The sequence below is a fragment of the Castanea sativa genome, chromosome 9 (assembly GCF_040712315.1).
Source record: "Castanea sativa cultivar Marrone di Chiusa Pesio chromosome 9, ASM4071231v1".
In the NCBI taxonomy this organism is placed as follows: domain Eukaryota; kingdom Viridiplantae; phylum Streptophyta; class Magnoliopsida; order Fagales; family Fagaceae; genus Castanea; species Castanea sativa.
The window spans coordinates 22,757,020-22,817,967 of record NC_134021.1 but is presented as its reverse complement, the minus strand read 5'-3'; the positions used below and the strand labels follow the sequence as shown (position 1 = coordinate 22,817,967).

At 37.6% G+C, this 60,948-nt stretch overlaps 3 protein-coding genes and 1 long non-coding RNA gene across 4 annotated transcripts; all 4 read left to right on the top strand.

Moving 5' to 3' along the window:
• Positions 1-795: 795 nt before the first annotated feature.
• Positions 796-1,629, top strand: LOC142611119 (uncharacterized). Its single transcript, XR_012839952.1, has 2 exons — positions 796-1,096; positions 1,265-1,629. It is a non-coding gene; the product is annotated as an uncharacterized LOC142611119 (long non-coding RNA).
• Positions 1,630-18,484: 16,855 nt separating this feature from the next.
• On the top strand, positions 18,485-20,716 carry LOC142608925 (uncharacterized). Its single transcript, XM_075780580.1, has 2 exons — positions 18,485-19,777; positions 20,225-20,716. Exons 1-2 carry the CDS (start codon positions 18,485-18,487, stop codon positions 20,714-20,716), a joined length of 1,785 nt encoding a protein of 594 aa, XP_075636695.1.
• A 27,560-nt stretch (positions 20,717-48,276) lies between these two features.
• Positions 48,277-49,877, top strand: LOC142609727 (uncharacterized). Its single transcript, XM_075781433.1, has one exon. The coding sequence runs from the start codon at positions 48,998-49,000 to the stop codon at positions 49,541-49,543; it is 546 nt and encodes a 181-aa protein (XP_075637548.1). The 5' UTR covers positions 48,277-48,997; the 3' UTR covers positions 49,544-49,877.
• Positions 49,878-52,112: 2,235 nt separating this feature from the next.
• On the top strand, positions 52,113-52,694 carry LOC142608923 (uncharacterized). Its single transcript, XM_075780579.1, has one exon. The coding sequence runs from the start codon at positions 52,113-52,115 to the stop codon at positions 52,692-52,694; it is 582 nt and encodes a 193-aa protein (XP_075636694.1).
• Positions 52,695-60,948: the final 8,254 nt, after the last annotated feature.

The window sequence follows — 60,948 nt, the reverse complement described above, 5'->3', positions numbered from 1 at the left end:
TGAGTATTTGTTATGACAACTCTTTAGCATTGCTAAAAAAGGGGGGGAAAAAAAAACAAACAAACTCACTTCACCCACAAAAGGGCTACAATATAAAAGAAAGGAAACCTCCCTTTGCCCACAGATTTACCACCTCGAATTTTTATGGGTAAATTACTTAGAAAAATAAAAAAGAGAAAAAAGAAAAACTGAATTCCTTGTAGGGTGGGTATTTGACGTAGAGTAGAGGTTGTGAGAGATAAGACTTAATAAGATATTATGGATAAAAATTGTACAATAAAAGTTGGGAAATCTCTATCTATCACTTATTAATCTGATAAATGTCATACATCAAACTGACCAAAAATTGAGCGAAGTCACAGAGTTTAAACCCACGCAGTCATGCCATTTGCCAAATATCAACAGCGGGGTAGTTACTGGTTTCCCTGAATTTCAAAGGCAGTGGATAAGACCTTATTTAAAAATATCAAAGAGTTTGGGTCGTCTTCTCTCTATTATTGTTATTTTTCTTCTTCTTTCCTTTAATAGTTTTATTATTTTCAACTTTTAAGTCCAAAAATAACCAATAAGGAACTAATTTTCTTTTTTCATCTAGAAGATGTTATCATAGCTTTCATCTCAATATATTCAATGATTAAATGCCATGTGTGCCAATGAATATTGATGTTTACAATGGTCCTATTTAAGAGAAACGGTCATGGTTTTCTTGTACAGCCCTTCTTTCCTCGTTTTTGATTTTTTTAACATTACATTGCACCAACCGCTAACAACAACTTCTTTCTTCATCTTGGCCTAGAATGTTTTCTTTAGACCCTTTATTTCTTTTGTCTACTTCTGTGTTCTTGTCCATGGATGTTCCAAATGGTCATCATATTTGATCCAAAATAAAGTCTGATATTTTGAGAGACAAACACAGAGAAGGAGAGAGAAATGTCGAATTCTATGGGAGTTGGATTCATGGCAGTCTTTGCGGTCTCAGGAAGTGTAGTTCTTCTTGTTCATCAACTCCATAAGCGCCTCCTTTCGGATTTCATGAAAAAGGTTGAATCTGAATATGGTACCATCCTGTACTCCCATGGTAAAAACAAGATAAAGGGTATGTTTTTCTTTCACTTTTACCACTTTTTTTTATGCTAATTGTGTACTTCAATTTCTAGTTTTTTTTAATCCAAAAAATAAAATTTTCCTTTCTGTAAAATAAATTTTTTTTATAGAATTTGATTTACTTATAAGTTTTGATTTTGATTTTTTTGGGGGAGGGTAGGATCTGAGAAATGTCAATCAAAGAAGAAGGTCCGATTTGCAGATGATGTTGAAGAACCATCATCGAATAATGAGGAATATCGCAAAAGGAAGTTGCTAAAGTATAAACAGGTTTTGGCAATGAAGTATGTACAAGGCTCTAGTTAGAGCACACCATTCCAGCCAACAGGAGAGCTCTATGAATAGGGATAGTTGAAAATAAGACCCCCTAAGTGTAGTTTTTTTGTTTATTGTAGGGGGTAGTGTTTAATATTTTATTTTTATCTAGTGGTTTTTAATCTTCTGTATATGATAGATAGGTGTGCAGAGGTGTTGTAAGTTTCAGAAATTCCAATAAAGGGCTCTTTTATTATTTGCGGCAATGTAAACATGGGGGTGACTGTAGGCGATTGAAAATTGATAGGATTTTTTTTTTTTTGAGAGTCGAAAATTGATAGGAATTGGAAGATCAGTTGACCAAACTTTGAGAATGATATATGATCCCAGAAAAATGAATTGGCATAATGCGGAATTACTTGTTCTCCAAGTGATAATCCTCCGTTTTTGGAGAACAAGTACCAAAAGGTTTTTTGTTTTTGGAGAACAAGTGCCAAAAGGGTTTTTTTTTTTTTTTTTAATGAACGTTTGTATGTAACATATGGTTCATTCAATAAAGCTTCTCAATATATATATATATATATATATATATATATATATATATATATATATGTGTGTGTGTGTGTGTGTGTGTATATAAAGAGGATTTAGAAAGTTAGTTATTGTTTTTTTTTCCTGTCAAAAATACCCCTAAATTAACTAATCAACAATTTAAAAATGGAGTTAAAATAGTAAATAGGCAAAAGAAAGTTAGTTATTATTATTTTTATGTAAAAAACACCCCTACCTAAAACTTAAAAATGGGGTTAAAATAGTAAATTGACAAAAATAATAAATTCCTATTTCTACTCAATAGCTTAAAAAACTCCCCACGTATTTATCTTCTCCACATTTTCTGAATAGAATTTCTCATAAAAAAGAAACGTGTAGAATAAAAGAAAATAACTTCCCACTACTCACATTCAAAAGAAAATAACTACCCCTCCAATACAATAAGGAAAAACTATCCCACATTAAAAAAAAAAAAAAAAAAAAGTGTCAGACTAAACTATCCCATGTTTCTTTTTTAAACTATTATATTATCATTTTTTTTTTGGATTTATTACATTATCAATTTCTTTTTATAATTATTACATCATCAATTGGATTTAGATAAATACGCAAAAGCTTCTAATTGAAAAATGAATCTTATTCTCTTTGAAAAAAAAATCCAATCTATTTTTTCAAATTGTGATGAAAAAAAATTATAATACTAAATCAAAAAAAAAAACCTCATTGCACGCGTTTCGCGCGTGTGATGAGGCTAGTATATATATATATTCACTTGTCTTGAAAAATGTCTTCATTTTCAGACCTTAGTTATATGAAAAAAATTTAGCTCAAACATGTTTGGAGCTTAGGCTCCAACCACCAATTAGAAGATGATATGTGTCTCTTCATATGTAATACACATAACTCATTGGGTTGGTTGAATTAAATGAGTCATGTGCATTACATATAACAACCATTAATGTTATCTTTCTATTGGTGGTTGGAGCTAAATTTTGTTTTTTTATATTTCTATTTCTTATTTCCACCCAAAAATTCTTCAAAATTTACATTCAAGTAAATTGGAGCCTTTGTTTTGCAGTGATTTAATCATTTTAAATTTGGTAAGTCATGGATATGAATTGAGATTGTTGGAAGCAGAACCACTAACCAAGTATAGTAGATAACTACAACGGCCTATTGCATGCTAATCCCCAACTTCAAAGGAAATCCATAAGCATTGTTTTCTGGCTAAAGTTTGTGACCTGGATTGTAGTTGTCATTGCCACATTTTTTGCAAATCATGTGAACTTGGCATTGTACTTGGACAGGAGTAATATGCTAAATGCCATTCAAGTTTCATCAGTATTGTAAAACTGATATTCAGCAAAAAAAAAAAAAAAAAAAGTATTGTAAAACTGATGACCCCTTTATAGTGTTTCGGATGGATAATATATATTTTATTTTATTTTTTAAATCTCATTTTTTGCAATTGGTTATATTGTTGGTGTTTATTAAGATTTATTTGTAAAAGCATAATGAAAAGGACAAAGTTTAGTTACAAAATTGGTGGTAGCTTTAGGGTACAAACTCACTCAATAAAATAAATATTATTATATATTTTGAAAATCTAACCGTTGAATTGTATGTTTTTTACGCTTTTAATACATATGTCAAATTTTATATCAATCGGATATTATTTACTACATAATCTATAAACTTATATTTTATGCATAATTTTAAATTATAAAAACTTGCAATTTAAAAATTTATTGATGACATAGCTATTGATCTTTAATTGTCTTGATCTTTAATTTTCTTGAAATTTTGCAAACTTGGAGGATATAAGAAGAAGATGTAATCCAATGGTGGATTTGTTAAAATTCAACTCCAATAAAAAAATATTGAGTGAGTTTGTAGACTAAGACTACAACCGATTTTGTAGCTAAACTTTATCATAATGAAAATTATGTGTACATAGCATTTCTCTTATTAAAAATAGAAGGGATACTAGGAATACTAAAATTTTACTTTAATATAAGCCTTACAAATTGATTTCCCCCAATCATAAAAAAGAAATTAAAATATTTATTTATTATTTTGTTTTAAGTGGCATCAATTATATTCTTACCATATTAGTTTTTATGCTCTATTAAAATTTGTAATAATTTTAGCATTTCTCAAGAAAAAAAAAAGGTCACCACGAGTAAATCTGACATGATTTTATGATATAGGTGTTTTACCATTTAAGAAAAAAAAAAAAGAAAAAAGAAAAAGAAGAAGATAGCAATTACTAAATTCTAAAAAAAAATTTCTCTCATCTAGGGCGAGCCTTTTCTCTCATTCTTGTATGAGTTTTGTCTCTGCCGTCTCCCTTGGGTGCTGGTGTTTTTCTTATGTCTCTACCATCTCCACTCCTTACCCATCTACTCTTCATCATCATGGATACATACTTCAATGAAAGACTTCAAAAAATAAAGTTGATAGAAAGCAATGGTCGGGATATCACAGTAAACCCCACCCTTCGACCCAAACCCTTAGGAGTGTGGATTACTCACTCACCCTCGTTGGTCGATTCCTTACAGCGAAACTGATAAACCATCGCACCGTTAAAAATCTTATGTGAATTGTTTGGAAGTTGAGCAATGACCTTAGGATTGTCGACGGTGAAGAGGGGTTGTACTTATTCAAATTTAAGTTTGAAAGCCAACTCCGCTGGGTGCAAGATAGTGGCTTGTGGAGTTTCGACGACCAACATCTTGTGTTGTAATGATGGGAGAAGGGTATGGCAAGTCATTCCATCATGTTCACTCACGCACCTTTCTGGATCCAAATATGGGGCCTATCGTTTGATCTCATGACTGAAGATGCTACTAGAGATATCGGGGGTAAGCTTGGGATAGTGATCGATGCTACCAAAGCTTTGGAGTCGGACCAAGTTCGCTTCTTATGGGTTCATGTTGAACTTCCTCTGGACAAACCTCTCTATCGTGGTGGACTAGTGGTGGTGACCCTAAAGGGAAAACGGTTGATGGTGGCCTTCAAATATGAACGCTTAGTGGGAGCTAGTATGTCCTAACCTAGGGCACCATTATGGGACCCCCAGTTGACGTTGGCACTAACAACCACACAACAACCACACATGGAAAGAATCTAGGTAGTAATCCTAAGGCCCCACATGGATAGTTTGTCCCCCCTGTATAGAAAAATTTCCCCCCAATTAACGATTCATTCCTCAAACACCAAAGCAACTGACATAACAAAGGCCAATATGGATTGTCTCCATGGAATGGACACCTCAGAAGTTCTGGTAAACATGCAGAATAATGAGACGACTAGTGGAATGGGATGCCCATGTGACTCCCAACTCATGAAAAACGTGGGTGGGACCACCCAAACCAAACGAAAGAAAAAAGATAGAACTTAGGGTATTAAGAATAATGAAGCACTACCTAAGACTGCTTTGGGGCAAAAATGAGACTACCATTCCACTGTTGAAGTTGGCCATTTTTCGAACGATGAAAATTCAAAATGACACAAACCTATGGAAGTGTTGGGCTTCAATCATGCATAAACGGCGGAGACTACTATTCAGCCCTGCCGAGCACAATGATCATCTTAAGCTGGAGCTACCGAGGGCTTAGGAATCGTCGTGTAGTTCAAGTACTCACTAACCTAGTAAGACAAAAAGGACTCACTATTTTGTTTCTTATGGATACAAAATTAAGTTTACAAGAAATGCAAACTATATGTACTGAGTTGAACTTTTATGGGATGGAGGCAGTCCCTATTATGGGACGGAGTGGAGGATTGGCTCTTTGGTGGATGAATGATATTGTGGTGCACACTCAAACCGTTTCTCCTAACCATATTGATACATTTGTGACTGATGCTTTGCAGGGTACATAGAGATTCACTGATGAGTATGGACTTTTGGAGGATCAATGGAAAGCTAAGACTTGGACATTATTGAGACACTTACAGTGCCGAGCAACCCTACTGTGGATTTGCATTGGCATTTTCAACGATATCCTGTCCTCTGATGAAAAGAATGGACACCTTCCTAAACCGCTTATGCTAATGCAAAACTTTTGAAGTGCCCTTCTCCACTACAACCTTGTGGATATGGGCAATAGTGGTAAAAGTTTTACATGGCGAAATGGAAGATGGGGGGATGAGTTTGTAAAGGAGAGACTAGACAACACTTGTGCTATAGTTGAATGGAGAGAGATGTTTCTAGCGACAAAGATCACCCATTTATGTGTATCCTATTCTGACCATGACCTTATTATGCTAGAAACTCAACCCACAGAAACATGGCGAACTCAGAAAAAGAAGATACAGCGCTTTGAAGGGAAACGAGTTTCTCATGCAGAGTGTGAAAATCAAATTAGGCAATCATGGAATCACGACCAGCCATATGGGAGCCTTATGTATTAATTATTAGAGAAAATTAGATGTTGCCGTCTGAATCTTTTTTATGGAGCCGAAGCACTTTTAGAAACACAAATATCCGCTTGAAAGCTAAGCAACAAGAATTAATGGAGCTTACTAATGGAGATTATGGGGAAAACTTGGAAAGGATTTATGAAACCATGAGGAATTTTTTTTGGAGACAAAGATCATGGTCTATATGGCTCCTGATAGGTGATAAAAATACTAAATTCTTTCACCAAAGGGCAAGCCAACGGAGAAGAAAAAATAACATAGAATGGATTCATGATGATCATGGAGTGTGGCAAACTGATGAGAGAAGGATTGTAACGGTTGTAGAAAATTATTACAAGAATTTGTTCACCACCTCAAACCAGACATGCATGGACGAGGTTTTGAGTTCGGTTGATTATGTGGTAACTGATAGTATTAATCAAAAGCTGACCCACCCTTATACTCCAGAAGAAGTTAGGGTGGCCTTATTTTAGATGCACTCTCTAAAGCTCTAGGATCGGATGACATGTCCCCTTTCTTCTTCTAGAAGTACTGGCATATTGTTGGATCTGATGTTATAGCTGTTGTAATTTTAGTTCTACACTTGGGTAAGTGTCTCCCAAAGATGAATTTTACACAAATCGTATTAATCCCAAAGAAGAATAAACCCTAGTATAAAACTGAGTAATGTCTAATAAGCTCGAGCAATGTTGTCTCATGGATTGTATCTAAGGTCTTAGCAAATTGCTTGAAATTTGTTCTCTCCAATACTATTTCAAATTCCCAGAGTGCTTTTGTGCCGGAAAGACTCATTATAGATAACACTACTGTCGCATACAAGATGCTCCATAAAATGAGAAACAAAAGAAGAGGGAGGATTGTTCATATGGAGGTGAAATTGGATATTAGTAAAGCATATGACAAAGTGGAATGAGCCTTCCTTAGGAGAATAATGCTCAAGATAAATCTATCTAAGCAGTGGGTTGACTTAGCTATGAAAACTGTCCAAACAACTTCTTACTCGGTGCTTATTAATGGTGAACCAAAGGGTTTCATTAAGCCGTCACATAGAATTAGACAAGGTGACATTTTTCCCCCTTACCTTTCTCTCTTATGTGTTGAAGGTTTATCCAAATTATTGAAACAGTCAACAAAGGCAAGTAAAACACAAGGAATCCTATTTTGTAGAGGGGGAATCTGTATTTCACAATTGCTTTTTGCTAATGATAGACTTTTCTTCTACGAGGCAACCCACACTAAATGCCAAAATCTCCTCCACCTCCTTTCACAATATGAAGAAGCTTCAGGCCAAGCCATCAATTGACAAGAAACGACCTTGTTCTTTAGGCGAAACACCAGCCATGACATTAAGGAGGGGATTCGGTCCTTGTTGGGGGCACAAATAATGATGGATTATAGGCGATATTAGGGCTTCCTATGGTTGGTGGAAAGTCTAAGGTGGGTACTTTTAAAAAATTACAAGAGTGGATTCCTAAGTAGGTGATGGGATGGAAAGAAAAACAAATTTCCAAGGCTGGAAGAGAAATCTTGATTAAAAAATTGTAGCCCAAGCAATATCGACCTACTCTATGACTATTTTTAAGATTTTAAAGGCAATATGTGATGGGATTAACTTGGTTTTAGCTAAATACCGGTGGGGTAGACATGTAACGAGAGACAAATTCATTGGATAAACTGGGGAAAACTATGCTCTCTCAAAAATAAAGGTGGCATGGGCTTTGGAAACCTTAATACTTTTAACTTGGCCATGTTGGCTAAGCAGGCTTGGCAACTTATCCAGGGTACCCAATCATTGTTCTACCATATCTATAAAGCAAAATATTTTCCGAGGTGCTCTTTTATGGACACTGAATTAGGATCCAACCCGCCCTTTGTTCGGCGGAATTTTGTTCAAGCTAGGGAGCTCATCATGGAAGGCTCGACATGGTAGATAGGTGATGGAGAGACTGTGAGTGTAGCCAGCCATAAATGGCTCCCCTCCCCCTATTTTCAAACCTAGAGCTGATTAATCCTTAAAAGTACGAAGGCTTTTTGATCCAGGTACACGGCAATGGGTTAGAAATGCCATCTAGTCCATGTTCTCGGCCTCTATAAGGGATGATATTTTAGGCATCAAGTTAGGAGGAATTCGGAGTAGGGATAAGTTATGCTGGGTTGAGACTAAGAGCAAAACCTTCTTAGTCAAGTCCGCCTACTAGGTTGTGTTACGTCTTAATAGATCCCCAGGGGGCGAACACTCAATCGCCAGCCAAGATCGGAAACTATGGAAAATGCTTTGGATGTTGTGTACTCCCCTAAAGGTCTGAACCTTCATTTGGAGAGCCTGCTCCAACATCCTCCTTACCCGGGTCAACCTCCTTAACCAGAAAGTTCAAATTGATCCCCGCTACACCATTTGTGACTTGCATGATATAACAATATCCCATATACTATGGGAATGCCCATTTGTGAGGAACGTTTGGGCCCTAGTTAGAGGTAAGCTTCAAAAGAGTAATGCTCTTCAAACTTCTACATTCTAGCTCGTCACATGGTTGATCGGCTGAACTAAAAAGAGTTGGAAATATGGGCAATGACATCTTGGTCACTATGGAATGCTAGAAACACTTTTCACTTCGAAAAGTAATATACCCACCCTAAGGCAATTCTTTGAGGAGCCACATCTTTACTAGATGAATACTAGCGGCTCTCTCTAAGCCTCTCCCACTGATGAACACTTTTATGTGTTTATTCCCATTTGTTTGCTTTTGTATTTTTATACTTTCTGTTATTTTTTTCTTTTTATGTCCCCCTGGGATTTTGCTAGTCATTGTGTTTGGCTGCTTTTCTTCAGCATATCCTTTGGGTTCTGTCATGTACTTTGTACGTGCAAGTTAGATTATCAAAACTATGTAAGAGAATAGGTGATGTGTCTAATAGTACATTTAAGTAAAAAAGCTTAAGAACAATGAAAATAAGAACTTTAACACTTTAATATTGAGAGAAATGGAAAGCATAACATGGAAAGTAAATAAGATATGAGAAAATACGTGGAAAATCCTTTAGAAGGGATGAAAAACCATGTATGAGCAAGGTAAGAATGTCCCTCACTCTTTAGAACTCTCTATTATGTGAAAATCAAAAGTCTTTGTACAGTGGTGATGTTCTCCTTAAAGAAAGCCTTTTTTTTTTTTTTCTCTACTTCACTTTCCTACCCAAACTTTCTGCTCTTTCTCTTGTTTTCTCTAGGTCCTTGTCTTAATTGCTCAACAACATGTTCCTCTTATAGTATGAGGAATGTTGTGAGGTACATTAAGACAGCTATCAAACCTTATTCGCCCATTTCAAGCCCTATTATAGCTATTGTACTATATTATGGTTGGAGGAGAGAGAAAACACGCAAATGTCAAGGTAGTGGAATGAAGGGTGGCTCTACTACTATGTGGGAAGAAAGCCATAAGTAAGGAAAAGGACATCAGGGAAGCTAGGAGTGATGCACGTGTCCTCAACAATGATCCAGCACAAAATCAGCCAATAAGGGGATTCTATAACATCTAACCATATGAGGTCACTATCTCCCTTTTGTGTAAGTGTTGGGTGTCTATGTCAGGTGCAAATCTCACTCTTCCCCAAGGGGGTCACGCTGTTGGCACGAACCAAAGATCCTTTTCTTCAGCCAACGTTTCCCTTCCTTCCGTCACAGCTAGCCCATATGTAGGGTCTGGATCTAGCCACGTCAGCACTCTCACATGTCTTGGCTGGTGTAATGTACATGCTTCGTTTCCTCTATTAATATACTTCTATCACATTTTAGTAAAAAAAAAAAAAATCAATTACTAAATTCTCTCTTTAATATCTAGCAACTATAGCAACACAAGAATCAAACTTGCATCATAGTTTAGCTTCAGTTGCTATTTGCATAGGCTTCTTCCGTTGTTCCCATCTTCTAGAGTGAGTGCTGGCTAGAGTTGATCTCTTTGACTTTTTGTGCTCTAGAAAGATCTTGTTTAAACTCTTAGCCACCTCTTCATAGAAAAGTAGTTGACTCTCATGGAGGGCTAAGTTTATGGCCTTTAATACAATATCTAATAGACTAATACCATAGCTCCTAACAACAAGAATTTAGCCTTTTGGTCTTCTTCCAGCAGCGCAAAATTGGGAGGGTATGAAATAATTTTAACATTTTTTCTTCTAAAATTAATTTACATCCCATCTAATTGAATGTTCATTAAGTTCCAACTTATAGAGCTAAGTCATAATGTAGTAGCATGTAGAGAGTTGATTCTTCATTCTTGAGTACCATTGCAGAATCTAGGTGCCTTTTTTGTGTTGTCTGTGGACTTGGGCTGAGATTGATTAGATCTGAGGGAGTTGGGCCTAGTTCTCTCCACAGAATGGGCTTTGTGAACTAGTTTGTGCATAAAACAACATACTCCAAAACACTAAAGAACAATATATAAATAGCCCAATGATTTTTAGCTCAAATACTGTTAGCCCACATATTCAGAACAAACAAAATACTTGTAGGTATATGGATACATATAATATACGCATAAGTACTTATGATATGCACTTTGCAGAAAATGGGCTAAGAAGATCTCAACCCTAACCCACATAGTCTTACTATATATGGTGGGCACAAAACAATGAGCTTTGAGATTGAATCTAAATAGCTATTTTAAGAAGTTTATAAAAGGTATGGCTCTTTGGGGAAAGGGAAAGATACCATAGTAGTGCATACTAATTACATACTATTTTCTACTCTAGATATTGTTTGTTTTCTTAGATGCCACTCTCTACTTTCTTCTCTTTCTCCTTTCTTTCCTAAAAGGGTTGCCTCAATTTTTGTGCTACATATTCATGGGTGTTGTTTGTCTCTTTATACCCAAACTTAGGTGAGTGTTTTCCCATATTTACCCTTCTTCTCACCAAGCCTCTAATCTACTATGGACAATCAACTCCTCAACTTGTTCTCTCTCTATTGTCTACTGCCCTCTTTGGGTCACCCAACTAAGGGAGTCTTAGTTTTTTCATCACAATATAAAATTCCCTTATTTTTGGCAATACTCTTAAGCATGCACCACTTGATTTCCACCAGCTACTCCCATTTATGGAATAGATATTTTCCTAGTAAAGAATCTCCAAAAAAGGGTCTTGAAAAATAACAAATTGAGGCATTTTCCCCCCTCCACCAAACTACAACTCTTGAGCTTCAACATCGCGTGGGTCCTATTCCTTTGCATGGTTGAGATGTAGAAGGGTAGGGCCTAGGCCTTACCTTGCATTCCTTGGATTTTTGGTCCTATTTTGCTTCATGCGTTTTTTTTTTGTTCTTCATATTCTCCTTTCTTTCTCTTTCTTCATCCTTTTCGTTTAATTTGTTGTGTCTCTCTAAAGGTAAGAGGTTGCACATATCCTTTTATACGAAATGATTTGGGCCTTTATGGGCCAAATATTCATAACTTGATCAATAGGGTCTTGAGCCTAATTTATTTCATCTTGCCGAGGTCATTCTATAGCAGACTTGTTTTGACTTTTGAGCTTTTTTTATTTTTTATTTTTTTTTCATTTCTCATGGTATTTGGGCTATGCTAGGCCCAGATTTACTATTCTTGAAAGATGCCTCTCATAGAGGTCATCTCTTGACTTCATTCCCCATTTAAGGGATGGTGGACCATCCTTGAGTTACACTTATTATCCTGTTTTATTCTGTCGTAGATGGTTTTCTCTTATATTTCTCTTTTAGCCTAAGTGTAAGTTTAGGCTTTTATTTCCTCTTGTTTTGGGCTCTTGGGCTTGGCCCATTAATCTTTTATACTTCTAGCTCTCTTGTTTGGCCTTTGGGACTTGTTTTGCTTGGCTTTTGGTAGGGCTAATTACTTTTGTTAGGGCTAATTACTCTTTCAAGTCAAGGTGATCACAAGACTAACCTAACTTACCAAAAAAAAAAATTATACTTGCAAAAAAAATTATAACATAATTATATTTAAATTAGCGTGTTTTGTCTACACTAAAATGAATGTTGACCACCATAAGTTGATAATCTCAAGAATTTGGATTCAATAAAAATAAAAATAATGATAGGGACATAATAAAATTTTTGTATGCTAATGTAGGAATTGTTGTGAAATTTTTTTGTGTCTCTAGCATTGCTCACCCCCCCCCCCCCCCACAAACATAATCCTTCACTCCTCAAACAAAAACATAAATACAAGTTCAAATAACAATAAAAATGAGTTCAAATAACATTAAAAAATAGCCAAAAACAACAAGATTGGACCAAACAACAACAAATTAAAAAATATTCAACAAAAGCTCATTAAAAAAAAACTCTAATCATTCAGATTTGTATCTTGTTCAACATTCCATAAAAATAAATAAATAAATTCTAATATCATGTTACTAAAAAAATCTATCAAGAGAGAGATTGTGAGAGATTGTGGCCGTGAGTTCTCTTCAGTGATAGCAGGAGCTCTACTCCTCAATGGCTTGGCTAGCAATCACTACACCATGTATTATTTATTGCTCTCTCTCTCTCTCTCTCTCTCTCTCTCTCTCTCTCTCTCTCTCTCTCTCTCTCTCTCTCTCTCTCTCTCTCCATTTTTGCCTTTTAATTTTGTTTGTAAAAGGAAACTATAAAGCTTTATGTTTTTGCATTTTTTTGTGATGTTTTTTTTTTTTTTATACAAAATAAAATTTTTACTCTAGTCTAATCTAAGTATATATGTGTGTGAAGCTCATTCTTGGAGACTTGAACCCTGACTCTTGCCCCCTACATCCCACAAACACTTATACTTGTGGAGTGACTATCGCAGCAAGGGTGTGCGGTGATTATGATGATAAAATATTCAAAATTTTGTATAATTTAAGTTTCTTAATTACGGCCTTAGAAAAAATTTCTAAAACTGCCAGTGCTTTTGGGCTTTCTTGTCAGGTCATAAATATGTGAAAAAATGGGTATCAACACGGTGAACACCCTGCATTCTTAGTATCCAAAAACCTGATCAAGTTATCCTTTGTTGGGAGGATATTTGCTATAGTTCACCAAAGAAGCATCTTGAGTCTTTCGAGTAACTGTCTTCTATATATTGCCTCCTTAAATCACAATTTGTGTTCTTAGACTCAGCATCTGCTGCCACCATATACTCTCTAAAATATCTTTTTAAAAGTTGTTTTCCAAAAGATTTTTCCAAATTGTTTCCAAACAGTATTTTTTAAAAATGTTTTCAATGATGGGTTTCAAAATTTGTTTTAAAGATGAATTTTCCAAGTTGTTCAAAAAATACTCTCTCAGTTGTTTTCAAATAATTCATGTGTTTTCTAAAATTACTTTCCTAGAATAGTTTCCAAGAATCATAACATTTACCTATGGATTTTTTCTTTTGAAAAAATGTTTTCTTAAAAACAAAAACCATGACATTTCCCTCACCCAACCAAGATATTGGAAATGGGGCAAGCTTTCTTAGGAGATTTATACAGAGAAATCCAACCATATTAAGATCAGACAGACTTACCGTTAATACTAATGGACCATTGCAGCACTATGGAGTTGAACAGTCAATCCTTAGTATTATTGAGCACCAACCCATTTCGTTGTCGTGGGGGAGACCGCAATGTTATATTTGTTGTGGCGAGAAGCATGAAAGTTACGGAGAGCCACACAAAGGAGGAGGCTCAAGTTGTTGCGTTATTTCTTGGCTTAAAATGGGGTGACAGGTTTCAATGTCTACTAGCTGGTAATTGAGTGCCAAAACCCAATACAGGTTCGAGATGTTACGAGTTCAGTTTCATGCCTAATGCCAACGGGACACATCCTTGAAGACGCATGAAGTTTTGCAACGCAACTGAGCTCAGTAGGAGAACTTATTTACTCATTTGGGAGGAGTCCTTTCTCTCAAAACAAATGTAGGCCTTCTTAGTGACACTATGGCCAAAAAAAAAAAAAATGTAGGCCTTAGTGACACTTGTTGTGAGAGGAGGGACAAGAACATGATACATACCCTTGAAGATGCACAACACTTCGCAATGCAATAGAGCTCCATATATAAGAGAAATTATTCACTCATTTCGGAAGAGTTTTCTCTTCTCACAACAAGATTAGACTCATACTTATTGTGAGAGGAGGAACAAAGGAGGATTCCTCTCGAATTAGTGAATAATTTCAGGCTCAAATAGAAGGCAGGACAACTAATGGTGAGATGAAAGAGACTTTTGGTAAATTTGCAAGGTTAGTGTGTATTTGAGTGGCTATTATTGTATTTGGTCCACATTAGTGATGTACAATTTTATATAAATTTGTATAATATATACTAATAAAAGTTCTATAATTTATTTTATTTCTAAAAAAATTAAGTAACTGTTTACAATCACAATATTAATAGATTGGATCTTTGTGTTATTAATAAATAAATTAAATATAAATATATAATAATTAATTTTTAATATAAGCTTAATAAGAAATATTAGATCTCCTAACGTAAATATACGTTACATAGCTTGCATAAATCAAATAATACACTATAATATATCTATTGCAATCAATATGATGACTAAAAAATCTCATCAAAAAAAAAAAATGATGTTAATTTGTTTCTACATATGTGTGTGATGACTAATGTAACTAGTTTGGACTTTGGAGGGCAGCCAAAAAAGGATTAAACTAGTTGGAGGAGTGCCCGTCATAGTCATTGATGTTGAGGTGACGATTCATCACGGGTCATTCCAATAATATCACAATTTGAAAAGTATTAGTATTATGAGTCACTACTCGCTAGTTTTATTCATATTTCTTTTGTTACGTTAGATATTTCTCGAACTGTCTTCAAAGCTTTTACTAAATTCAGTGGATAAGCTCCACATTATGAGAGTACTAGTCAGCACTGGCAGGGACGGAGTTAGAAAATCTTTTTTGGGGTGACTTCTAATACTAAAATGAAATTGTATGGAAATCAAATTATATTTTGTGAAAGATTACCAAACTAAAATTTTTGGAAATTTTTTAATTCAATTTCTTTTTAAGATCTTTTAATATAATGAGTTTTTTTTGTACAGGTAATATCTTTCGTATAAAATTGAATAAATTATAATATTGAGTAACACCCCCCTTAATGCGATGTATGTGATACTTCATAGCATTTAAAATTAGAGTTACTAATCACAAAAAAACAAAGTGAAAAAATTAATTTATTAGATTATTAAATTTTATCAATCACACATCCATTTTTACATCAATTTGTTAATAACTTTTTGATAAATTTTTTAATAAGTTTATCATTTTTCTAAAAACATAAGGCAATATAAACAACACTATTATTATGTATTATACTGCATTCCCAAGAAATTTTGACCATGATGAGAATTGAGAAGTTTTAAACTTTGAAATTAAAAGGGCCCCTCAAAAAAAATAAATAAATAAAAGGGGATTAAAAAAATAAGAAAAGAGAAATTTCTAGAACATTCTCTTCCTTCTCCCTTCTCTGATGAAGCCCGCAAATCAGACCTCAGAATCATCTTAAGTCTCAACAATTGTAAACCACATCATGTCCTCATCCAAGAAGGTTCTAGGCTTTAAGTTTTGCTTCTTTTTTTTTTTTTTTTGGGTTAAGAAATAATATGTTCATAACATTTTTACAACAAATCTTAAGTGGTTGGTTGATATTGTTGAGGCAAAAAAGTAATCTTAGTGTTAAGTTCAAATTTGAATCAATAACAATTAACCATCTATGATTTGTTGTGAAAATATTATAAAAATATTGTGAATGTAGCACCTCTTTTTTTATTTAGTTTTTCCTATACTTGCGGAAAAGCCAAAGCCTTCTTTTGTAAGTAACTCTTATTGCAAAAAAGCCTTGGAAATATTTTCTAATGGAGATGCTACGTCCACAACAATAACAAGCAGTAACAATCTGCTATTTAAGATTTATTGTAAAAATGTTGTGAAAATATTGTAAACATATCATTTCTCATTTTCTAATCTTTTGAGAGAGTTTCAACTTATGGCGTCCGCTCTTGATGATAGCTTTTTGTCATCAGACCTAAACACCAATCAGTTTTTAGTGTAGGTGGAAATTGAACCACAAATCTATTATTCCATAAGAGATCTTACCAGTTGAGTTAACTGGAACCCACAAAAATATTTTCTAATCTAAGTTCTCAAATCCTAATCAAAATTGAATCCTCAAAAAAAAAAAAAAAAATCCTAAAATTGAGGGGCCAGTGAGTAATATTTTGATTTAATTCTAACTGAAAAATTCAAAAGAGGGACCATGCCACCATGGCCATCACGGACCCTTCCATAACTCCGTCCCTAAGTACTTATTATAATACATGAAAAAGTTTTTAATATTATTATTTTCTTATATTTTCTTTTTAACGAAATATGAAAATTAATAACAATAATAATTATTAATAAACATTTATTTTGGATTATAATCAACTGACACCACCTGCTATTCAGTGTTCAATATTCCATTTTTATTGTTGCAATTATCTAATTAGTCTCTCTCATTATCGGTGGCGGCACCACGTTAAGGCAGGGTGTTTCCAAGAACACCTTTACCTGAAAAAAAAATTATATATAATAATTAAAAAAAAATTATTTGTTTACCCTTAAAAAAAATTGGGAACACCCTTAACCAAAATTAGGACCACACTCAACCAAAAATGGATTTTGGGTCCAAACAAAAACTCTTGATTTCCCTTACAAAATAATGAAAATATAAACCTATAATCCAAACAAAGCAGATATAGATCAGTAATGGAGGTAAGGAGACGTTGTGCTGGCTAGAGGCAGCTTGAGAAAAGAGCATGGAGGTGCTATTAGGGATGAACGATGCTTGTTGAAAGAAGCATGGTGGCGGCGTAATATGATGCTTGAGGAGAACATTGAGAGAGAAGAAAAGCTGTGACTACGAAATATGGAAGAAGAAAGAAAAGAGGAAAGTATTTCTGAAGAAAAATCTAGAAGAGATAGGATAGAGATAAGATGCACGTGTGAAGGAGAAAAAAAAGGGACTGACGGAGAAAACAAAGGAAAAGGGAGAAAAATCTAGAAGAGATAGGATAGAGATAAGATGCACGTGTGAAGGAGAGAAAAAAGGCACTGACAGAGAAAACAAAGGAAATGAGAAAAAAAATAAAAAAATGATATGTTCACAATATTTTTACAACAAATTTTAAGTGACAGGTTATTATTGGTGTTATTGTTGGGGAAAAAAAGTAATTTTTGTGTTAGGTTCAAATTTGAACCAATAACAACTAACTACCTGTGATTTGTTGTGATAATATTGTGGACGTAGCATTTTTCAAGAAGTTATTAAAAATAAAATAAAATTAAAGGGTGGGCGTTGGTTTATGGTTTGGGTTATCACATGGGTATAGTTTAGAGCTTGGGTTTATTACTTGATTGGCCCACTCAACTTTTAATTACATTATACATATTAATTATACACATAACAAATTATAGAAGACAATTAATAAACAAATTAAACAACTAAATTATGTTAGGCTAAATAATAATGAAATAATACATTATAAAAGACAAACAAATTAAATTATGTTAGGCTAAAAAATAATTAATAATTTTTTAATTAAATGAAACAACGATATAACAAATTATAGTTTATAAAAGACAAACAAATTAATGAAACTAAATAACAATAATTAATAATTTTATTAATATTTCAAATAAACTTATAGTTTATTTTTTATTCTTTTGCTAAAATTATGGATAAATATTTGATAAGAAAACCATGTGAAGGCAATTGTAAACTTTATGTATTTGCGTGTTTTTTTTATTGTTGTTGTTATCAATATACAAATTTTTCTTTTTATTAGATTGTGTAATTTATGCTTATTGAGGAACATGCTGAAAAAAATTTCTGGAGCCGCCATTGCTCATTATTATTATGGAATATAGAAATAGATATAGAGATGTCATCTATAATTTAGGGCATTCACATTGGGTGATTGCGTGCAAAAACCTTGAGTATGGAATATGCATGACATTATTGACACAAATGCACAAAAAGCCAGATCCATTGGATGATAAATTTTATATTTGAATATCCCATCTTTATTGTTCAATATTGAGTTAGTCTCTCGCATTATTATTATGAAATATAGATATAGATATAAAGATGTCATCTGTAATTTAAAGCATTCAAATTGGGTGATGGCATATGGAAATATTATTCCATCAAGAGGGCTCCGTCAAGGGGACCCTCTATCACTTTACTTGTTTCTTTTATGTGCAGAAGGGTTTACTTCTTTGCTGTTCAAAGCTGAATATGAGGGGAAGCTTCATGGTGTTCAGATTTGCAGAAGGGTACCTAGTATTTCTAACTTGCTGTTTGCAGATGATTCTTTGATTTTCTGCCAGGCAAATCAGGAAGAAGTGAAGGTGATTTCTGATACGTTGCAATTGCATGCTGAAGCTTCTGGCCAATGCATTAATTTTGAGAAGTCGTCAGTATATTTTAGTGGTAATACATTTGAGAGACAGAAGCAATGGATTAAAAAATCCTTGGGTGTTAAGGAAGTGGATAGGTTTTATTCTTATTTGGGTTTACCGACTTTGGTTGGTAGGGCCAAGTACCAAACATTTGCATATATTAAGGAGCGAGTTTGGAAAGAACTTCAGGGATGGAAGGGTAGAATGCTTTCCCGAGTAGGAAAAGAAGTTCTGATCAAAGCAGTGTCCCAAACAATTCCAACGTATACTATGGGAGTGTTCTTGTTGCCAGCAAAACTTTGCAATGAATTAGATGCTCTCTGTGCAAGATTTTGGTGGGGGCAGACTGGTGATGAACGGAAAATTCATTGGAAGAGTTGGAGTTTTCTGACGAAACCTAAGAAGGTGGGTGGTATGGGATTCCAAGATCTTAGAAGCTTTAATTTAGCTATGTTGGCCAAGCAAGGTTGGCAGATGTTACAAGACCAAAATTCACTCTTATCCAAGTGTTTCAAGGCCAAGTACTTTCCGATATGTAGCTTTATGGAGGTGGTAGATTATCCTAATAGCTCCTATATTTGGAAGAGTGTGCTGGCTGCTCAACAAGTATTGAAAAAGTGGTGCTACTGGAGGGCGGGAACGGGTTCTAAAATCCGAGTGATGGAAGATAAGTGGATACCGAATCGTCCCACCAATAAAATTATATTTCCTACTGAATATAAGGAATGGGAATGGAGAGTCTCGGATTTAATTGATTGGAGAGTGCATCAATGGGATCGGGAGAGAATTTATATGATATTCGATCAGTTTGATGCGGAGGCAATCCTTAGAATTCCTTTAAGCAGAAGGCAGGTGCAAGATAAGATGGTGTGGATGTATTGTCGCAATGGAATATATACAGTTAAATCAGGGTACCATGTTGCTCGCATGCTAGATGAAGATGCTAATGGAAGAGAAGAGAGCTTGGAACAACGGGTAGATCACCGGGTCTGGACTCAGATTTGGAAGCTACAGGTGCCTAGCAAAATTAAAATTTTCAGATGGCGGGCTTGCCTTAATATTCTGCCATCAAAGGTGAACTTGGTCTGAAGAAAAATTCTGACAGAGGATAGGTGTGAATTGTGTCAATGATTTCCAGAATTTGTGCTCCATGCAATATGGGAATGTAGCATTGCTCAAGATGTGTAGGCTGGGTCTACTACTCGAATACAGAAGTGTGACGAAGAGAGGGACGATTTTTTGCATCTGTTTCAATTCATGATGACCAAATTGCTGGTGGAGGAGCTTGAGGCCTTCCTAGTCCAATGCTGGCTTATTTGGCACTGTAGGAATTCTTTGGTAAATACAGGAACAATGCAACATCCAGGGCAACTAAATCAGAAAGCCACAGACTTATTGAGGGAGTATAGAGATGCTCAAAGCTCACTTGTAGTAGGATCGGTCTCATCTGAAATTATGTAGAACTGGAAGCCACCAACAGGTCAGATGTACAAGCTGAATTTCGATGCGGCTACATTTGCAAATGGATTGGGGGTAGGAGCAGTGATTTGCAATTCAGCTGGGGATGTAATGGCAGCTTTATCGGCAAAGGGGGCAGCAGTGGTTGACAGTGAGGAGGCGAAAGCTTTGGCATGCCAAAAAGCAATGGGGTTTGCTATAAACGCGAGGTTCTTGGAATTAATTGTTGAAGGGGATAATGCGATGGTAATGAGTGCTATTTCCTCCAAGTCTTTAAATTGGTCTTGTCTGGGAGTGATTTATGATGATATTGGCTTCCTAGCAGCAGAACTTCACTATGTAGCTTTTAATTGTATTAGGCGTAGTGCCAATTTCGTGGCCCATTCTTTAGCACGTTATGCCAATGTTTTAACTAATGAGGTTGTGTGGTTGGAAGATTCGCCACCACCAGCTCGTGAAGCTTTGTATTTTGATTCCTCTTCTTTAATTGAATGAAGTTTGATTGGGCTTTCAAAAAAAAAAAAAGGTGATGGCATGCAAAACCCTTGAGAATGGAAAATGCATAACACTATTGACACAAATGCACAATAAACCAAATCCATTGGATACATTTATATTTTAATTTGCGTGCTTGCAACAATATTATTTAGGCGAAAATATACTTTTAGTCCCTACATTTTGGGTCAATTCTCATTTTCGTTTCTAATTGATTTTGCTACTAATGAAGTCCCTAAAAAAAGAAAATCGATTCTATTTTGGTTTCTACTGTTAACCCATTAATGGAAATCTCCTACATGGTAGACAGAGTACCCTGTTTGCTAATGTGGTGCTGATGTGACCATTAAAATATTATTAAAAAAATTATTTGACATTTTTTAAATGCCATATCAGCATTTTAATAAAAAAAGCCACATAAGAAAATTTATAAAAAAATAAAATAAATAACAAAAACCTTAAATCTAATTTAATTAACATTATTTCTTTATTGAACAGAATTAAAATTATTTTAAAAAAACAAAAATCATTATCTTTTTAATTCTTTTTCTTTTTCTTTAACCTCATCAGTCATTAGATTTTACAACATCTCTAAACTTTATCTCTAGTTCTTTCTCTCTCTTCACCCTCGACGGAATCTATCTCAAACCCAAACTCTCTCTAATCTCAAAATCTCATCTCCGTCGATCTAACCCAAACTTCGATCTAACCTAAACTCTCTCTGATCTTAAAATCTCATTTCCGCTGCCATCGAACTCGTTCAAGACTCAATGATGAGGTCGCCACTGCCGTCAAAGAAAGAAAACCCATCGACCCATCGAACCATCGAACCCGTCAAGAAGGTTCGCCTCAAAGATGAGGTCTTCGTTGCGGTCAAATTTGACAGTAACTCACCATAGTCGCTGAATCGGTAGTTTTGTTTCTGTGTAGTTATGGCTTTGTTTCCGTCTTGGTCAGTGGTGGTGGGATTTGGGTTTGATTGTATTGGTCTAGGTTTGATTGTGTTGACCTAAGTTTGTTGCGATTGGTTTCTTGATCTGGGTTTGTTGTGATTGGTTTCTTGATCTGGGTTGGTTTGTTTACTAGGTTTATGGGTTTTATTTGCTAGAGATTTCGGTGTTGATTGTGTTAGAATTTGGGGAAGAATATGAAGAATTCGATGGTCTTGATTTTTAGTAGATCTGATGGTGCTGGGTTTAATGATCTCTGAAGTGTTGAATTTGGGTTTTTTCTTCTTGTTTTCATTTATGTCCTAGTGATCCGGGTTTGAGTTCATAGGTTGCTAGGTTTGTGTTCTTGTGATGGGTTTGAGTTTTTGGTTGCTGGGTTTGATATGGGAAGAATATGAATAACAAGTTGTAAAATGAAGAACAAGTTGAAGAACATTAAGAATTTTTTTTAATTAAAATTTTTAATTAAATTAGATTTAAGGTTTTTTTAATTAATTTATTTTTTAAAATTTTCTGACATGGCTTTTAAAAATAAATTAAAATGCTAATGTGGCATTTGAAAAATGCCAAATAATTTTTTTAATAATATTTTGATGGCCACGTCAGTGCCATGTAAACAAGCAGAATACTCCGTCTGCCACGTAGGAGGTTTCCGTTAATAAGTTGACGGCAAGGCCTAAAATAAAATCGATTTTCTTTTTTTAGGGACTATATTAGTAGCAAAATCAATTTATGGATCAAAATGAGAATTGACCTAAAATATAGGGACCAGAAGTGTATTTTCACCTATTATCTATGTTTTTATAATAATGTGGCATCCATCATTCTTTACCAAATTTTTTTTTTCTCTTTCTCTCTTAGCCCTTCTCTCTCCTCCTTGTAGTGTAGGATTAATATGGGTAAAAATATATATATTATTTTAATTTTATGGAATACAAAATAAATAATGGAAATGTAGGGTGTGTTGTAAAAGTGATAATGTAAAATAGATAAAGTGGGTTTTGGCGGTACAAAATGCGTTTGGTTTGGCACAAGCCAATGAGAGTCCTCTTAGAAATATTAAATCTCTGTAATGTATAAGAGGCGTCCCAATAAAAATATGACATAACAAATATGTCAAATAGATGATTTAAGACCAAATTAGTAATTACAAATCTCCTTTAACCATACACATCTCACCTTGTCTATGTAACCAAACAATCTCATTCTCCCTTAGATCCAGTCGTCTTCGCCAGCCACACCTTCACCAGAATTCAATGTTGGTAGCCATGACCTCCACCACTATACTTGTGGTCATTTGCAAGACCAATAAGTATGTGCTTAAAACTAATGGAAATCCTCTAAAAATAACAACAACAAAAAAAACCTTGGAAAATAATCAAACTCGTACAATCAAAATAAGAAAAAACCTTACATGCTATAAAAAAAACCTTTGAATCTATAAAGCCAAAAAGAGGCTGATTAATATCTACAAAGAATGAAGAAAAACTTGTGAAAACCTATGAAGCATGGGTGCGTTTGCGGGTTCGGGTGTGGGTGTAGATACAGGTGCGAGATTCGGCAATTTTTGAAAAAATTGAGTGCGGGTGCGGTGATTAAAAAATTTATAAAAATATTTATATTTATATTTTTAATATATTCCTAAGTATGCTTTTTCACATTATATAAACAAATACCAAATTTAAGAGTAATAGCAAGTAACAACTATAACATGTTTATAAATTAAATACAACCCACTCCTCAAAAAAAAAAAAATTAAATACAACCCATGAGTTTAAAATTCTCCTCTTTTTATTCTCTCCATTCCCACTCCAGTGCCAATAAGTCATCAACACATCACGTAATATCAACTTTACCTTTTTTTATTTTATTTTTTATTTCCCCAAGGCTTCCATTTCCCAAAGCTTAATCTACACCACACCTTTTAAAAATATCTCTACACCAAGTCAGCCTCTGCACCACATTTCATTTCTTCCGTCACTCCAAGTCTCCAACTTCCCAGTTCATTCTACCTTCTTCAGTAAAATAAAAAAAAAAAAAAAAGCTTCCCAGACTGAGTTTCTTTCGTTTCTATTTTTTTTAACTTTCTTTAGTTTTCTTAAACCAGTTTACGCAACATCAAGACTGAGTAGAGGCAGGAAAACAAGACAGAGAGAGAAAGAGAAGAAGATTTTGTACTTTTTTTTTGGTTGAATTTCGGCGTTTCGGACTCATACGGCCCGAGTCGGCGTGAATCAGCCCGATTCAGCGCGCATCGGTCTGCGTTGGCGCCGCGTCAGCGCGTATTGCGCTGAAAAAAAAAATTTTTTAAAGGCGGACGCGGCATGGAGGCACAGGCAGCGGTGTTGCCTGTGCGTCCCCATGTCGCGTCACGTCGGATGCGGTCGCGGTTGCCCAAACGCCGCACCCGTGCTTCCTAGGTGAAAACCCAATATTATACTCTACATAAACTAAGGTCTATTGGATTCATGGCGCCAAAGCTTACAATCTACCTAAAATGATGGTCAACTATTCCAACCATAATTAATGGGTTTAAGAGGAAGGAGTTTGTGAGAAAAAGGAGTGAGGTTATCATTAGAATGTTTGGGGGATTGCTATGGCGGTGTAACCGCAAGTTTTGTGGTGGAGATCGTGGCTATTGGTGATGATCTGTTGAAGGTGTGATCATGTAAGGGCAATTTTGAGGTAGGGAAAATAGAAAATCATAGATCCAACATAAAAATGATATGATCATAAAAACTTTATAACTCAACTTGTTTCTCTTAATATTTTTAATGAAAACGTTCAATGTTTAAATTCTCTTTCTTCCATTATAACTTTTAAATCTATTAAAAAAAATGTATAATTAGTACGGGAGAATAGAATTGTTTCTCATCTTATCTTATATTTTATACCTAATACAATATATAACCAAGGAGACTTTTTTTTTTTTTTTTTTTTTTTTGAGAATCTAAACAAGGAGACTTTGTTTGAGTTTTGTTTGACAAAACGACTTCAAATATGGTAAACGGTATATGAGCTAAAACGACTAACGAAGGGAATTGGACTGTGTTTACTTGACTTTGTGGTGTATAATACTAATCACATTTACGCTTTTATCCTTAAAATGGTCATATGAGCCGAAGGGTATGGGGGGTTATTTGGTCTTTTTAATATTTATAAACAAGGTGGGATGTGTTTGGTTAAGTGTGAGTTGTAAATTTGTAATTAATGAATTGACTTTAATTAAAAAGTTTACTTAATATTTTTAATTGGTAGATTCTCAAAAAAAAAAAAAAAAAATTAATTGGTGTGTTCTACTTTTATTGGGTCACTTTCTTTACATTGTAGAGATAAACATATTCCACAATTTTAATTGGTGGAATATTTTTTAATCTATATATATATTCTACAATGGTGTGTTATTTTTATTGGGCCGCGTTTAATTATTATAAATTGTTTTTTTTTGAGAGACTAATTATTATAAATTGTAGGTGATATGCTCTTCTAGATAATGGTTCTCCATGGTGGAAATTCTGTCATCTTTTTAAATCTAATAATAGCGTGACGCAATGGTTTTAGGCACGTAGAGTAAACGAAAATGTATATGCGGTGTATGTTCTACGTGTCACATAGCCATTGGAGAAATAAGCCCATGATTGATTAGTTAAATGAGCATCGAATCGAAGAGGATTTTCAGTTAAGGACTTCAGTACTTGTCCAAATGGAGACGTGACAGATATGAACTAATTTTAAATAAAGCAATGCGAGCTAGATTCCTCTTTTCAAGTTTCACTACTTTGCTGGCAGACTGAAGAGAAAGAGAAATCAAAAATGAAAACATAATGATATGCTTACGTGTTGGGATGAGAGACTTTTTTTTTTTTTAAGATTAAACGATACAAATCTCTACTTATTCTTTATACTTTCTTTCTAAAATAGCTGAAAAGTTTAAAATGAAGAAAAAAAAAATCAAACACAAAAAATTGTAATTTATGAAACACACAATATAGTATAGAAGATTTATTTGTGTGAGAAAGAAAGTAGTCTGAGTGATTAAAAAAGAATGTAAAATTTTTAGAAGAGTTATCGTCATCTTGTATATTTAAAAGAATATTTAGAAGAGAAACTGAGAAAGGTAATTTTTGCAAAGAAATTTAATAGTGATGTATGGTTAGGTGTAAGAGGCATTTTTGTGTAAATTGATGAATATGACTCTTTATTTTAGAATGTTAGGTGTCTTTACATTATTGGATGGGAATGCTTTTATTCTTTAATAATGTAACACCTCAGATTAAGAATATTTTTTTAAGTTATTGGAAAAAAAAATCTGAACTTTTAAATTTTGTTAGTTCATTTTGAAATAAGTATATTAAAATTTGTCATGCCAATGCCATCAACAATTTTAACAATTATTAAACTGTTAACAATTAGTAACTTTTTTTTATTATTATAAATTTAATAGTTATAACAGATAGGTGGATTTGAACCCAATTCATTATCTTGTTTTTATCATCCAATTGAATTTTTATGTTGTTGCACTAACATATATATATAGCCAATTTAATACAGTAACTTTGATAATTGTATCACAAAGATCACTTTCGTCAATGTTCTGTCCATATGCTAATAGAGAGACGCAGGGCTCTCATGTGATTCATGAAAATCAAAACTTTTTTTTTTTTTTTTTCACTTTTATTTTACTCTTTCCTGCAATTTTACGGTAAAAAATTAAAAAGTAAAAAGAAAAATTAAAAGAAAGAAGCATTTGCTACCTTGATTACTATACCAGACCCTAAGTCACATTATACAAATCTAACCTTCAATTCTTCATGTTCAATGCTCTATGTCCATCTTCCCAGCTCCAAACCCCGCCACCGCTTTACTCGGCCTTTGTTCCGCTTCGAAGCTATGTAGTTGCGAAATCTTGGTTGCGTTTGTAGACGACTAAATTCTTAGTTCGAAATAAATCAAACAAGTAAAAATAGTTTCACAAATGCAAATTTGTATTGATGAATATGTGGTACAATTTTCTGTAATTACAAAAGAGTGATTCTCTGATTCGATCTCCTTGAAAGATTTATTGATCGGAATTGTGTTAATGTGATTTTGATTTGAACACAAGATATCATTCAATTTGGCTGAGGAATGGATCGAAGATCTTTGAAATGAAATTACAATGAATCCCTAGCTATGAGCTTGTTAGAAATTCTTTGTTCTTCGTGTTCTTCGTGTGTTCTTCGTGTTTGAAGGTTTGTGGTGAAAATTCTTCGGTGCTTTAGAGGCTTGATTCCGTAGAGCTTCGTTGATTTATGGTTTGTTGAGGTTTCTGGAGGCTTTTGAGCTTGATTCTAGTGACCTTTGAGACCTGGACGAGTAGTTTGGATGATTTTGCTTCGAATGTTGTCTGTATTCGAGGTTGAAGTTCTTGAAATTCTTGGAGGCTTTGGGGTTTGATTTCGGCAGAGCTTCTGGATTTCTGAACTCAATATATCTTCTTCCCTCTCTATGTCCTCTCAAATGTCTTAGGAAGGCTTCTATTTATAGGAGTTTAGGGGTGGGTGAGCGACACGTGGCGGAGTCTGATTGGTGACACTTGTCACAGCCTGATTGGTCCACTTATGTCATCGCTTACACGTGCTGGATTTCTTGTGTCATCGCTTACACGTGCAGGGCTGCTTGTGTCATCGCTTACACGTACTGGATCGCTTGTGTCATCGCTTACACGTGCTGATGCAGTTTCATGCCTTTATTTCAATGACACTTGGCAAATTTCTATTGGAATCCGAATACTGATGACAAAACCTAGCAGCAGTACGTGGCGCCTTGTAATTGGTTGTATTTTGTGGACTTGGTAGTATGATATGTTAGCTTGTGATAGGTCGGGAATTTTCCCTCTCTACAAATGCCCCCTCGAGACTCGTTCATGCACACAGTTTTGGAGTGTGGTGAGTGAATGAGTCTTGAAAGAAAATGGATTTTTTTTTATACTTGACTCTTCTAGTGAAATAGTTGAAGGTGGTGGAGCTTTTAACAGGATGAAGTAATTGCAGAAGAGTAGACCCACCCATATGAAAGGCTTTTATGAGACCGAGAAGGGGTCTGCGAGTATTTGAATATACTCGTGTGACCGAGCTTTCTCAGCAGAGGTTAAGTCAAAGTAATTTCAGAAGAGTATTTTGGATCGTTGGTGGCGATCACAGGGTGTTGAAGATGGAGAAGAGGTGAGAATGTTGGCTGGGTACAGCATGCAGAGCTCTGGAGCTAGCCTCTTATTTTTAAGAATTTCTGGTGAAGTTATATCTGAAGGGTATACTTCGGATCACAGAGAGAACATGTGGGAGTGTGGTTGAATGTGCTTGTGTTATCGCATCACTCAGGTTAAGTTGAGGTAATTTCAGAAGGGATTCTGGGTTTGTTGATGTTGATGGTGAAAAAGATGGTGATGAAGCAAAGTGAACGGGTGAGACATACGACACCATGGCCCTGACCCTGCATGTTGGGGACTCTCTGGTGTAGATGTCTCTGGGAAGTACACCTTCAGATGTGGGACTGGCTGCATGCCGAATGAGGTCCGACGGCAAGTCATTGAATGTGCATGTGTGACTGGACCATACTGACGGACATTAAGTTGAAGTAATTTCAGAAGTATATTTTCTAAAATTCTTTAAGCTGATCTTAAGTTGGAGTAATTCCAGAAAGTGTGTTTTGTGGTACCAGCAATGATGACCTTTGGGCTCCGCGTTGGTGGAAATATGGAATGAGGCTTTGGTGACCATTCGCCGACACCAAAGGCTAATTTCGGATGAGCTGGTACCTTGGAGGTCATCATAAGTGTTGAATGGGAGACAATTTGTAGGATACCCCAACACTTTTTACCATCTTCACCTACTGCAACTTTGTTGGGAAAGCACAACAAATGAAAGATGGAGCTAACTTGTGATCCTGGTTTTAGAAACCAGCCAAGCTGCTGTTTGTTCCGAACCACTGCTTCTAATGGGAGACCAAACAGTTGAAGAGAGACTACGGAAGCCCTGTTTTTAGGAACAGGTGTCTCTGCTGGACTTGGATTTCCTGGCCAACCAATTCCAAGGAAGCATGGAAGGTCGATGCAGACCTTGTTATGAATAACTTAACGAACAAATGTGGTCATTATGTGAGGAAACAAAATTTGTTTGAATCCTAAAACAGTGACGATGTTGTGAGAAGGGTTACTACTGAACCATGAAGGGGTTGATTTCAAATTGATTATGAAGCGATCTTGGTTGCTAGGTATGGAGAATGACGAGGCCATAGTGAGAACTGGCTGTGAGAAGGAGGATTTGAAAATTTGAAAGAAGCAAATCTTCATTTCATGATTCAGTGTATGTGTGTTTTCTTTCTTGATGGGTTTTAGTGGATTCGGCCCTTCTATTTATAGCGAAGAGATGAAGAACGGTAGTTGGGTAGTTAAGAACGGCGGACGAGACCTTTTGGTGAGAATGGTGGATGAGAACAGTAGGCACCGAATGGGAATGTTAGGTTGGAGACTGGTAGGCACCGACGAAAATAGTAGGCTGTAGTAGTGACCCAATATAATTTCAATTTTGAGACATACTTGTGAGAGTTCGTCTGTTTTTGAAAGGGGAGCCTTGATCAAGTTTAGAGGATAATTTTGAGGGAATCCAGACCAAATGGATGGATCTCAAATTATGATCTTGAGAGCTTAAATTTTGGACACTGCTAGTACTTTGGAGAAGTGGGTGTAGTTTCTAAGTCCAAAACAAATACCTAGATTTCAAAATCAAAATCTTTGCGAAAACCTGATAGGACAAGTTTTGCTCGAACATCTTGATTTTTGGTCAAAGTTTACATCAAAGCCAATAGTTGTAGAATCACACTATTTGAGCAATTTTGGATTCTAAAATGAATAAATAGACCCCAAAATTGGAAAGTACGCGAAAAATTGAGTAAGACAAGTCAATCTTAAAAATTTTGACTTTTGGTCAAAATTTGTGCAAAAGTCAATTTTTTAGAAATTGGACTGTTGTGCAATTTTCGAGTCTCGGTTGAAGAAACAGACCCCAAAATTGGAAAGTACGTGAAAAATTGAGTGGGACAGGTCTGTTTTGAAAATTTTGACTTTTTGGTCAAAGTCAAAGTTTTTTTTTTTTTTTTTTTTCCAGGCGGTCCGGATCCGGGTTGGTTTTCCAGGTCGAATCGGGTCGAACCGGTTCGTGGAAGATGACATCATCTGTGACGTCATCGATCTGGAGCGCATGTCACGCGTGGCGCGTGCACGCGTGCGAGAGCTTGCCGGCGCGTGGGAGCGTGTGCATTTGAAGCTTGTGATTATCGGACCTTCTGGTGGCACGTGGAGGAGCGTGGTTCATCGTTTGGGCTTGAAATTTTTAGGTCTTGTAGATCGGTGGCCGCAGGATCGAGTGGTAACGCCACTTTTTTGAAATGAAGTCTGGATTTGTGTGAATAGGAAGGAATATGCCGCGGTCCTCTGAAGCTTTTGGCGGCGCGTGAAGGCGCGTGGTAGAGTGTTTGCTCTTGAAATTTTTTGGGTTTTGTCGATTTTTGTTGGCTTAAGATCTTGGTGGATTCTGCTTTGTGAAATGAAGTCTGGATTCCCACGAGTTTGAAGAAGAAGTCCGTTGGCATTGTTGGACCTATAATCCTCTTGGTCTATTTTGGCGGTGGTTGTCCTAACAGCATGTAGAAATTCAGGCAGGATGTAGGTTCATGGTAACCACTGAATGCCTCTAGTATTCTCAAGGGTTGATTTTTGGGTCATCTTTGTCAGAGAATTTGGAAATTTGGAAGAGAAGCCTGCAAGCATTGTTGGACTTTGTTACTTCTCCTTGTTTGTTTGAAGTCCTTAGAGGATTTTTGTGGCATCTTGTCAGAGGATTTTAGAAATTCAGAAGAGGAGACGGCGGGCATTGTTGGATTGGTTGCCATCTTAGTCTTCTCTGTTCTGACAGTGTTTGACATTCTTTGAGTTGTAAAATCTGACTTCAAATAATATCTGTTTGGTGGCAGCATTTTAATGGCTTGCCAAATCTCCTTTTTTTTTTTTGTCTGTTATCTCAGAAGTTTTCTATATAAAGGCATGTGGGGCATGCATGAAGTTATACAAAGCATAATCTCCTGAGTAACGTAATACAAGTGTAGAGATTTTTATTTTTTTTATTAATTATTTATTTGTTATTATTATTATTATTTTTTTCACTTTTTGATTGATTTTTTTTTTTTTCAGGGAATCATGATGCTTTATTTCAGGGATTCAAAGATTGGGCAAGAACCAGCCTTATTTATTTGTAAAGAGAAAGATGACAAGGATGCAAAGGCTACAACTTTGATTGTTCGTCCACCCATAATTGGAAGATTTTCAGAGAGATGGGGCCGTAACTCTTATCCTCTCAATTTGCCGAAATGGTCACAAGTTATTCACTCTGATGGCGGCTCTAATTTGGAGATAGTTACCCTTCTTGCTTCGCATCACAAAAATGTTGCCAAATCAAAGTCGTATAACACTTTGGGACGAGAGATAATTGCAAAATGCGCCAATTGGGATTCTTCCTTTAGCACGAATGGAGGGTTTTCCTATTTTTTTCTTTATTGGGATTGGCTAGAAGATGTGCTTGGTCGGTGTAAGCACCTCCTTGATGCGGTCCACCTTTACAACGCTGTCTTTGCCTCCCTATTCACATATGATTATGATGAGAATCTTATGAAGGCGTTGTGTGAGTGTTGGAGTCCGTCTACCAATACCCTCCATACCTTAGTTGGGGAAATTTCTATCACACCATGGGATCTTTCTATTCTTGGCGGACTTCCTTGCACAGGTGCATGTTATGATGAAGTGGTACCCAATGCGCAAGAGCTAGATGGAACCAATGACGAAGGACGACCCTATCTACCGCACAGCTGCCGCTACCTTTTCATGGCGTATCATCACCTTCAAAACCGGATGAAAAGGCAAGGGAAAGTGAGTGTTCGTGACTGGATTACTTTTTGGTACAGAGAAAACAGCAAGTACCCAACTCCCAGAAAACCAGCGAGACGAGCAACCATTCCCAAGTGGAGTTAGAATCCCTTTGGCGAGATAAACGAGCCTGGACCATGGTCTGATAAAGAACACGGGGTCTTTGCAGACCTTCAAATTGAGGGTGACTTAAAGGAGGAGACTTACCTATCGGCACTTCTTTCCTGTTGGCTGTGCATATTTGTCTTTCCTAACAAGGATCTGAATAGCATCAGTCCCGGCACTTTCAAGATTGCTAGTTCTATGGCCAATGGTCGTTCATTTGGCCTTGCCCCCCCAGTACTGGCTAGCATTTATCGTGGGCTTAACACCATTTCTTCCTCTCCTACTCTGAGCAAGTCTGGAGCTAGTTTTGCTATTCATTATGTTTACGCCTGGGTGGGTCATTTTTTCAGAAGCAACCGCATCGTTCATGCCAAACTATCCCATCCTTTGATGACTAAATACTCCGGTGTGGGTTCTGCCTCTGTATTCAGTGAATTGTCCGCACAAAAGCAGATACGAACTGCTACCGACTTTTTTTGGCACGGGACTGCTTTTAATAAAAGCTATGACCAGACATTCGTTGACAATGATCGTTTATCCATTCAGAGGTTCGACTACTTTATAAGCCTTCGCTCAGGGTACTTGACATTTTAATGTGAAGACCAACACATTGTAGAAGCATATAGCCCCCACAGATTCAGTCGGCGCTTTGGATTTCATCAAGACATTCCAAGTGACTTAAAGGAAGAAATTCATACAAGTTCTTTAAAAGATCTGTACCAATTCTACCAATCTTTCACTTGCCGCAACACAGATTCCAAGGTACTTATTCTGGCTTTTGCGTCAGACTTTGGAAGCCGAGTCAGACATAGCTACAAACGATGGTGGGAAGGAGTATGTAAAACTGATTTTACCAAAGGAACAAATTTACTAGTTGAAATTGCCTCCTCTGTTAAATCACTGACGTCCAACAAGCCTCAAAAGGGAAAGAGGGATCTTCAAGATTCAGACATTCCACAATCCTTGTCAAAGTTTGCACAAAGTCAAAGCATCAAAGGTTCGCTTGCTGTACCAGTTAGGGATGTCATTGAAATTTTTGAAAAGGAGGTGTGTGACGACTTCGACCCCAGTTGGAAACATTCGAAGAATCCAATGAAAAGTGTTGATGCGGAGACTTCTACTAATTATGCACATCTTCTTACACATAGTCAGTCTTCTACCTCAAAGCCATCTACCAAGAGTTCGGATCTCAAGAGGCGTAAGTTTGCTGATGCTGGCACGTCATCCAAATTTCCGATTGAGACAGAAATGACACCTCTCTCATCCTTGCAACCAATCGACCCTCCAGAAGCCTCTATATTTCATGCCAAGGTGCATATTTCTTCCGTGCGTAAGACAGGAGCTTCTATGCTGGGAGATGTTCTTTTAAACAGGCTTTCGAATCTTTCTATAGACAATATCCTCCCACAAGCCGAAGCACATGAAATTTATAGTGAGATTGCAATTCTTGGAGTGGACCCTCAATACTTGCGCGAAAATGTTGACAAATATTGCAAGGGTGTTGCGGACTACTTGAAGATGAAAGAATCTCTGAATACATGACCAAGTCCTGCTGTCTTAATTCAACGTGAGGTTGAAGTTGAATTCCTCCTTGTTGAAGCATTGCATGAGAAGGCATCTTTGAAGACCGAGCTTGATACTGTTACTTTGAGGATGGCTAACTTGCAAACTGAGCTTGGCCAATTAGAACAATCATTGTCTCAAATCGAATCTCATCAAGTTGAATAAGACGACGTTGTGCAAGCTTTGGAGGAACAACTTGAAGAAGTCAAATCCGCTCCCGTTCTTGAAGACCAGGATATGGAGGCTTTAGAGAAGATACGAACCTTGCTGGAAGATAGTCGTTCTAGTTTGAAAGACTTAAAATGGATGTCGTAATCTTTTGTATTTTAATTCCTTTCATACGTGTCATCATGCTTTCCCCTGTACCACTTTCCTTTAATCAATAAATAAGACTTATTGCCTGCTCCTTTCTTTTCATGTTTTAACAATGAAACTCTTTTTTTTTTTTTTTTTGAGTGACTGAACTTAGCAAAAAGATACTAAGTTGCCTACGTACCCTCGAGAGGGATCAAATCATTACGTAGTTCAATATTTTTTTTTTTTGACGAATTTTTTTTCATGGTTTTGATGATTTTTTTTTTTTTTTTTTTACAAAAAGGGAAGGCTCACGTGCGTAATCCTCGCCCTACACCCCACGGCATTTCATGGGTACCAATTGCGCAATAGTGGGTATCACCTCTAATCGAACCCGAGACCTTGACCTCAAGGGCGACATGGGCATCTAGCCACTACGCCACACTCACAAATGGTGACATAGAGTGGGATTAATTTCTCCTTATTTGTACACTTTCAAAGGTAATGGGAAGACATCATGTACCCTTGTAGTGCTACAGTAGGCAGTTTAAACTCTTACCAAGGAGCCATTCTCGATTTTCAAGCATAGAAGCGTTTGAGGAACTTTTCATTGATGGGGCCGATCCTTACACCCTCTTGATCAATCAACTTGTAAGCTCCATTAGTGTAGACTTCTTGTACAACATAAGGTCCATCCCATTTTGAGGTGAACTTACCGCCTGTACGATGAGTCATGATGATAGGTCTTCGAATGGCGAGGACTAAGTCACCAACTTGGAATGATCGTGGTTTAACTCTTTTATTGAATGCGCTTGACAAACGAGCTTGATAGCACTCAAGGCATTGTTGGGCCTCGAGCCTTTTCTCATCCAGTGCCTCTAGCTCTTGTAACCTAAGCTTGGCATTTTCCTCTTTAGTTATTTTTTCTTGAATGGTGATCCGTAGTGATGGGATCTGGCGTTCTAAGGGAAGGATAGCTTCTACTCCATAAATGAGAGAATACGGGGTTGCTTGAGTAGGCATTCGAAATGTTGTTCGATATGCCCATAATGCTTCTCCAATTTTTTCATGCCAGTCTCGCTTAGTTTTGGATACCACTTTCTTTAACAAACTGCCAAGAGTTTTGTTAAAGGCTTCAGCTAATCCATTTGCTGGGGCATTGTACATAGAAGAATTGTACTGTTTGAATGCAAATTTCTTCCACAACTCTGTCATCAACCTATTCTGAAATGGTTTGCCATTATCGGTTATGATATATCGAGGGACACCATACCGATAGATCAAGTGAGTTCGGATAAAATTGACCACTGTCTCTTTCTTTACCTCCATAAGAGGCACAGCTTCTGCCCATTTTGAGAAGTAATCAGTTGCAGCCAAGATGTACAAATGGCCACCAGATGATTTTGGTAATGGTCCTATTGCGTCAAGCCCCCATGCATCAAAAGGCCAAGAAGCTACAGTTGGGTGTAGAGGTTCTAGTGGCTGATGGATGAAGTTTGCATGATATTGACAAGCTTCGCACTTCTTAGCATACTCCATGGAATCTTGCACCATCGTAGGCCAATAGTAACCCATTCACTTGATCTTGTAGTGTAACTTAGGACCTGATTGGTGTGCACCGCATATTCCAGAATGAGCTTCTTCTAAGGCTTGTTTAGCCTCTTCCTCTCCTAAGCAATGGAGAAACAAACCATCAAATGAACGGTGGAAGAGAGTTTCTTTATAGTAAATGAATCGAGCAGCCCTTCGCCGAACTTCGGTCTTATGGCGTACATCATCCGGGAGTCTTCCATGTTGAAGGTACTCAATGATTGTTTGTCGCCAATCTTCCTTTTCAACAAGGCATACAGAAATGACGTTGGCTTGCTTTTCTTCTTTTTCTTCTTCAACCACGAAAGGCACCACCCACCTTTGGGAAACAGCAACTTTGGCTGTCTCTTCTTGGGATAATGCTAAGGTGGTAGCCAAATTAGCTAAAGCATCAGCCTGTCTATTCTCCTTCCTCGGTATATGCTTCAATGTAATTGCCTCAAAATTTGCGAGCAACTTCTTCGCATATTTGCAATAAGGGACAAGGTCCTCTTTCTTGACATCATACTACTCCAAGATTTGGTTGATAATTAATTTGGAATCCCCAAAGATCTCGAGTTGCGATATGCTGATTTCAATGGCCATTTGTAGGCCAATGATTAATGCTTGATATTCGGCTACATTGTTAGAGCAAAGTTCGCTTAATGAGAACGAATATAGAAGTATTTGTCGTTGTGGAGAAACAAACACTATACCTGCCCCCGCTCCTTCTTGACGCACAACCCCATCGAAAAACATCATCCATGGTGGCATTACTTCAATGTAAAACACATCTTCGTCTGGGAAATCATCAGAGAACTCCCAATCAGATGGAACTGGGTGATCAGCTAAGAAATCTACCAATACTTGTCCTTTGATAGCTTTTTGCGGAACATATGCAAGGTCGTATTGTTGCAGCAAGACTGCCCATCGAGCTATGCGACCTGAAACCACTGGCCTGGAGAGGACATATTTAATAGGGTCCACCTTTGCTATCAAACGGACCGTATGTGCTTGCATGTAGTGCTCCAGTTTGTCTATGGCAAAGAAAAGAGCGAGGCACATCTTTTCAACAGGAGAATAATTTAATTCAGCTCCATTGAGAGTCCGACTTAAATAATAAAGGGCTCTTTCTTTCCCTTCTTTATTTTCCTGTGCCATAGGAGCACCTAGAGACCTTTCTTGTGCCGTGATGTACAACACCAAAGGCTTTCCAAGGATAGAAGCACCTAAAACTGGAGGATTAAGCAAGTATCTTTTGATGCGCTCAAAAGCATTGCTACAAGCCTCATCCCATTTAAAGTGTGCATCCTTCTTCATTAATCTATTGAAAGGTTGACATCGACCTGCCAAGTTTGAAATAAATCGTCGTATGTAAGCTAGTTTTCCTTGCAAGCCTCTAAGTTCTCGCAGGTTCTTGGGCTCTAGCATTTTCTGGATAGCTTCAATTTTGGACTGGTCAATTTCAATACCGCGGTGCCTCACAATGAAACCAAGAAATTTCCCGGATGTTACGCCAAAAACGCATTTGCGAGGGTTCATTTTAAGCTGATACTTTCTTAAGCGGTTGAACACGGATTGCAAATCTACCAAATGGTCTTCCTTCCTTTTTGTTTTAACCGCCAGATCATCGACATAACACTCCACGTACTTATGAAGTACATTATCAAAGATCTTTTGCATGGCTCGTTGATAAGTAGCACCAGCGTTCTTTAATCCAAAAGGCATTACTTTGTAACAGTAAATACCTTTAGGGGTATGAAAAGCTGTGAACTCTTCATCCTTAGGATTCATTCGAATTTGGTTGTAACCAGAAGAGCCATCCATGAAAGATAAGGCTTCATGACCAGTAGTGGCGTCAACCATGATCTTAGTGATAGGCAACGGAAAATCATCCTCGGGGCATGCATTGTTCAGATCACGGAAGTCAACGCACACTCGGATTTTTCCATTCTTCTTTTTGACAGGGACGATATTAGCGATCCACTCTGGATACTGTACTTCATGGATGAAGCCTGCCTCAATTAGCTTATTGACCTCAGTTTCTATTTGAGGGATAAGCTCTGGCCGAAAGCGTCTTTGAGCTTGTTTTACTGGGTGCACGCCTTTCTTTACTGCCAAATGGTGTAAAGCAATACTTGGATTGAGCCCAGACATTTCTTTGTAAGTCCAAGCAAACACATCTTTATATTCTACCAGGAGCTGGAGGTATCCTTCTTCTTCTGCAGGAGTGAGAAGGGCACTGATGAAAGTTGGTCGAGGTTCTTCAGTAGTTCCTAAATTGATCTCTTTAAGTTCATCAACTGTAGCCTGTACTCCATCTTCCAAGGCTAGGGGAGCTTCATCGACCTCATTCTTTGTGGCTTCATCATCTGACAGTGTATCTTCTTCTACTGTAATACGAAACGAGGATGATACTTATTCAATTTGCTCATTGTGGACGAGTGACTGACTTGTGTGTACAATCATTCGCCTTTTGACTTTGAGAGCTCCTTCAGTGTTGATATCCAAGATAAAGTTACGCTTCATGCGTGAAGGAATACTACTACGTATCTCATTATTAGCTTTCTCCTCCTTTTGGTCCTCAAAGTTTATTGAGCTTTGAGAGCAAGTATCAATGGGCCTTTTTTTTGCCCCTAATCGATTAAAGACTGATCCACACGCAAAAGTTCCCGACTTTGCGTTAAACAAGCCGTATTCAACCTGTCGAACACTTTAATTCGTGACGATGAAGCCTTAATGCGATCGAATACTGAGATGTGTGATGAAGAGTGATCTTTTCTTTGATTCGAACTTTCATCAACCTCTACTATTTTGTATTGGGAACTTGAAGCATTTTTTATTGATCCATATTTGAGCCGGTGATTCTGGAGTATAACCTATTCCGGTCTTTGGGATAGGAATTTCATGCCCTTCAAGTCGCATTTTCCCTTGCGTTTTACTAAGGCCGTGCATCTTTTCTCCGATGGCTTCTGGAATTAGTTTCCCTAGGCCGCTTTGTTTTAAGAAATCATAGCCTGCTTTGGCTAATAGCCTATATGCCTTTGGGTCAAACCATTCTTTCGTCCGTTTACTTGGCAGAATACCATGCTCTATCAGACTTTGTGAAGACCTCACGAATCCATTTAGTGGCTTTAAGGGCAAAGGATTTGTGGATGAAGTTAAAGGCATTACATGATTTTCTTTCAATATGGCTACATCCTTCATCGTGAGCTTTGTAGGAGGTCTTCGCATGTCCATTGTAGATTGAAGGCATTCCGTGAATGGTGATTGTCCGTTCTTGCGGCGTGACAATGGTACATAACGGAGGAATGGAGGGTTATTGGAAGGCGTAGAACTTTCATCCGCTTTCTCTGAATTGCTAGTAGATTCACTAGACTGGTTATTCTCATATCCTAGATCTTCCTTTGGGGAAGGAATATCCTTTCTAGTGATGACTTTAACATGCTTCTTTTCACCCTGCTTACTTTTCATGGCCGAGACTTCAACTGGGAGAACTTCATTAGGGATATCATCTTCTACATAAAACTTTGCGTCAGCAAAGTGAGCTTCAGTTTCAGAAAAAGGCTTCAAGTCGGCATCGACTTTCTTTATTCCACCTTGAAGATACTTGAAACATTGGTGCAAAGTTGACGGCACTATTCCGTTCCCATGGATCCATGGACGTCCTAACAACATGTTGTAGGTTGTCTTGGCATCAATGACATGGAACAAAACGTTGCTTGTCAATTCTCCAATAATTAACTCCAAGTGTATCATGCCGATGGCGCGTTGTCTTCCTTGGTTAAAACCTTGTATGACCAAGCGACTGTGTGATAATTCCTCCATAGCAAGACCAAGTCGTCTCATTGTCATTTTTGGTAGTATATTAATAGCTGAACCTCCATCAATGAGAATACGATCAATCTTTTGTTCACGAGCATAACCAGAGACATAAAGTGGACGATTATGAGGCTTAGGGCCTAACAATAGATCCTCGTCAGTGAAAGTCAAGTCTGGAGAGCACGCGCAACATTCCTGTGTTTGTTGAAGTGTATTGGTACAAGGAGTGTAAATCTCTGGCTCTTCAAGAGCTTGGATGATCCCTTCTTTCGGTGAGGTGGAGGATTGCGAGGGTTCAACTTTAATCAACTTGAGATTTGAGTTGTTCTAAAGACAACAAAGTCTCATTTGAACTACCATGGTCAACACCTTTTTGTTTTTCATCAACTTCACAACAAGAGACCGTGTGAACAGCCTCCGCTGACTTGTTTTGAAAGAATTTTATGGGGAAAAATTCTTCCAATGTGACAAGACTTCAAAATTTTTGGGTTTGTGCCGAATCATCACACATTTCCGTTCTTAGTCTTTCTTTCCTTTTATCATTCTTTCTTCTTGACTGCGGCTGAATTTGGTTTTGTACTCTTCTGGACTCTTGGGTGATTAAATGAAGAGGGAATACTCGTCTCTTCTTCCATCTCTTACAAGTAACCAACGTCCAACCCTCTTCCTCATCCATTGTTGACTTTTTATCATCATTTGAGTTATAATCAGATGCTTTTTGTGAGAGCTGAACTTGAACAGGTTCCAAAGAACCAAATCGGATGAACGTGGTATTCGCCCTCTGCTTAGTAGTTGGAGACTTGCAACTAGGCGACCTGTAAGCAAATGTTACAAGGTTTGACTGAGCAACATCATTAACATCTAAGTCGATTTTCCTTTCCTTGGCTAGCTTCATGATGAGTTCTTTAAGAACAAAGCATTTTTGGATCAGATAACTTATGATGCGATGATACTTACAATAGTTCGGGTCATCAACATTTCCTACTTCTTCCGGTCGTTTGCATTCTGGCAATTCAATTAATTTCAAGTTGAGCAGTTGTTCTAGCATTTCGAGTATATCAGCGTCAAGGAAAGGATATACCTTTTGTTCCCATTCCTTGAGTGATGAGCGACGCGTCTCACATCGTTGGCCTCCCTTAGGCCTCTTCTCGTTAGCCTTTACATTTGCCGTTGAGATTTTGACTGGGGCAGGGTTGACATTCATGGAGTGTTTGACATTACTTTTCGTATTCCTGTCATTTTTCCTTATTTCTCGCCTTTCTTTCTTTTCTTCAAGTACGGGAGGTTTCATATTTTCATGGCAAGAGATACTCAATTCCATGTCATGCGCACGAGTTGCCAATTCTTCGAATGTTCGGGGCTTTACCCCTTATAGGATGTACAGAAGTCCCCAATGCATGCCTTGGATGCATATTTCTACAGCAAATATTTCAGACAGTCTATCCTTACAATCTAAACTCAAAGAACGCCACCGATTGATGTAGTTAACAACGGGTTCGTCTTTCCACTGCTTAGTATTGGTAAGCTCCATCATGCTTACCGTGCGGCACGTACTGTAAAACCGGTTAAGGAACTCCATTTCCAACTGATCCCAACTATCAATTGACTCAGGTTCCAAGTCTGTATACCAATCAAAGGCATTCCCTTTCAGTGAACGAACAAACTGCTTTACAAAGAGGCCTCCTTGAGTCCCTACATTCTCACAGGTTTCTACAAAGTGAGCAACGTGTTGCTTAGGGTTTCACTTGCCATCGAATTGCAAGAACTTGGGGGGTTGATACCTATTTGGCATTCTCATATTGTCAATGCGCTTCGTATAAGGTTTTGAATATATGAGAGAATGTGTAGAAGAACCTCCATATTGTGCTCGTATGGTGTTCGTTATCATGTCCTGCAGTTGTTGGACAGATATCGAGGCCATTGAGGTGGAATGTCCTTGTTGAGAAGTGCCTTCACCTCCTTTTCCCTTATCACCCCTAGTGTTTTCTCCCTTCAAGGTAAAGCCAGGAGGGTGCTCAAGGTCAAGATTTGATTCACCTGAATCTTGGACTTCCAGTTTGTTCATCAGGGTTGCAATTTGGACATCCTTATCTTCAAGTGCTTTTGTGAGAAGGGTGACCCTTTGTTCCATTTCAGCCATCTTTTCTTCCATAGTAGAGGTGTTGGTCATCATTACTGGCATGACCTCTAGATATGATGGAGAAAACGATGAGACAGGATGAGTCAAAGGCATTTTGTTCCTTAGGCTTCTCATCACGGGTGAAGAGTTGATAGAAAAATTCTTTGTTGGTGATGATTCATCATTGATCTCAAAATCCTTTGAGACAGATGAATCCTTAGCGGTAGCTTTCCTTTTTGCAAGAAAGTCTAGAGAGATGATATTATGAAGCTTGCTTTCTTTGGTTGATTGGGGTTGCGGTTGATCAAGAGCTTTGGATTGACTACAAGTGATTGGGCCGACATAATCATCCGCAACAGAAGCATCCATCATCGATTTTTAAGCATTCTTGTTAGAAGCCATCAAAGCTAGCAGTAAATCGAATTTCTTTTCTTTTGAAGGAGAAAGAGATGAGAGGCAGAGATGTCCCACTGGGCGTGCCAGAATTTGTAGACGACTAAATTCTTAGTTCGAAATAAATCAAACAAGTAAAAATAGTTTCACAAATGCGAATTTGTATTGATGAATATGTGGTACAATTCTCTGTAATTACAAAAGAGTGATCCTCTGATTCGATCTCCTTGAAAGATTTATTGATTGGAATTGTGGTAATGTGATTTTGATTTGAACACAAGATATCCTTCAATTTGGCTGAGGAATGGATCGAAGATCTTTGAAATGGAATTACAATGAATCCCTAGCTATGAGCTTGTTAGAAATTCTTTGTTCTTCGTGTTCTTCGTGTGTTTTTCGTGTTTGAAGGTTTGTGGTGAAAATTCTTCGGTGCTTTAGAGGCTTGATTCCGTAGAGCTTCGTTGATTTGAGCTTGATTCTAGTGACCTTTGAGACCTGGACGAGTAGTTTGGATGATTTGGCTTCGAATGTTGTCTGTATTCGAGGTTGAAGTTCTTGAATTTCATGGAGGCTTTGGGGTTTGATTCCGGCAGAGCTTCTGGATTTCTGAACTCAAGATATCTTCTTCCTTCTCTCTGTCCTCTCAAATGTCTTAGGAAGACTTCTATTTATAGGAGTTTAGGGGTGGGTGAGCGACACGTGGCGGAGTCTGATTGGTGACATTTATCACAACCTGATTGGTCCGCTTATGTCATCGCTTACACATGCTGGATTGCTTGTGTCATTGCTTACACGTGCAGGGCTGCTTGTGTCATTGCTTACACGTGCTGGATCGCTTGTGTCATCACCTACCAAATCTTTCAAACCAGTCAACGGATTGACGAAGCAAGGGGACCAGAATAGCCAACGCCATGCCCAAACTATTACCCTCACACACAAAACCCACAACCAAAGGAGAGAAATTGCGAGAGATTCTCAGAGAAGCCCCTAAATGCGCAAAAAGGAATGAAACAGAAGGACAAAGTGTCCTAACCTTAGAGCTACTAAGCATGGAGCTCAAAAAGCAGAAGGAAAGGGGCAAAATCCTAAGAAGACCCAAAAAAAAAGAAAAAGAAAGGGGAAATCAAGAAAAGAAAGGGGAAATCAGAATCCTTTGCAAAAATGCTATGACAAGAAAAATAGAAGGAAAAGGAAGAAGACGTACCTCAGAAACACAACCCCAAAAAAGAACAAAATGCAAGCAATTGCAAGGGAAGTAGCTTGGAGAAGAAGATGGCAGAACGGAAATGGCGTCAGAGAGATGAAAAGTGAAGTAGAAAGAGAAAGGAAGGGAGTTTTTTTTTTTTTTTTTTTTTTTTAAAAACACAAAAAAAACTGAAAACTAGCAGGAAACCCAAAGAGTCACACAAGTGGAGCATTAACTCCGCCAACCATAACGCACCACATGGCCACGATGTGTATAGCGCAGTCACAACACATTAATGCGTCGCCACTTCACATCAAATGCGGAACGAAACCCCAAGAGTCATGTTTGGGCAAAAGAACTTTCACATCCTGGTGGTTGTCAGGAAATGCAATGACGACAACAGAGCCTAGGGGGGTAGCTGATGGGACCAACGAACCCTCTTGTCTAGACGACCTCACCAAACGCCTTCATCCATCTTGCCACATCATGGATGAAAGGAGGCAAGTCATTAATAAGGAGTTTTAGTGCCCCAGACAATTACCAATTAGTTGTTAGATCATTGGGAGATCATAAAAGCCCACATTGATAAGCCTAGAGGTGTTATGAAAGCCACAATTAAGGCCCAACGGCTAGAAACTACGAAACTATATATATGAGCCCATCAAAACCAAACCAAGTACAGATACACAAACCCAAAATACACTAGCATACGTAACTTTGATATTTTAAGTTTTCTTACTTCCTCAAAAGCTTCTGTACACTGACTTAATCATCGGAGGCGTTGTGGCAGACACCACACCGATGACCATTTGAGGGAAGCTTTTGCACTACGTTTGCAGGTACAGTGACGAGGGCCCAACTCCATCTAGACAAACCTACACTATTGACGATTTTCGCATCATCAATACACACACGCACACACACACACACACTACTACTACTACTACTATTTAAGAAGTTTTCCCTGTTTGGGATATTATTTTTTTGGTTTAAAAATACCCTTACATCCCTATATTTAAGTAGAGAAAAAACTAAAGGACAATTCGGTAAAAATACAACTCTAACTCCTACTAAAATATTGCTTAAAAGATAAAGTTACTTTCCTGTTAATTTTCAAATTGCTTTATCTAGTTATAGATTATATTTTCAAAATAAAAATTATATATAAAAAATAAAGATATAGACTTTTTTTTTTTTTTTTGGTTATAAAATTGGACTATTAAACTAAAAAAAAAGGGTAAATTTCACTAACTACCCCTGAGATTTGGACAAATACCAAAGAGGTCCAGAAGTTTTCAAAACTAACCCCTTCAATCCTTTAAGCCCAAACGGACCTAACTCCGTTAACCTCTCCTCTCATCCCTTTCTCTATCTATCTCTCTTCTCTTTCTTAACTAATAAAAATAGAAACTCCCCTGTAACTTTCTCAGTAAACAAACAGGGAAAGAAAAATGCTTGAATGAATCCAACAATCAAAGCGGAAAACATACAACAAAAATCACAAATCCATCAAGAACTGTGACAAAAAAAATCAGCCTCTCAACTCAAAATCCTAATCCCAAAACCAAACCCAATAAATTAAACCTCTCTTAACCAAAAACCCAAAACATCTTCTCAAATTCACAAACACTGCTCACTCCATCACCAAAACCCCTTAACAATGGCTCTTAAGCTCAGCATCTTCATTAGCAAAGAGAAAATCTTTGCTCAAACCACAGCAAACCCATAAAACCTTTGCTCAAAACCAAAGCAAACCCGCCTTACCAATCCAAACCAAAATACACAAACCTCCGCCGCCGGCCTAAACCAAAATCACAAACCTCCACTGCTGACCCACAACCGATCCAAACCAAAATCCGCACCTCAGCCGCCGACCCAAACTAAAATCACAAACCTCCATCACTGACCCACAACCAATCCAAATCAAAACCCACACCTCCCCTGCTGACCCACAAATAACCCAAACCAAAATCCATAAACAACCTCCATCGCCGACCCACAAATAACCCAAACCAAAATCCAAAAACAAACTTCACCGCTTCCGCACCGAAACCCATGAGCCACTGCTAGCCCACAGCACGACGCCGCCGAAAGACCACGAGAACCAAATCGCTCCACACCGAAATCCATGAACGCTGCTTACCCACACCATAGCGTCGTCGCAGCCACGAGAGAGAAGAAAGGGACAAGAGAGTTAAAGCAGTCAGAAAGATTGAGAAGAAAGAAGGATGCAAGGATTCAAAGAAGGTGAGAAGAAAGAGGGATGAGAGAAGAAAGGTTTGAATGAGTGTGAAAGAGAGAGTAAAATTAAATAACGGCGTTAGGTCCGTTTGGCCTTAAAGACTGAAAGGGTTAGTTTTGAAAACTTCTGGACCTCTTTGGTATTTGCCCAAACCTCAGGGGTAGTTAGTGAAATTTACCCCAAAAAAAAAAGACTCATTTTCGCGCGTGATGAGACTTATATGCATGAAGAGGGCCTGTATCTAACTAATAAACTTGCAAATGCACAAATTGACAACACATCCCTGGAGATGGGCCTTTGATATTGATTGGATTGGCATCTGGTGCAATTCACCTAATCCCTTCACAAATTTTTTTCTTACTTTTTTTATTTTTTCACTTTTACTTTTTTACTTTTACTTATTTTTTATATTGAATGGCTGAGATTTAAAGTTGCTTTTTGTAAATTTAAATCTCAACCATCCTTACAAATTGCAATACCAATACCCTGATCTCAATCCTTGTTATTAAACTCATCACAAAGGCAAAATCATACGATCAGGGGTTGAAGTTAGTTTGGGACCCACACCCAAAAACATTCACATGTGGGGCTCGGGTAGTGGTCCCACCATGTTCAGTATCCCACGTAAACTTCCAGTTTGTTTCCAGTCAAAACCGTAAAAAAATCAAATAGCATTTATAGGACGCATACACACACACGTGGTACAACAGTTAAAAGAGGACGCTGATACTGTCACACACTCACTCACATCTCAGGGTCTCAGCTCTCGTACGCACGACTGCTCATTGTCTTTTTTTTTTTTACTCGCTATGTCGGCGCGTGAATGTTGCGTCCCATCTCAAAGTGTCAAAATTTACACGTCAGCTATGGCCCAACTTGTCCCTATCTAGAATAATAGAATTTTTCCCTTTCATTTTATGGTACACCTAACGCGCGTCAACTACGCGTTTAGATTTTTATTTTTTTATTTTTATAAACGTAAATTTTTGTAGTAAACTGTAAATAAATCAGGGCATGACTAGTCTCACACTACAGTACTGCTATTACTAACAGTGTGGTCAAAGTCATGTTCTACATTAGGCCAAGAACACATTGAAGAAGGGTGCAAATCATGCAAGGACCATTTTGTATCGATGTGGATGAATCACTAGTTTTCCATGAAAGCTAAGACTAACAGTATGTTTTTAAGAGAATTTTTTCTTTTATCTAAAATTTTCTTATTAAGTGACATTAAAATATATATATTTGGGATAGTTGTTTGTTTGTTGTAATACAAGTTTTGATGATTTTCCCTATATTTGGATTGAGAGAAAGTAAGGCAAAGGAAGGAGGGGTCCAATACTATTACTCATAAGTGGAAGTTTAGTTGGGAGTGGGAGGAAATGAGAGTGGCATTGGAACTGGTTCCACCGCTGGATTTGATGCTCGGCAGGGGGGTTTCCTAGGCAATGGAAGTGAGGTCCAATACCATTTTACCTAAGTGGATGTTTGGTGGCGGGAAGGAGAAAATGATAGTGGCGTTGGGACCAACCCCGCATGTAAGTTCTGTGCTCGGTAGGGGCACGTCACAGGCTGCTTTGAGCACTCCGAGCTCAAACCTCTTGGATGGCACATGCATTACCGTGTGTGATCAGCGCGGGGCTCTTATAAGAGTTAGTCTTCATGGGCCTTAGGGCGATTGGGCTTGACGGGGGGTGAGGCCTGTACAGTCTCAAATTGAGTGAAAAGAGAGAGAAAGGAGGATAAATTTTGGGATTACTTTATTCTATTTTTATTATAATTTACCAATATGTCATTCTATTTGGACAGGAGATTTGAATATAAACACGAGCCATGATTAGGAATAGGAGAGTCATAATCTCTCCTAAGTATTTTTGTTATTCCTTTTTGGTTAAGATAAAGATAAAAAAAAACATTTATTAATATATATGAGATGTAAATAACCAAAATGATTATCTACAAAAATTTTGAACTACTATTTTGAAAAATTCTTTATTTATTTATTTGTGTGTTTTGACGTGAGTTCCCACGTTTACCAAGAAGTTAGAAACTTTCTAATACAAAAAATTTGACAACATTTTTCACATTTGTTGAGTTGACAAGTTTTTACTCGATCTCATTTAAATTCACTATTAATATCATTTTTTATCTAATACTGATATTTTACCACATTAATAGGTGTCAAATTTTTTATTTCTCTAAATTTTTTCATACAGATTGGATTGAGATATTAGGTATTGCACTTGATGTAATAGCTTTTAATGGCTAAAATTTAGAATTAAAAAAAGTAACTTTTAATTTCAACTATTAAATTAAAATAATTAAAATGTAAGAGTTGTAGCAAATTTTTATGAAAGGGGAAATGGGTAATTACACTTGAAGCAATACGTATTACACGTGATCCTAATCCATACAACTTAACAGTAAGACAAACGTTTGGAAAATTGTAACGGTAATTATATAAGAATAAGAGTAGGTATTACAAGGAATAAAAGATGTTATAATGTAATACTTATTACTATCCATTTGTTTGGTGACAACATAATAATAGAATCCCGAAGACAATGGAATGAAAACATTTTTTTTTTAAATTAAGATATATTTTAGAAAATATTTTACTCATATAATTATATTTCCTAAAAAGTAATGTTTTAAAAATTTTGAAAGAGAGATTAATTATTATTTTTTTAATTTTTATAATTTTTATAATTTTTATGTACATATGGAAAGTTTGCTTATTTGGAAATATATTAATTTTAGAAATTAATTCATCTTCTAAGATATAGAGATGAATAGTTATTCCTCATTTTACCGAATGAGAAATGATATATTCACAACATTTTCACAACAAATCTCAAGTGATAAATTGTTACTGATTTTTATTGGTTGGGAAAAAAAGAAAATGGTAGTGTTAGGTTCAAATTTGAACTAATAACAACTAACTACCTATGATTTGTTGTGAAAATGTTATAAAAATGTTGTGGACGTTATAAAAATAGCTATTAATAGGGAATGACTATTCTATGTAATAAAAATATAACCAAATTATTAAATAGCTAAATCATAAAAATAACTATTATATAACGATGTCTGTTACAATCTATCAAACTTACTGTATACAATCGCAGGGCACATTTAACACGCAAAAAGTGTAATTAGCGAGTAATAATAATTTCAGAAAAATATTTGGTATGATTAGAATCATTAGATGTTTTGATACCAGTACTCGCCTGTACTGTACAAATTAGTGGCCGAAGCGCGCACTTGATAGTATTATTTATTTGTTTATTTTTCTGCTCAGTTTAGATTGTCATTTGACTCTCTTTCTCTTTTCAGATAGCTGCCCACACGTATCCTTGTCTTTAAGCGTTTCACAATTCACAAAATAAATATCATATTCATATTCCATTACTCTCTCTCTCTCTCTGCCAGTTTTAAATAGTTCCCAAATAAAGCAAGAATCCGTCAAAACCTCTCTTAACAAACCCAGAGAGCCAAAATAGCCAACAAACCCAAAGAGCCATTATATCCATTCCTCACCAGCGAGATCCTCAGTTTTTCAGTCTTCTCTAAGCCCCGACTCTCTCTCTCGTCTTCTTGCTTTATCGCCTCAAGGTTCTCAACGGTGGCCGGTTTTCCGTGTCACTCCAGCACGGCCTTCTAACCATTTTCAACCGCCACCACCACCACCTCCTCCTTTTTCTTCTATGGTCTGACATTTGATCATTGGGGGTGGGATCCTTAGCCAATTAATTAATTTGTCCAGGATTCCGACTCTCTGTTTCACAAAGTGTCAATCTTCATTTCTGAGAGAGATTCTCATCCTCTGTTATGAAAAAGAAACTGGGATTTTCATGAATTTTGTAGGGATCTTACATATCAAAGCCTTAAAAATTTTCTTGTTCAAATGCCAAGAAAAGAATCAGAGCCATAGCACAGGCAGAGATTCAAACTCATTTCCCTTCTTTAGAAATCTTAACCCCCCCATTACAAGAAATCACGTTCTTGAACCCAATTCTCTCCCTTTCTTTTTCAATATAAATTTTTAACAGAAATATTTAGGATTCAATATTGGTATATATCATGGCATCGAGCCAAATCAACTCACGCAACCATCGCCAACAACTGCTGCTAACACCTCAACCCTCGACCTCCTCCTCCATCTCATCATCATCATCATCATCATCATCATCATCAACAACGTCAACGTCATCATCCTCATCGAGGAGCTCCCGACTGGCCGAGGTGGTAGGCAGCACCGCCGCAGAATGTGCGGCTATATGCTGCTGCTGCCCTTGCAGCGTTGTCAATATAGTCTACATGGCTGTCTACAAGGTCCCATCTGGGTTGTGCCGTCGTGTGATGAGGAAAAAGAAGCGCCAGCAGTTGATCAAAAAAGGGCTTCCGCCACCACCGCAGCGCCGCCAGTGCACGTGCGGGTGCGACGAGACCGAGATACAGTTCCATCCGGCGGCGATGAACGGGTTGAATGATATGGACAAGAAGGAAGAGGAAGAGGAGGATGAGACAAAGAGCGAGGTGATGAAACTGGAGAAAGAGATGTGGGAGAGGTTTTGCAGTACTGGGTTTTGGAGAAGCCCTTCCCATATGGAGTCCATCCAACGGTAAAAATAAAAAATAAAAAAATTGATAATAATATATAAATATATAAGAAAATATAGTCCCCATGAGTTAATCGGGAAATCGGTTGGCTCGTCCCAGTTGTTGCTTGCACCAGGAAAACTTCAGCATTTGATTTCTTTTCTATTTTGTTGCTTTCTTTTTTTGTATTTTATATTTCCCATCTCTTTGTCAAGTTTCCTTTTTCATTTTTTCTTTTCTTTAGTGAGGTTTGTATGTATGTACTATGTACATGAGAGATCAATTGTGTAGGTGCTTTCTTGAATGGGTCAAGTGGGTGTGTAATTCTTTGCAAAAAAGCAAATGGATATGGAATTTTGTACATGGTTGTATCGGATGCATGTCTTTATGTTTTGACTTTGGACTGTTTTGTATATTGAAAAAGATTATGGTACCAAATTTCAAAGATTATGGGCGTTTAGGTTATTTAATGCAGATGAACTTTAAATGAACCTCGAGCGTTTGTTATTGCCACACACGAGTGATGTTATATATGGACTTTCCTGAGTTTGTTTTCTGGCTAGTGGGTAATATTGAAGGGAGTCTCAAGGGCTTGAAAATGGCTGGTGATTATATTTAATGAGATTTATTAGTATCATACATTAGATTCTAGACATAGATTTATAAAAACTTATAAAAGATGGTGGATATCTTATGGAATTTCGTGTCAAAAACACTTGAAGTTTAGGTTTAAAGGTGATCCCCTTGTCATCACCATTATTTTGGTCATATTGACAAAAATTAGAATAAAAAGATAAACCCAAAAAGTAATCTTAGGCTTTTTTTTATTTAAAAAAAATTGAAAAGAAATTGAAAAAAGGAACCCTATTTTAACATGACCAATTGACCATAATAATCATCAACCACCAATCAACAAATGCTTGAAAGGCCTAAACAGCAAAAGTGTAGTCGCTCTCTTGGTCTTGGGTGGGTTTAGGTTTGTAATAACCTATCCTCACCTAAAGCTAAAAAGTTCTTCAAAAAAGAAAAAAAACCTTCCAAGAAAGTTCTAGCCATCTGGAATCTAAAAGGGCATATATAAAAAAATGTAAATTCAAAGACAATCAAATAATTCTCCCTTGCAAACCTTTTTTTGGGGTTGAAAAAGCAATAAAGATGATGCTTTTTCAAATGGTGCTTTTTGATTAAATAAATTGTAATCTGCTTTTCAATAATTTACACCAAACAAATCCTAATAAAGAAATTAGTGGTTAAAAAATTATAGGTCAACTTGGATTTCTTGTCTATATTGTTTGTCTTTATTTCCGGGAGTCCGTTAAGCTACAACTGTATGATTAGATTCTTTGTAGTTGAAAACGAAAATCTTCCTTCTAGTACAGGTGTTTGTTGGGTAAGGCGCTTTTTTCGTGACAGATAACTTGTAAAAATCATGCAAATTAAAATTTTAAAACAGAGCAATCAGCCGCTTACGCTCACTCAAAGTTTCAAATAATCCGGTAAAGTTTTAATTTACAACTATTTTATGTTGACTTTAACTCCGTTCTAAATTTGATTGTAATTTCTTCTATTATATTCTCTTGTATTTATATGGGTTTTTAATTGTAAAGGATGAGTGTGAGAGAGTATGAAGACTCAAGGTTAAAAAGATGAACAAGTGAAGCACATGTAGTGCACATTTGTAGAGCACATGACTGGAAGGTGAAAAGTCATGCTAGCCTGAAGGATTTCGAGAGTGTCTCGCGGGAAAGGCCTACCCGCGAAATACTCGCAAAATATTCTGTTTGGCAAAATGTTAGGTTTTGTTTTTACCAAGTCTTTACTCATACTATATATACCCTCATTATCCACAAATTGTGTTGAGTGCTTTTCAGAGAGAAAATCTTAGAAAATACACTTGAGAGTTAGAGATTGTTATACTCACAATCATCTACGCATTTCCTTATGGTTTTCCTCAACTCCTACCTCTCCATCTCCATATCTTTGAGAGGTTGAAAGTCCAAACACATACCACACCTATTCTGAGTGTCAAGTGAGATTTTGGTGCTATTAGGAAGTATTAGAATGAGTCATTCATTGGCGGATGCAATCGGGTTGAATTGCGGGATTTGGAAAGCTAGAGAAGACAAGGTTCCAAGAAGCCAATTGGTAGCAGGAGCTTGGAGGGCTCAAGTACATTGAGTAGATTAAGCTTGGAGGGTCTTTTGTTATTCATGTACTCCAACTTTATTTTCTAGTGGATCGATTTCAACTTGAAGGGTCGCGGAGAGGTTTTTCGCCGAGTTCTTCGGTTTCCTCTTCGATAACACGTCTCGATGTTATCTTGTGTTTACATCTCTCTTCCCTACTCTTTAAACTTTTCTTTTATTGTTGATAATGGATGAATATGACTTAGGGTAGTGCTATAGGTTATTTGCGCTCATTTACTCTTATTCCGGACTTTGTCTGAGTTAGAGTAAAAGCAATCTAGCCGTAATTTTAATTTGGGGGTTTAAACAAACTCTTGTGTTTTTACACAAATCTGAACTTTCAATTGGTATCAGAGCGGGTACACTTATTGGATTTCATTATCCTAGTGTGACCCTAGACCCCAAGTGAGATGGATAGATCTCAATCTCTCAACGCTCCTCCATTCTTTGATGGGAGTAATTATGCTTTTTGGAAAGTGCGCATGCGTGCTTTTCTTTGTGCTATTGATGAGATGGTATGGGATTTCGTTGAGAATGGGTATGTAAGACCCACTACCTCCAAATCTAAATGGGATAAGGCTGCTCTTCCTTTGGCAAATGACAATAGCAAAGCTATTAATGCTATTTTCTGTGGTGTTTCTATTGATGAGTTTCACAAGATTTCATATGTGAAGACTGCCAAGGAGGCGTGGACCATTCTTGAGACAACCTATGAAGGTACCAAGAAGGTTAAGGAAACTAAGCTTCAAATGCTCACTACTCGGTTTGAAGAAGTAAAAATGAGTGATGATGAGTCATTTGACTCCTTTTATGGGAGACTCAATGAGATAGTAATTGCCAAGCTCAACCTTGGAAAGAAGACAGAAGATGCCAAGGTGGTTAAGAAGATCTTGAGATCCTTACCCGAAAGTTTCCGCGCTAAGGTCATGGTCATAGAGGAGAGTAAAGATTTGGATGAGATAAAGATTCAAGAACTTATTGGATCTCTCTAAACACATGAGCTAGGTCTCTCCTCTCACAAGTCCAGCAAATCACTTGCTCTCAAAACTATAAATGAGAGAATGGATGATCCCTCCGAAGAAGACGATGTAGAGAAGGAGGTGGCGTTTCTTGCAAAGAACTTCCGGAAATTTCTCAAGATGAAGAATAGTGGGAAGTAATTTGGCAAAGGAAAATTCTCATCCTCAAAAAGTGATAAGAAGGAGTTCAAGAAAAAAGATGGGAATGATTCTCCATCCACTCAAGAAATCATGTGCTATGAATGCAACGACCATGGACATCTCAAGAAAGAATGTCCAAACTATTTGAGAGGAAAAGGGAAAGTGTTTACTACCACCTTTAGTGATTTCGAAAGCTCAAATTCCCGATACAGAAGGAGAATGTGATAGTGAGGGAAACTATATATTCAGCTTTCATGGCAATTACAATGGTTGACTCTAGAGATGAGTTGAGCAACTTGGTTGATGAGCTTGGTGTACATTCCGAAGGTGAAGAAGTTTAAGATTCGGAAGAGAGTGTGTGCCTCAACGGAGGTGAGAAGAACCTTAAAGAAGTGTATGATGCATTTTTTGAAGATTGTGGCAGATATGCAAAGGTTGCAAACAAAGCCATTAAGAAGATGAAGAAAATTAAAGAAGAGCTGAAGGAAGATTTGGTGAATGCCTACTCGAAAATCAAGTTCCTTGAACTTAAAATCATTCAAGTAAATGTTAAAGTGGAGCGCATTTCCACCAAGAAACTTGATAGCGTGTTCTCTTCTCAAAAACCTTCAAATGACAAGACCGGTTTAGGCTATACCAGTGAAGAAAGCTCAAGCAGCGAACCCAAGAAGAAAGTGAGGTTCATGTTGGCCAAAAATATAGAGAAACCCAAGTGAAGAAGCTCGTGATTGAGACTCCTGTTGCTGCAAAGAGAACCATTGGTACAAAACCAAAGGATAAAAGGAAGTCATTACCCAAAAGTCAAAGGGGACCTCAAGTGAAGCATTTTTGTCATCGTTGTGGCATGCGAGGGCACATAAGGCTAAATTGCTTCAAGCTTCAAGCTTCAAGCACTCAAGAGGGCCAATTTTTTGCGTGGCCAAGACAACTCAAGAAGAATGCCAAAGAGAATTCAAGCTAAAGGAGAAAATGAGGGACAACTCATTGGAGATGTTATGGAGATGTTGAAAAACATTTCATCATGCCATGCCAACTTCACCCCGAGGTTTGAGAGTTATGTTGGTCGTACCCCTCCATCTCGAGATCTCGCCTAAAACACTCGTACAATGTGGGTGAAGAAGGGTACTCATGCATGATCACTCACTATGCCCATGCATTAATACTTCCAATGTATTAGGGTCATAGTCTCATGCATCATGACATATGCAATCTTCTTGTGTCATTACTACCAGTTTTTAGCATGTTTCTTTTACAAGTTTTTTTGTTGTTGTTTTTGTTGATCTTACTTTGTTTGTTCTATTTTTGAGTGTATTGAAAAATTCAAAAACCCATAAAAAGTGAAAAATCTTAAAAAGTTTGATTGCTTGTGTTGTGTATATCACATGTGAGTTTGGCCTAGTACCTCTGTACTAATGACGTAGTGTATTTACAAATTTAGCTTGTTATGTATGCATATTTTCTAAGTGTGAGGGATATCTAGACATCTACGTTTGATTGTTGCAAATAGATCTTCAAGTTTGTCATGAATAATTGGTCAACAGTCTTACTTGATCTTGATACATAAGAAGACTTATGCCTATATATCTCCTCACATTTTTTTTTTCAAAAGAGCTCTTCAAATGTCAAATCTCCAAAAGGAGAAAGAGTTGAAAAAACCTTACTTCAAAAACTAGTTTGACTAGGAAAAGGTGGAGCAAATATGTATTGAAATGTATGGTGCCAAATCCAAAGGCTTATTTGTCAAAAATACATCAAAAGTTTATGGCATTGCTTCTCAAAAAATTTGAGTTGTATCTGATCAAAAGTATGAAAAATGAAAGCCAAATGAAAAGATTTCAATCACATGTAAACACATTGGTTAGGGGTCATATATATATTCATTTTTACAAGTGAGATAGGTCACTTGATTTCGTATTAGTTGTGTATGACTTGATTGAATTGATTATTGAAGCTTCATACTAGACTATGGACTAGTTCATGCTTGATCAACACACACATCACACAAGTTTAATGTTCAACGAATATTTATTCCATTTGTGTGATTTTACGTGTTCAAATGTGATGTGTATACTCAATTGCTTGTTGATCAAACCCAATTTTTGAGAATTTTATATGTTTTTGAAAGTGTTTTAATGTATTTTGTGTGTTTAGAGTTTTGTCCAAAATGTCTATTTCATTTTTCTCAAAAAACTCTTTCGGAGGCATTTTCGCGATTTCGCGAGTAAGCCCCACTCGCGAAAATGAGGAAGGCAAGATTTAGATTTCATTGAAATTCAAACAGAGAGTTTCGCGATTGTCTCGCAAGTAAAATCTACCTGCGAAATTTGTTATGTGCTTCAGTGGCATTTTTGCAAGTAACTTCACGAGAAGCTTATCCATGAAAAGTGCGATTCTGCAGTTTTTAAAGGCAAATAGTGATAATTTTTCAAACATATTCATTTTGCCTCCTCCGAGCCTCTCTCAACCCAAAACACCTTTCTCTCAAAAACTCACCCAAAGCTCAAGATCAATCACTCCTGAGACTCATCTAAGGTATGTTTCAACATCTTTTTACTTTTGAATCCTTAGATTAAGCCTTAGATTCTAGGATTTCTAGGGTAGGGTTTATTTTGAAAGGGTTGGGAAAAATTTCTTTTCTTGCAAAATCTTTTGATTTTCTTGATTGGGCTATGTCCCATTTTGTTTGTTTGTGTTGGTCCCAAGTGGAATTTTAACATGTATTTAGGCAAGTTTTCATCATGTTCATGCATTGTTTTACATGTTAATGGTTTGTATGCACACTACGTGTTTGATGAAATGCCCAAATGACATTTTGTTGTTGTTTTGGACTCCGATGAGTACCAAACTTTGGGGATTACTATGTTTTTACATTCTTAACATGTTTAAAATATTGGTTATGTGTTTTACACACTTTTCCCCATTCATGCTTTATCATGCTTTGTTCATGCATCACACATGCACACCGCATGGCCACTTGATGCACACTTGATCACTTGGCATGTTTTTTCATTTCACTCATGCTAGATAAGTATTGTTACATGTTTAGCACTTCAAACATGTTCTTGTGACATTAGGTTTTATGTTTGATGGGGGATAACTCCAAATAATCGTCCATGAAGGTCGTCCAAGGCAAGACCAAACAATCGAAAGCTGTCAGAACCTCATCCATGAAGCTCGTCCATACAGGGAGATGTTTGGATGAGGTTTTGTGTGGTAAAGTTTCACAAGAACCCTGCCATGTCGTCCAGGGTCGTCGTGAACCTCGTCCATGGAAAGGTTCGTCCATAAAGGAAAGACCTCCCTAGGATGCGAGGTACGCTTGGCCAGGAGTCCTTAGGACGAGGACACTTGGACGAACCCTAGACACTTAGAAAAATTCCTGAGCGTGTAGAACAACCCCTTATTATACGCATAACTTCCAACAACAGTTAGGTGAGATATATGTAACTCCTAGGTAGTTGTGGAAGTTATCTTTGAACCCTCACACCTCCTCAAATCTAGGGGAGGTTACAAGTTTGATAACTGTTCTTAGGACACTATATAAATGTTCATTCAGACAAAAACAAGGGTACGTTTTACATTTCCCAAAAAATTTGGAACTCCGAAAATATAAAAAACTAACTTTGCCATCGGAGGGTTCTTGGCCGGCGACCCCGGTCACCTTTGATCGCTTTTCTTTCATATTCAGGCCATCGAAAGAGCAAGTAGTCCCTTCAAGTCCGAAGCATCCAGCCTACTGATTTTCTTCACATCATCAGTTGGCACCGTCTGTGTGAATATGGAGTATTCTTTTCGTTCGAGTTCTGATTTTAACGATTAGCCTTTCCCAGACAAAAGGCTGAATGGTTCGAACAAGATCAAGGGCTACCAGCCCAGGCCACCAGGAGAGTAGGGATGCTTTAAGTAATCCCCTCCGCGATCGTCAATCAGCGCCTGTCATGCAGCCGCCTTCTGTTCAACATATACAGTCCATGGCTGCTGTTATGGCGGAATTGACCCGTTAGAATCAAGAGTTGAACAGGGAGATCAATCTAAGGAGGCAGCGCTATGATGGGCACGCGGAAGGACAAGCCCAGAGTCAGGAAGGTGGAGGAGAAAATGTTGAGTCCGAAAATCAGATAAGAGGTACTGCTTCAAGAAGAGTGCCACACTTAGAAAAGGAGATGGACCAGATGAGAAAAGCCATGAATGAGATTAGGGAGAACATGAGGTGGGCGAACCTAGCGGATGATTTAGTTGACCGAACGGACTCCCCTTTCACGGCTTCCATCAACAGTCACCCCCTACCTCCGAAATTCAAAATGCCTTCCTTGGATTCGTATGATGGAAATCGTGACCCGTGTGATAACATTGCTACTTTCAAGACGACCATGCACCTTCAAGGGGTCCCGGACGAGATTATGTGCAGAGCTTTCCCTACCACACTTAAGGGACCAGCGCGGGTATGGTTCAGCAAAATACCCCCAAACTCAGTGGGATCATTTAAAGAGTTGAGTAAATTGTTTGTCAATAATTTCATTGGAGGACAACGCCACAAGCGTTCCTCTTCTAGTTTGCTAACTATAGAGCAAGGAGAAAATGAGAGTTTGCGGTCTTTCATTACCCGGTTTAATAGGAAGCCTTGACGGTGGACGAAATGGATGACAAGTTGTTATTGGCCGCTTTCCATAATAGGGTCAATTCTGACTTGTTCATTCATAAGCTCTATGAGCAGGAACTACAGACTATGGCTAAACTCGTCCATACGGCTGAGAATTTCATGAATGCTGAGGACGCTATCATAGCCAAGAAGAGAAAGAGAGCAGGCCATTACGTTCATAGATGAGGACGCAGGACGACTTCACCACCAACACGATGACGCAATAGTCATCACCCTACTCATTGCTGACTACATGACCAGGAGGGTGTTGATAGACAATGACAGTAATATTTTGTATTACCCCGCCTTCTAGCAAATGAGGCTAGGACGAGATCAACTTCGACCAGTGAATTCGCCATTGGTGGGATTCGGAGGAATAAAGGTGCAACCAGTGGGCACCATTACATTACCAGTGGTCGTTGGAGCGTATCCATAGCAGACAACCAAAGAGGTAAATTTCCTTGTTGTTGATTGTGCATCGTCATATAATGCAATTATTGGAAGACCGACTCTGAATAGTTGAAAGGCGGTAACCTCCACCTACCACTTGTCCATCAAATTCCTGACCGAGCACGGAGTGGGCCAAGTACAAGGAGATCAGTTGGCCACCAGAGAGTGCTACCTAGCCATGCTGGCGATGGACGAGCATGTACAGGCAATGAGTATAGACGAGAGAAGGATCACAGTGGAACCCACTGAGGTCTTAGAAGATGTCCCTTTGAACGAGAGCAGGCCTGAGAAGTTCACTAGAATTGGGACGAGCATGGAAGAAGAGGCAAAGCATGCTTTGGTCCAGTTTTTAAAGAAAAGCCTCGATGTCTTTGCATGGAGTCATGAAGACATGCCTGATATTGATCCAAGTGTTATTACTCACAGCCTAAACGTGTGTCCCTATTCCAAGCCAGTGCGTCAGAAGAAGAGGGTTTTTGCTCCTGAGCGAGACAATGCCATCAAAGAAGAAGTCCAGAAGTTGATTACTACAGAGTTCATCCGAGAAGTTTATTATCCAGATTGGTTGGCGAACGTAGTCATGGTAAAGAAAGCCAACGGAAAGTGGCGGATGTGCGTGGACTTTACTGACTTAAACAAAGCTTGCCCCTAGGATAGTTACCCATTACCACGTATTGACCAATTGGTGGACTCGACGGCAGGTCACAGGTTGCTGAGCTTTATGGACGCCTTCTCAGGCTACAACCAGATAAAGATGGACGAGGCAGATCAAGAAAAGACCTCATTCATTACAAGCCAAGGGTTGTTTTGCTACAAAGTAATGCCCTTTGGTTTGAAGAACACAGGGGCAAGTTACCAAACATTGGTTAACCACATGTTCCGTCCTCAAATCGGGCGAAATGTGGAGGTTTATGTGAATGATATGCTGGTAAAGAGCCTGGACGAGGGAAATCATCTGGACGACCTTCAAGAGACTTTTGATACACTTCGGCGGTATAACATGAAATTAAATCCAAGCAAGTGTGCTTTCGGAGTTTCGTCGGGGAAGTTTTTAGGGTTCATGGTTTCGCACAGAGGAATTGAAGCAAATTCGAGCAAATTCCAGGCGATACTAAATATGGAACCACCAAGGAATATCAAGGAAGTCCAGTCTCTTACCAGACGAGTTGTCGCCCTTAATAGGTTTGTGTCGAAAGCTACTGACAAGTGTTTGCCATTATTTAAAGTCCTTAGGAAGGCATTTAAGTGGACGGACGAGTGTCAAAAGGCCTTTCAAGACTTGAAGACGTACCTCATGACAGTTCCATTGCTGAGTCCATCTGTACCTGGAGAAAAGCTGTATTTGTATTTGGCGGTGTCCCCACACGTAGTAATCTCAGCGTTGGTCAGAGAAGAAGGGAGAATCCATAAATTAGTTTATTACACAAGCCATGTGATGAAAGGAGTGGAAGGATGATATCCGATGATGGAGAAGCTAGCTTTTGCCTTGATTACGGCTTCCAGGAAGCTGAGGCATTATTTCCAAGCTCATATTATTAACGTCCTAACAGATCATCCCATAAAGAAGGCAATGAACAAGTTGGAAGCCGCTGGATGATAAATACAGAGGGCTGTTTAACTTAGCGAGTTTGACGTCAGATACCTTCCAAGGAGCGCGATAAAGGCGCAGGCATTAGCAGATTTCATTGCAGAGTTCACCCCTAGCCAGGACGAGCTGGACAAAGACGAAGGAGTTGAAAGGTGGGTTATCAATGTAGACGGATCGTCCACACTATATGCAGGAGGGATTGGAGTCATACTTAAGTCCCCAGAGGGTGATAAGCTGGAGTACGCGGCCCGTCTACAGTATCAAACCACCAACAACAAGACTGAGTACGAAACTCTACTCAAAGGACTGAAATTGGCTAAGTCCTTAGGGGCGGAGTCGATAATAGTCAAAGGAGATTCTCAACTAGTCATCAACCAAGTAAATGAAATGTGTGATGCTAAGGAAGACCGGATGAAGAAATACCTCAGCAAAGTGAAATGACTTACACGAAAGTTTTCAGAGGTAAGTTTTGTTCAACTCCCCAGGGAGGAAAATATGGAAGCAGATGCCTTGGTGAAAGCAGCTTCGACAGGAGGAGTTACGGACGAGTACGACAACGTCCAATATATGCCAAGCATAGACTTTCCGGACATACAGCAGATATGAGGGGGAGAAAATTGGATGAGTCCAATAGTAATCTATCTTAAAGATGGAAGGCTTCCAGAAGACAAAGACGAAGTTAGGAAGTTGGGGGTCAGGGCAGCCAAATACGTCCTCATAAACGAAGTGCTGTACAAGTGAGGTTTTTCCTAACCTTACCTAAGGTGTTTGGCTCCGAACGAGTCAAACTATGTTTTGAGGGAATTTCATGAAGGAGCATGTAGGAATCATTCAGGAGCGAGATCGCTTGTCTATAAGGTCGTCCGTGCAGGCTACTATTGGCCTACAATGCAGGCAGATGCTAAGGCCTATGTCAAGGTGTGTGACCAGTGTCAGCACTATAGGAATGTCTCTAGACAGCCGTTAGAGTACCAGACCCCAATGATGGCCTCATGACCCTTTGCACAGTGGGGACTGGATATCCTAGGTCCCTTCCCCATGGGAACCAGACAAATGAAGTTTTTGGTAGTAGGGATCGATTACTTTACCAAGTGGGTAGAGGTCGAACCTCTTGCAACAATCACTCAGCAAAATGTTAAAAATTTTGTTTGGAAGAATATTCTATGTAGGTTCAGAGTACCCAGGGTACTAGTATCAGATAACAGACGTCAGTTTGACAACACACCCTTCAAGGACTTTTGCAAACATTTTGGAATCAAGAATCACTATTCCTCACCTTCCCATCCACAGGCAAATGGACAAGCAGAAGTAGCGAACCGATCCCTGCTGAAAATCATCAAGACTCGGCTCGAGGGGGAAAAAGGGATATGGCCAGACGAGTTATCAGGTGTTCTTTGGGCCTACAGGAC

What these genes read in the sequence shown, in the direction of transcription:
- LOC142608925 (XM_075780580.1), top strand. Translation starts at nt 18,485, where the DNA reads ATGGCATATGGAAATATTATTCCATCAAGAGGGCTCCGTCAAGGGGAC. An exon ending in CTCAGATTTGGAAGCTACAG is followed by an intron (nt 19,778 to 20,224) that starts GTGCCTAGCAAA and finishes GAAATTATGTAG; the next exon opens with AACTGGAAGCCACCAACAGG.
- LOC142609727 (XM_075781433.1), top strand. Translation starts at nt 48,998, where the DNA reads ATGGCATCGAGCCAAATCAACTCACGCAACCATCGCCAACAACTGCTG.
- LOC142608923 (XM_075780579.1), top strand. Translation starts at nt 52,113, where the DNA reads ATGGATAGATCTCAATCTCTCAACGCTCCTCCATTCTTTGATGGGAGT.